Source organism: Papaver somniferum, chromosome 5 (genome assembly GCF_003573695.1).
Source record: "Papaver somniferum cultivar HN1 chromosome 5, ASM357369v1, whole genome shotgun sequence".
NCBI lineage: Eukaryota > Viridiplantae > Streptophyta > Magnoliopsida > Ranunculales > Papaveraceae > Papaver > Papaver somniferum.
Genome location: NC_039362.1, coordinates 22,741,722 through 22,813,300, shown reverse-complemented (window position 1 = coordinate 22,813,300; position 71,579 = coordinate 22,741,722). Strand labels below are relative to the sequence as shown.

The window sequence follows — 71,579 nt, the reverse complement described above, 5'->3', positions numbered from 1 at the left end:
ACAGAATCAAAAGAATTTTATATCAGTACACCAGATATGTACTGTCAATTTATACACAAAAACAAACTATAACAAACCCAAATAAATAAGAGAAAACCTAGAGATTCATAGTAACCACAAAAAGAAAATAGTACATCATATATGTACTGATAGGTAATACACAAAAGAAAACTGAAAAACAAACCATAAAAGTATCAGATCTACCAATGAAATAAACACAAACACATGATTGTTTATTTAGATCTGAACTTGTTCCATCAAAATCCACCAGTATATCATATACGTACCGATGATTAATACACAAAAACAACTTAAAAGCATATCAAAAACAACCAAAATGAAACTAAAATCAGTTGCACGTGAAAACCAAGTAATGAATCTCTAAAAAACAGAATCGAAACACTTTTTTTTCTTCAATATTCCATATATATACTTCTAGATCGAAAAAGAAAAATATCAAAAACTACAAAAATAACAAAATTAAAGCATAATTTTTCAGTACATCATATATGTACTGCTGATTCATAATCTAAACTTCAGCTGCATGTGAAAAACTAGTAACGAATCTATGAAAAAAATAGAATGAAAACCGAAAATCATTGTTAATATACATACCTGGAAACACAAACAATCTTCTCGTCGTAAATCATAACGATGCATCTTCTTCTTCTTCTTCTTCTCAAAAATAAACTAAGTTTCTATCAGTACGGGATATACGTACTGTTGCTTCATATACAAAAAAGAACTGAAACACGTCTAAAACATCTAAAATGGAAGTGGCATAATCAAATCTAGCAACGAAATGAACAAAAAATGTGATTATTCATCTAGATCTAATATATAGTCGACAAATCAACCATGGAGATCGAAAACATAATCAAGCACAACAATGATTAGATCGCCAAAACCTTAAAAGAAACATTACAATAGAAAAATCTTCATCATCTGATTCGGTAGAAACGAGAAAGAATAAAGACAAATCTTCATCTTCATCTGCAACAATGGTGAGAGGAAAGAGAAGAAGAAAATGAATATGAAATGTGAATAATATTTCTCCTGCTTTTAACATATTAAATAGGAAAGGTTATTTGTGGTATTTTCATATTACGTATACCTGATCTCGCACGTGTGCAGGACCTGGGCTTAAAAATTTTGGTCCATTTTCATGTTTTCTTTTAATTATGAACCTCTGATTACTGGGCTTTAATGGGTGGACCTGCCACTAACTAAGAACACTATAATGGTACCTATTGGTAATTCCTACAAAGTAAAATTACTTTAAAAATTCTTATGAAAATGACAAATAGGAAAAGTGGGGATGGCAAATAGACGGAGCCTTCTTTTTAAGGCCAGAATAAAATTCATCTCATTAAGTCCACGACCATTGGAGTACGAGAGGGTGAGGCGTCGAACACTTTCCCCCCGAAAATTCTTTCACTCTTGTTTAAGGATCCAGAGACTCTTCTGAACTCTCTCCTCTCTCTCTAGTGAGATCTCTTTTCTCTTTCAAATCATATATTCATATTCGATCTTAATGCCCTAGTTTTTGATATATATTCATATTCGATCTTAATCCCTAATTTTTTCATAGGATTCCTCTTAATGCCCCAACTTTTGATATGATTTTCTCACTGGTTTGTTAATTTTGATATCTTTAGGGTGTAACGATGGATAAGAAAGCAGTTGTATGTGCTGAAAGGGCTACTAGAATAATGCTTGAAAGTCCTGATTGGAATGAGGTCGCCGAGTTATGCAAAATTCTTAAATCGAATCCTGGGTATTCTTTTCATCCTTCTGCTTTCCCCTAATATTTTGTTAGTTTTAGATCTTAAATGAATTTGTGAAGCTGCAGGCAAACAAAGGATGCGTTGAAATATCTTAAAACACGACTTTGGCATACATTACCACGGATGCAACATCTGTGTCTCAGTGTGAGTTTGACTTACTTGAAGAATTGCTTATTGGTGGATGTTAACTAAGCATTCTTCTGGTCTACAATGTTGTATTGGTAGTGTTTATTTTAATTTTTTTTGTTTCATATATTGAAGGCAGCAAGACTGGTAGGAATGTGTGAATTTATCTATAAACTACTACTTCTGATACTCCCATGGAGGTTTCTAATACATAATTTGGAGATTAGAGTTTAGAATTTTGTTTACTGGTTCTGGGAAAGCAAAGCAGTCTCAGCTAGGGCCTTTATATGTCACGTAGTCCTTATCACATTTCTCTTTGTAACCTGAATAGATGCCATAAGTTTTTTTTCCCCCTATTGACTAAGACTTACTTTCATCACTTGGTTGGAGCCATATTTATCCAGTATTCATCATCATTAGTCTGGCGAACTTTATGTTTTACATCTGATGTCAGTCTTGGTTTCAATTATAAGGTATTCACACATCATGTACTTTAGATGGTTAGTACGATACCCGTATGAAGTCATAACATAAGTTTTCTACAGTTTAACACTATTTTCATAAATTGAACCAGGTTTTAGAAACTCTTTGTGAAAATTGCGGGGATCAGGTGTTTGGGCCAATTGCTGAGCTTGGAATCTTGGAAGATATGGTCAAAATAGTGCAGAATACGGTATCCTAGTTTTTCAAGCTTCTGATTTTGTTCTTTGTGTGCTTCAATCTGGATTATCCAACATCAATTTCCTAAATTTTCGATGTTGCAGCCATACTTAAGTGTGAGGGATCAAATACTGGTCTTAATAGATAGGTGGCAGGAAGCTGTGGGAGGGTCTTCTGGAAGTTCTCTGCAGTACAATGATGCATATCGAAAACTAAAGGTGCTCATTTCAGTTTTTTGTTATGTTGTTCTTGAGGGAATTTCATGTTATTAGGCTGGATTAGCTTTGTCGCACACCATCAATTATTTTCTGCTTCTCCTACAATCTGTGAGTCAAATCTTGTTGCTATGATATCATCCGCGTATTGGTTAAGTCATCGTACACAATTATAAGTCGAGGCAATCATCTAGATGAACTTTTTTAAAAATTGCAGTTATTTTGTTTTGATTTCTTCGTCCGTGGCTCTTAATTAAGTAACTCTGCAACTGAAGCAGATTGATTAGTAGTGACAACATTTAAATTGCTCTCTAGTAAAGTTTGGTTGATTATTACCACTTTCTATAATTTCGAAAAGTACATGTCAGAATGTGATGTTTGCAGCAAACGGAGTGATGTATTGGAGGCATGCCATCAATTCATTCTTATGGTTTTCTTTAGGATGCCATGTAATTGTGTATGCTGGTAGTATAATAGATATCTCTTAGTGTTGGTGCATCTTTCTTTAAATTTCTGTTGAGGTCTGCTGGAGAGTTTCCAGCAGCTCCATGTTTCAATGAATGAACATAATAGATGTCTCTTAACTCTTATACTGAATTGCTCCACTGAATTAGTTACTGTATTATAATTGATAGTCAGCTGGAGTTGACTTCCCACCTCGAGAAGAGAATAGTGTTCCTATCCATGCTCCTGGTCTCAGGTACTTTTGATATTATTTGGTTCATTTGCAATCTTTCGGATGACTCATAGAAGCATGCTTTATGTGTTCACTACTTATAAATTAATATGGGATACGGATGGATCCCCTCCCGGAGTTGTGATTTTGTAAACCCCAACCTTTACATCTCCTAAATAAAATCTATTGCAATGCATATATAACTTTTAAAATTTGGGAGATGGCTTTAAATTAATAGATGAAGCTTCACATTAGTAGAAGATTTTCCGGAGTCAGGATTACATTGTTTTGTACTTCACCTACTTTTCAAAGAATGCATGGTTTCTAGGTATTCTTAAGTTTGATTAGAACAAAGAAGTAGGTATAGTTTTAGGAGATGATTAGGTTAGGTGAAGTCCTTTTCTATTTGTATGGAAAGTCTTAATATTATCCATTGTGGTGTTGTAGTTCTGGATCCATGACGACAGCCGCAGTGTCTAGTTCGGGTCCTACTGCTGATAATCAGTGAGTTTTTTGTTGATTTTCCGACTTCTTAAAGTTAATTATGGCATTCGATTATCTGTGTTCTTATTTGTTGAAGTTCTAAGAAACCCATCAGGTTGATCCTCTTTGTGCTTTTGTCTGGTTAGAAACTATACTTAGGCTAGAAACTTTGCAAGATTACACATACTTTCTTATGACTGTTCTTGTGCTTTTTGGTTTTCCTTTTTCTTATTGTGCTTTTTGGTTTTCCGTTGTTCCATTAAGCACTCTAGTTAGAGTTATGTATTTGAATTACGTATATATAGTTTTGCGGAAGATATCAAATATTTCATGAATAGTACACATAATATAAAACCTGAACTACTACTGCAGCTTGGGATGGTTGCACCAAAATATGCTTGTTCTCCTAGGACACACCACGGTAAACAACCATATCCACTCTCTCAAATTTTCCTTCTTCCACCAAAGTTCATTGTAGCCTCTTCTATCTCGTCCAGACTGTATACGACACGTTTTTCAGACTCAAAAGCTGTCACATCTATAACATGAAAAATATCTAGCAGAAATTTAGAATACTGATGGATTGATAGGAAAAGTAATGCATTACTAGAAATCAGAACACTAAACTAGGGAAAATAGAACAAAGATAAACTAGTAGAACATAAGATTGATAACAATTTTTTTTGAACGTAATAATCGAGTCTAGGTTAAAACCATTGCTCTTCTATAATCCGCAGATTAAAGTTTAACAAAATATCATAATAAAGTCTATCTTCTAAAAGACGACTAATAACCTATTTATATTAGCAAATAACCTAAAGAGAGAAACCCTAGGCTAATAGACATAAAACGCCCTTCCTTAAGAGATAAAATAGCTTAGGTAATCCTCAATAGAAAAACACTCTAAAGGGTCATATTATGCCCCTGCATCAAAAAGTCATTAGAAGGATTTCAAAAGATATGCGAGTGTCTCTCTTCTCTTTGATCTCCACCAAGGTATGTGTGGTACTGATTCCCACATATAACCCATCGTAACCCCCCCATCTGATTTTGGGAACTGCAATCCGATCACTGGTTTTTCTCTCAAGAAGCACCGCCTCCTCACTCACCCTGCTAGTCTCAGTCTCACTCGCTGGGTAAAACAGGCTAGCATTTACATGAAATCATTTGATAAGTTTAGCGAACTTTCAGGTCAATCCATGAACTTCTCTTTTAAATGATTATTGGAAATGCACCCACAGAACTTTCAGCTTCCATTTGTTTCTTCGTACTGAGCAGCAAGGACCGTTAAAGTTTTGTTCACACACACACAAAAAAAAAGGTTAAAGTTCTATTGGCAAGTGAAGCTAGGCATTTACATGATGTCATTGATAAGTTTACGGAACTTTCAGTCAATCCACAAACTATGATAAGTCAGGGATAGCCCAAAAAACTGACAGTAGACCTTAAAAATGAAATTGCAAGCATATTAGGCATTAAGAGCATGGATTTGGTCTGATAATTCGTTCTGCTGCAGGCACATGAAAGCTATGGATTGGAAATGAAACGATTTGAGGAGGATTGAACAAACCCCAATTTCATTAAATGCTTTTACATGTGTACAGAAAGAAAGTGAGAAAGTGATCAAGTCAGCAACGATGAAGCTCTGTTTCTTCAGTCCCCCCTTTACATTTTGTTTGGACTGTTGAGTATAAGATTCCCTTTTGACTGTTTCTTCTACTTGATCGCTATTAAACTGTAGACCTTGTAATCTATGGATGTGTCTCCTGATTGATCTCTCTTTTGCAACTGTAGACCTTGTAATCTATGGATGTGTCTCCTGATTGACCTCTCTTTGTGCATTTAAGCTTTTATGGTCTCTTCTGGAGCTTCATTTCTTAACAAATGACGGCGATCAGTTGATAGTGTAATTATATTGTTTTGGCCGTGAGGCTCATGCTCAAGATGAGTCTTTAGAGGTATCGCATGCAAAAATATGACATTATTACATGCTGAAGGAGGAGGAAGTGCAACAACAAACAAAAAGAAGAGAATGTGAAAATAGTACAGAAATTAGAGGGACAACTGAAACACTGTTAACTACGGCTACGATAGGACTATGAATGAAATAATTTAAGCAACTGCATAATATTTCTTTTACCAATGGTGACCAGGAATGAAATAATTTAAGCAACTACATAATATTTTTTTTACCAACCAGGTTTCCATAACTAAATGTATCCCAATCTTATTTAGGGGTGGGACTTGGGTTGGGTCAACCCACCCAAGCCATGCCCAACCCGAACGTTGGGCGGAAATGGACAACGTGTTTCAAAATTTTGGGCAAGCTTCGGTATAAATTTTATGAACTCGAGTTAAATTTGGGCAAGCATGGACACAAATATTTCTAATCCAAACAATCCACCCAACCCGAAAAACTATATATAAGATATTTCTTTATAATTGGTATTATCATCTATTTAGAGAAATTTTAGATATTATCTTCAAATCTATTAATGAAAATATAAATTATATCTATCTCATTAATCATTCAATATGAAAAGAGTTTATATTATTGTAATCTTCAGTTATTTGGAAATTTAAAATAAATTTAGCAATTAAATTTTATTATTATTAAATTTATTATTATCACATTAACAAACTTGTATGTGTAGTGGAACTTGGACCAACCCGAGGAATCCGGGGAACTCGAGGAACATAACTTGGGCGGATTTGGACAACACATCAATGAGTTCCACGGATTTGATGGGCAATCTGGGCAAAGAATTTCTAGCTCGGATCTGCCTCGGCCAAGCCTTCAAATCCGCCCAACTAACCCAAGTCCCACCCCTAATCTTATTCCCATTTATATATACTACAAATATCATGTATGATGTCATTCTTCTACTTCCCCTTCTGTCGACGATAATAAACGTCGTAGTCCATGAATAAACTTTCACGGTTAGATCCTTTCTGATCACATCCATCAGATGGATGAAGAAGATGTGTGCCTATTTAGGCATTGATTTCATCATGTAAAGCATGGTAAGGTATTGATGATGAAAACATAGTAATGTGTCGGTGATGATCTTGAGTGAAGTGAATTAATGGAGTTGATACTTGATTCGTTACGCCTTCAGTAGTGGAATCAGTTAGTGGAAGGAAAAGCCGTAGAAGGACTCTGATCCGGTAATCAATTTACACAGAAAGAAGCAAGACAGACTAATAATTGCCATGGTTAGGACCGAGACCTGCAAGAGTTGAGCTCTGCATTTCCTGTACATGGTGATGTTTCCCGACACTTGTATGTATTTATTTCTCCATGTGTTGGTGTTGAAAATGCTGTTTGTGATGTTATAGGGAATAGGTGGAGTAGCGATGGACGCATTTATGTGTCTATTTTGTTCTCAATTTTGTATATTGTTAGTGCTCGATTTTTGTGTTTATTTTGCTGTTTTATGTACTTATAGGTGTTTTTGAAGAAATAAGATTTTGCGGTGAAATTGGTTCGAAAAAGCGGTATTTGGACCCTCTAGAGAATTACTAAAAGCACCCAGAAGATGTGTTAAAGGCACCCAAGAGAAATTTCTAAAGGCACCCCTCGAATGAATAAGGGTCATCCATTTCCAGGGCAACTACTACTGGCACACCAGAACTGGATAGGGGGAGGTCATCTTCCAAATTCAAATTCACAAAAAGGCGGGAAACTTTTGCAGCAACTGGCGTAGTTTTGATTTGGGTTTTGGACGTGTTTGGATGAGATTGAATCACGGGTTTTGTTTGGGCTGGACCTGTTAGAGCATTATAGGTATGGTACGTGTGTTTGGTTCGATCAAATTAGGCTGTATAATCTTGTCGAAGAAAAACAGACCCGAGGAGAATATCACGAGTTATTATTCTAAACTTGGAAGTTACGTGAACTTTGGGAGGATATCTTCTGACCGAGGTTTGTTTCTATATTTGAGAGGGTTTGTTACAACTCAGTGACGCGTACAGAGGTGAGAAAAGGGAAGAAATCCCGTGACTTCAGGTCGAAGGAAAAGGTGAAGATTTGAAGGGATTTTTGGACGCTGTTATGTATAAATACAAGTCATAAGAGTTCCAGCAGGGTGATCGGGAGTTTGGAGACCGAACGGAGGGTTTGGAGGAGCTGCAGAGCAAAAATCAGAAGTTGCAGTGGAGTTCTGCACTCAGGGAAGACGGGGAAGAAGAAGAAGAACTGACGTCCTAAGTCAGTCGCAGAGAAGTGTAGTTTAGTTATTGTATCAGAGAAGTATCGTTTACGCTGTAGTCTTATACTCTCTGTAGTTTTTGTAACATTCTGTCTGCAACTCTTATAAACGTTGTAGTTGATCTGTTTTAATCCTATTCTTGTATTTCACTCACTTCAAACACCTTTGAGCAATGGAAAAATATTTTGAGCGTGTTTCCAACCTAGAGCTGTCAAACGGGCAAGCTAGGGTCAACCCGGCCCTAGCTTGACAAGCCATGGACGGGTTAGGGTCAGCCCTAGCCCTAGTACTATTCATGTACAAGCCAAAAACCCCAACCCTAGTCTTAGACGGGTTGGCTCTAACGGGTTGCGGGTTGGATTGTTAAATGGGGTGGTTGAAACTAAAATCACTTAAATGTATAAAAAATTTAGTGGGCAGAGGGATCACTACTCCGTAATCCTAAATCAAATGAAATTTGGATTGTATTAAATCATTTAAGGAAATATGAACTTTGATTTCTAGCACAACACCCTAAAATTCTTAAATTAGTAACTTAAAATTCCTAAATTAGTAACTCACATGAAATTGACGGGTTGACGGGTAACCCGCGGGTTGACCCTAACCCGGCTTGTTTTTACTAGGGCTAGATATGACAACCCTAACCCGGCTTGTTTAGACAACAAGCCAAGTCGAGCCGGGTTAAAACAAGCCAAGCTAGGTCCAACCCGCGGGCCGGGTTAGAAATTGACAACTCTATTCCAACCTAATGAGCTAAACCCAAACGCCGGGACGACGGAGGAAGCCATATTTCATGCATGTGGTAATTATATTTAATTTTTTTTTATGACTTTTTGCACTAAAATTGAATTGATTTATGATTTATCTTGAATGGTTGTGATTTCAATTGATGGGTCATGCTTAGCTTAAGTGTTTTGATGTCTCATGCTTTAGATATACAGTCATTACTTTCGGAATCTACTTTGGCAAAGAATTAGAGTCAGTGAATCTTTATCATATGAGCTATAATTATCTAAGAATTGATATTTGAACCACATGATATGAAGTTTGGTGGAATCCAGAGTCTCAGTAATCTCTCGATATTAGTGACAACCTTGTTTATATATTTCCTTTATTTTTGTTCTTAAATCTAAAATCAATATTTACATATACGAGTTGAACGAATCTTTACTACCACTTTACAACAACTTTCAAAACCACGTCAATTTTTGGCGCCGCCGACGCGGACATGTATTTAGATTTGTTTTAGGTTTATTTTTATTATTTTTTGTTCTCTTTTACGCCTTTGGTATTTTTTGATTCTTTTCAGATTTGGAGCGAAGCTACAAGGAAAGCAAAAGTGCTATAAAAGAAAAGCATCGCCAAAGAAGGAAAGAAAAGAGGAGTCCAAGGAGTGAAGAAGATTTTGTATATAATTATTTATTTTTATTTTTAGAAACTGTAAATAGGGTTTTATTTTTTGTAATCTTTTATTTTTGGACATTTTTTTTTATTTTTGGACTTTATTTTTGGTACATTGGACATTATTTTTAAAACCCTAAGGAAGGGTTTAAAATTAAATAAAAATTGTTTGCAGGGAAGGACGACAATTACGATACTGTCTCGGCCCCTCGGGTTCGTACACTGACATAGAAGTCGGTGGACTGAGTCGACTTCAATGGTTCATCGCCCGTCTGGAACGGGAGGTAAGACTCTTTCCACCCACGAATCCCCTGTCAGTGGGTTTATTTTGTGTGACAACTCACATCCCTGCAATAGAATGTCGAACTGGTATTACAATAGCCGATACAACGAATATCCGACTGATTTTCAAAATGGACATACTTTGACCATAATGTGAATAGTGGTTGGGAACATCAAACTTTTGAAAGTTATGGTCCATACCATGGTGAGCCCAATTACTATCCACACGCCAACTGGTCGTACGAGCAAAATTCCTCTCTACTAGAGTCAACACGTAACTTAGCTGAGTCGACACGTATGTTAGCAGAAATGAATAACTTAGTTATGGACGAAAGCAATGCGACGAGTGAACTTTCTTTCCTAGATTCAATCAGGAAGTCATGTGAGTCGACTCAAAATATTTTGTAAGAGGCCCAGAACAGAACTGCTCGAAATAATCTTAATTTCCAATACAATGTTTCCAATAATACCTTTGAAAATGAAGATAGTTATTCACATAATGAAGATGACGAGGTTATAATTGGTAACACTACTTGTTTAAATGAGGTTCAACCATTTTCATGTTATTATAATGATGATTATGATGAGGATAGTGCTGATGAAGAATCTGAAATATGTAGGCATAATGATCAGGAATTTGTTACTCCAATTGAGCTTTACAATGATAATATTTCTAGTTTAAATCCAAATAATTTTAATAATTATTCACCTATTCAAAAGGAAAAGGATTTGACTAGAGATACCACCGTTTTAGACGATGTAGAATTTCCTTATGATTACGAAGCCGATGATAGTTTAGAGGAACGAGTTTATTCTGAGAATACTGTTTTAGAGTCTAGCGATTTAGAAACATTAGTCTTAGACAAAGAAGATGAACTCGTAGAGCTTTCAAATATGATGAGTGAGGATGCACCTTCCAATTATAATTTAGAAGAATCAATTGACCATTTTCAGGAATCTGATGACCTAGAAATTAGGGAGATTGTGACTAGTCTATCTAGAGACACTAAAGCCTCTAAGTTTGGGGGTGATTATCATTATCCATGTGCCTTACCTTTAGCTCTTACAGAGATCCCTCATTTGGGACTTGACATATGTGCCTCAACTATTTTACGAGATTACCTTCATACACGTTTTCCTGAACCTAGTGATATCCATAAGTAAGTCCAGTTGTTAGAAACCCATCCTCTGGTTGATGTGGTTTACCCAGGCTATAATACTCAGATTGATTTTTTTTCCCACCAAATATTTTTCTTCCAATTGTGGGAACGTATAAGTTTCAGATGTGTCAATTATTAAGTTTTGAGACTAAACCTAATTATTTTAGGAAAATAGAATCAACACATTTGCTTAAGAATGACCACCTCTTCAATTATGGTCAAATATGTGAGTCAAATATGTTTGACTTTAAGGATCCGCAATTATTAAGGTTATTATTATGTGCTTCTAAGTTTTTACTTGAGTTTTTCCAGACTCTAATACCTGAATCGGATCTTAGCTACGAGGAAATGCAGTCCATGAAAATATTTTATTTTTGACCCAGTTATAGAACCTGAACCGGAACCAGAACCACAACTAGATGTAGTTGTCTTAAACAGGAAACTAGGCAAGGGTGTGCTATGTTTATTATTGGTTTGTTGCAGTTTCCTTTTGTCTGTGATAACACTTTTTAATGCAGATGACCCACAATTGTTTCGATTATTGCTATATGATTCGAGGTGATTAACTCTTTCTCAGTCTGGCTGAAGACATTAAACTTAGTACTTCTTGGGAGGTAACCCAATATTCATGCGACACGGTAATATATTTCCTTAACTCTTTTGCTTCAAATGGTAACAGTTTCTCCTTGTTCATGCTTTTAATTTCATCTTAAGAACATTGAGGACAATGTTAGATTTAAGTTTAGGGGTATGGGAGAAACTTTTTAGTTGCATTGATAAACTCCAGAGCCTAGAAATTTATGCTTATTAGGGATGGCACTAACCAATCTAAGTGGATGGAAGCATTTTGGTTGTAGGAGTTGAGGAACCAATCTGATTAGATGAAACATCTAAAGAGTCTATTCATAAAAGCACAGAGCTCAGGTGTTAGAAATAACATGGTAGTTTCTCCATATCTCGTTGAGTCCTTTTCACTTCTGTTTTTATTTTGTTTTCTTTTTAAAATATGTTTCTCTAAGTGATTAGGTGGGGCCCACGATTCAAGTTGTTACCACTGCTACGGTGAAATAGAGTGATTGAGATACCATGAAAATAAAATAAAATAACCAGACCATTAGACCAACCAGAATAAATTCAATAAAATCGACCACTGGTTCCCTTGTATATTCCAGCTGAGTTGATCTAGAGTTAGGTTTATCGATCACTGGTTCCCTTGTATATGCCAGTTGTATTGATATTAGTCAGACCAGTATCTCAGTCCATTAGGATAGGTTCATTTTGGCAGTGGCCTTCAGAAAGATATGAGAAACACCATTCACCTTAATCAACATCAAAACCATCTATGTTTTTCTCTATATCCATCTTCTTGATCTATTCATGTGATTGGTTTGACTCCGAATATTGATGTCCATAGTGCTATTTGAGTAGAGCTCTGTCACTTATATATGAATTTTAGTATGCTTGAGTGCAAACTCGTGTACAACAATTGGAATTTTGCATCAGGGTACTTCCTCCTGTAGTCAATAAGTATGCCAACCAAGGAGATTCTTTAGTGCCTTTCAAGGTTCTGCATAGATATCTAGGGTCTGGAGTATTAAGGTTTTGTGGGTATATCTCTTGTAAGCCCTCCCGAGACTATAACTCGGCCACTAGGGCCATCTAGGGGTTTAAAGGCTTATTACATACGCTAAATGCAATCGACGATGCCTGCGACAGTGAGTTAGGATTTTATTTTCTATTTTAGATTTGCTCGAGGACTAGCAAACAATAAGTTTGGGGGTATTTGATGGACGCATTTATGTGTCTATTTTGTTCTCAATTATGTATATTGTTAATGCTAGATTTTGTGTTTATTTTGCTATTTTATGTACTTATAGGTGTTTTTGGAGAAATAAGATTTTGCAGCGAAATTGGCTCGAAAAAGCGGTATTTGGACCCCCTGAAAAATTATTAAAAGCACCCAGAAGATGTTTAAAGGCACCCCAAGAGGAATTGATAAAGGCACCCCCCAGGATGGATAAATGGCATCCATTTCCAGGGCAACTACTATTGGCACACAAGAACTGGATAGGGGGAGGTCATCTTCCAAATTCAAATTCACAAAAAGGCGGGAAACTTTTACAGCAACTGGCGTAGTTTTTATTTGGGTTTTGGACGTGTTTGGATGAGATTGAATCACGGGTTTTGTTTGGGATGGACCTGTTAGAGCATTATAGGTATGGTACGTGTGTTTGGTTCGATCAAATTAGGCTGTATAATCTTGTCGAAGAAAAACAGACCCGAGGAGAATATCACGAGTTATTATTCTAAACTTGGAAGTTACGTGAACTTTGGGAGGATATCTTCTGACCGAGGTTTGTTTCTATATTTGAGAGGGTTTGTTACAACTCAGTGACGCGTACAGAGGTGAGAAAAGGGAAGAAATCCCGTGACTTCAGTTCGAAGGAAAAGGTGAAGATTTGAAGGGATTTTTGGACGCTGTTATGTATAAATACAAGTCAGAAGAGTTCCAGCAGGGTGATCGGGAGTTTGGAGACCGAACGAAGGGTTTGGAGGAGCTGCAGAGCAAAAATCAGAAGTTGCAGTGGAGTTCTGCATTCTCAGGGAAGACGAGGAAGAAGAAGAACTGACGTCCTAAGTTAGTCGCAGAGAAGTGTAGTTTAGTTATTGCATCAGAGAAGTATCGTTTACGCTGTAGTCTTATACTCTCTGTAGTTTTTGTAACATTCTGTCTGCAACTCTTATAAACGTTGTAGTTGATCTGTTTTAATCCTATTCTTGTATTTCACTCACTTCAAACACCTTTGAGCAATGGAAAAATATTTTGAGCGTGTTTCCAACCTAATGAGCTAAACCCCAACGCTGGGACGACGGAGGAAGCCATATATCATGCATGTGGTAATTATATTTAATTTTTTTTATGACTTTTTGCACTAAAATTGAATTGATTTATGATTACTCTTGAATGGTTGTGATTTCAATTGATGGGTCATGCTTAGCTTAAGTGTTTTGATGTCTCATGCTTTAGATATACAGTCATTACTTTCGGAATCTACTTTGCAAAGAATTAGAGTCAGTGAATCTTTATCATATGAGCTATAATTATCTAAGAATTGATATTTGAACCACATGATATGAAGTTTGGTGGAATCCAGAGTCTCAGTAATCTCTCGATGTTAGTGACAACCTTGTTTATATATTTCCTTTATTTTTGTTTTTAAATCTAAAATCCATATTTACATATCCGAGTTGAACGAATCTTTACTACCACTTTACAACAACTTTCAAAACCACGTCAATTTTTGGCGTCGCCGACGCGGACATTTAGATTTGTTTTAGGTTTATTTTTATTATGTTTTGTTCTCTTTTACGCCTTTGGTATTTTTTGATTCTTTTCAGATTTGGGGCGAAGCCATAAGGAAAGCAAAAGTGTTATAAAAGGAAAGCACCGCCAAAGAAGGAAATAAAAGAGGATTTATTGCATCAATTTGGTACTTCAGCAATTGTACTATTGCCAGTTTGGTTCTGTGTCTCTGCGGTCTCAAATTTTTTGTTAGCTAAAAGACTTATCAGATAAGTTTTTTTTCTGGTTACTTGTAGAGCTACACATTGAATATCACTACAATGCAAGGTTTCAAAACATTTGTGGAAAGCTTGAAGAATCAAAAATACCGTCAAACTAAAAATGGTACTGGAGTCAGATCTGGTTTTGAGCTGTGTAGACAATTACGAAGCACGTATGGTTGTAAACCAGGTAATCTGCTAGGCGACAGTGGCATTCTATTTTAAGAGCTTTTATAAGTATTTGGTCTTGCATAACTGATGCGGTTTTGGTTATTCAGGCTTGCAAATGAGCTGAACCAGACATGGATGGAGTCTGGTAAGGAACCTGGTTATTACTGTTTTGTCAATATTAAGAAGCATGTTTTCTTTCAGGTGTTGAGTGATTTTACTTCTTTTCAGTTTCAGTTGTATAGAATATGTTCAGTATACTTTAATTTTATCACCCGATATATCAATGCCCAGAGAGTGACATGAATTTTTTTTATTTTTCAGGGGTATCTGAAGATGCCGTTTCTGGTCATATACAATTGCTTATTCCAGGGGAAACAACTTGTTTTGCATGCTGGTTAGTTCTTTCAACGCTTTAGTAGAATTTGAGAAGCGTATAATGGTGACTGATGTATGTTACATTAAATGGTATATAGACTCCAAGAGGCACTTATACAATATTTTAGTGATCGCTAATAAATTAAGTATAATGCCCTTCAACCTACTCAGTAAGCTGAATGTATTAAAACAAAAACAATAAAAAACTATTAAGGGATGACTGTATGGAAGACGACATTACTTAAGTTTCATGTATCATATGCATCTCGTTTTAACCTAGGAAATGAATGATTTTTATTTTTTCCCAGGTGGTGGCTTCTGGGGTAGACGCATGATCCGAGTTATGGATGCATGATCTCGTTTCAATCCACTAATCTTCTTAGCCATTCCATTGGTTTTCCCCTAATTCAAAACTTGTTTTCTGGTGTTTGTATTGATTCCTTAGGGTGTAATTGCTGGTCTTCTGGTTCAAAACACACTCAAATACTTGCTAAATTTTGGACAAGTATCCCCATACTTGGTAAACATCTCACCTGTTAGACATTTCTTACTAAAATGCTGCTTTTTTTAGCATACATGGTGTCTGCTAAATAACTTACTACTTTAACTTTGGAACTCTTTATGGACTCCGGGCGCTACACTTCTAAATAATATGCAGCACCCAGTGAATTTGAATATCCTGGGAAACCTAAGGCGAGTACAGTTACAGTTAACATTGACCTTATCTAAGTTTTGCTTTAGAGTTTTGATGCGACTGCTGGATGCAGGGATATAACTCTTTAAAGGACTTCTTTCCCACAATGGCAGTGAAACCAAACCCACAGTGTTCAAACTCACCTTTCTTGGAACGATAGGTAATGCTACTTTGGTCATTTGGGTGGTTATTCATCTTGCTCAGAAATAATTCCTGTTTCAGAGTATTTTCTTGTTAGCTAATGTTCTGAAGGAAATATCAATCATGCAGAAAGGGATGCTGCAGCTAAGAAAAAAATGGAGGCTGAAGCATTATTAGTAGTAGAATCCCCTGTCCATGCTGAAATGAGTGGAACATAAGGTAATTTTTCTTGAAAAAAAGTTGGTCTTCAAATATATTAGTCATTGTTTTCCTTGATGTAAACTTTGAAGTTAGGAAACCAGACACCTTTTCTATGAGATAGAGCGCATAGCCCATACAACATTTGGTGTCTTATTAATGTCATTACATAGTGTTTGAAATAGAACAGACAGAATAGGCTAGTCAATAATAATCTTTATCAACTTTTCCATGTTTTGAAAGTCAGTCTGTCACATGGTTCCATTCCTTTTTAATATGGCTGCATTTAAAAGACATAAATCTTGCGGATATGATAATTGCTGCAACATTTTTGGCTTTCTGCATGAGTGATCTCAGCTCTCTCCTAGGATCTAGGAATTCGGACACTGGTATTGCTTTTAAATTTTAACGTGTTTGGCTGTTATCAATGCTGAAAAAGATGAACTCAACAGTTTCATATCCACTTCCTACTCTAGGCTTGAGCTGCCTATTTTTTTAAATTTCTAACCATGTTGTACTTCAGTGTGGTTGATGATGACGACGAGGTGGAGAAGAAAGATTCTGTTCACACAAATTCGAGTAATACTTCTAGTTCCTTGCTACACAACTTTAAAGAAATACCTTTCAAAACAATATCTGTTTCAGTACACCTATTCAATATTTCTTGTGCTGTATTTGCAGGTGCTCTTCCCGAAGGTCTTGTTCGTGAACTTCCAAGTGCAGATGATTTTCAAACTTTACCGGTTGCAGCAGAAGAATCAAGTAATCCTATTGACGACCTTGAGGAACTCCGTCGCCAACTTGATGCCCTTAATGCGTAACCCTTAAAACCAACCATGGGGTCTTATTTATCATAACTACTAACCTTTTTGATATACCAGAAACAAAATCACAAACTACTATAGGATTTTAATAGTTTTCACAGAAGAAAATACCTTTTTGTTTGTTTGTTTGTTTGTTACTATTAAATTAGGGGAGGTAGGTATTAAAGACTGATTTGCGGCCCTCGATGGTTTCCAATGCTCGCAATCCACCAAAAGTAAGGGAATTCACTCTTACCTAAGGTTTCGCATCTTGATTTTAGAAATTCTTGAATAAAAGAAGCTAATGTTCAAGGGAGTTGCTTTTTCTCGCACTTTGCCAATGAATATAGTCTTTATTTCATTCTTATTTTTTTGCAACACTCAAAACTAATATTGGCCACCACACCATCTTTAGGCAGTTCAGAAAAGCTTATTTCATTTACCTCTTATGGCGTGCTTTCCTTTGAATCAAGAGATCATGCATATGGAAAACTCAGGACCACAAAAATTGAATCTCCCTAAGATGGTCCCCTTGATAAGGCTTTGGATCCAGGGTTTGTGCCCTCATCCTATCCATAATACTCATGATTACTGTCTTTGATATCCCAACTCTTTTTCTTGTGCCCCTTTACGAATCTCTAACATGATCTCTCTGTTTATACAAAGGGTTAATATTCACCATTGCCACGCACTGATGTTGAAAATTTCGAAGTTAGGCTGAGAATCAATTTCTGGATTTTTCATAATGATTTCTAAAAATTAAAAAGAAAAAGTAATTTGTTTTAAGAAGTTACAATGGGCAGAGAATCAAATTTCTTTTTCGGAATGACTTCCAGAAGTACCTTTTCGATTCGACTTGTAGAAATCAAAAAGCAAAAAATTAGTATGGATACAAAATTTTAAAATGACTTCTGAAATTGAAAGTGAAGTAAGATGTTTTTGCTTCTGACTTCTGCACCTGACATCCAAACGCTCTAGAAGCAATTAGCCTCTGGTTGCCAAACATGGTGTCGGATAGGAAAACTGTCCTCAGTCTTCTCATCCTTATTTTTTTCCTTTGACCGTAAGCATCATTTATTAAGGTATGCAACAAAACTGACCAACCGAACCAGATGTTACATATTTATGAAGTCACGGTTCCCTACACACTATGTAGGAGTGGAATATCGCACATAGAAGAAGCATGTGAGATAAAGATAATTTAACATGTGCGAGGTCTATCGCACATAGTAAAGATGGGATGACGTACTCAATGATGTCACCCAAGTCACGGGTAAAGCATGAAGATCTATGCGAGGTGTAATCTGTGCGAGAATGAGTGAATGTAAATGAGCGAATGTAGCGCACAGGGATTCCGAAAATAGTGGATCTCTTAGCTGTCATCCATTATTTAGGACCCTATATAAAGAGAGAGGTTGGTCATTGTAAAGGGAATTCTGGTATGATATCTTAGACAAGAAATTAGGAGAGAGAAAGTTTGCAGAGAGTTTAAGCAAAGTTATTCAATAATTTGTAATACAATTTAGGGCTTGATAAATCAATAAAATTGCTCATCATGATTACTTAAACTCTTCTCTAGAATCTTGGAATGTGGTTGTAGGATTTCCTGCAATTACATTTTTGGCGCCAGAAACAGCTTTGGATGATAAATCATGTTAGTGATTTTGTTGAGAATTGAAGAAACAGATTTGTTCATACAAGAAACTGAAGATGGTGAGACTTGGATCTACTTTTGAACAGGGAACGATAGTTAGGAGGAGCAATAGAATTGCTGAAAGAAGAAGAGTTACAAATCTTGACCAACAAGAAGAAATAGTAGGAGAAAATCAAGAAAACGAACTCCAAAATGGACCTCAGCCTGAACAAGAGCGGAATGATGATATTAACCATGACATAGTGAGTGTTCATACATCGCAAACAAGTTATACTGAAGAGGAAACAATAATAACTGGAGATCCAGGAAGAATTGATGGAAATGATGAGGATATGACAATCGCAGAACTCAGACAACGATTGATTGAAGAACGTAGAAGAGACGATGAAGAGCGTGCGAATTTGATTCGTCAAAATGATGATCTAAGAGAACAAAATCTTAGATTGCAAGAACAACGACCAAGAAGTGCTACACGATCACGATCAAGGTCAACCAGAAGTACATCAAGGCAAAGTCAATCTAATCGTGGGAATGATAGGCGAAGAGATCGCATGGAAGCTATTGAAGAAAACTCGCAGGAGGAGAATAATTCACAAGATCAACAAAAAATAAGAAGAGCAATTCAAGATCTGAGAACGAATCGATACAAAAATCCACGTGAACTTCTTCGTCGCACCCATCACAATCTTGAAAGAGAAATAGAGGATCCAAGATAAGAACATGTGAGAGATCAATACATGCGTGAAGGAGATGTTATGCGTGTGAGAGATAATAGAGATAGACAAAGAAAAAGTGAAGAAATCGAGGAAAGAGAACTACAAGAGGCATTGCGACAAAATAATCATAATAATCGAATAAGAAGGCGCGAGCGTCATCGCATAGAGGATATAGAGCAACGACGAATTGCACCTCAAGAAAGAGAAATATCAAGACACCGATACGATCGTATAGGTGAAGAGGAAAGACGTGATAGAGAAACGAACACTGAAAGACATAGAAGAAGACGGGAAGAAGTTGAGGAATACGAGATACAAGAGGCAATACGTCAGAATAATCATGAGAACAGACTGAGGCAAGCAAGATTAAAAAGACTTATACGCGAAGATACAGATCAAAGCTTCAGTGAGGAAATTCTTAAGGAAATGGCGGAATTAAGGGAAATGATGACTGCAAAAAGAAATGGTGGAAGAAGAAAATTAGAAGAAGCAGTGGAGGAAGCTGAAAAAACTGCCTTTACAAAGCAGATTCAAAGAGGAGCAATACCAACCAAGTGCAGCTTACCAGCGTTTACAAGTATATTTGATAAAATTGCTTTTGCTATACAACACGTTAAAGCCTATACCCGATCTATATTACAGTGGAAAAATAATGATGTTGTAATGTGCAAGTATTTTGTTACGAGCCTAGCAGGAGAAGCTTTGAAATGGTTTGAAGGGTTACCAATAGAATCCATTAGATCCTTTCACCAATTACAGAATGTCTTCTTAGGACAGTATATCAATAATAATATGTCAAGACCAGGCATTGAAAAACCATTCGGACTTCGCAGAAGAACAAATGAGAGTTTGCGTCATTTAACAACACGCTGGCGAACCATGTGTAGAGAGATGGGAAGACGGGTGGATGAGAGACATATAATTCTTGCATTCATCAATGCACTTTTTGTTACAGACTTATTGTATACACAAATTTTCAGGATTAAAGATACAATAACAATGACGTAGTTGCGCGAGTTTCAAGAGGAATATATAGCGCTTGAAGAGAAGCAAAGAGATATGGAGTCCTACCCAGTAGCAATACCTGATACGAAGAGTGTACATGCAAGTTTACTCCCACGAATGTCAAATACTGTTGCGAGTACATCGCAGGGAAATCAAGGAAGGAATGTTACAGAAATGGAGCAAAACTTGGTAGCAATGGGTAGTGCTGATCAGTTAGAGTTTGAAAGGGAATTCAGAGAAAAAAATTTCAAAATCAATGAGGAAATAACAAGATTCAAAAATCAGATAATCAACCAGCAAATTACGGAGGTCAACAATCAAATAATAATAATAGACAAGGAAATGCAAGAATAGTGTGGGAACCAATAAACTTGCCAAAGTTGAACACTACAGTAGATAAAGTATGGGAAGCTGTAATCCTGATGGAAGAAAATACAGAACCATATAATGCAGGAGATGAGCCACCACCGGGCGAAGAAGTAAATAATTTTGTGCATACCATCGTTTTCATGGCCACACTACAAGCAACTGCAGAAATGTGAGGAAAATCATATTGCGAATGATTAAACAGGGAAAGTTGGATCATTTCTTAGCACAACAACCAAAGAATTTGCCACCACCAACACCAAGGGGAAATGAGTATTGAGTGGAGAAAGGAAAGAATGTGCATATAATTGAAGTAGGTGCGAAAGCGAATAACTTGTATTGCAATTCGATCGTACATTCATTCAAGAATATAGAGGACCTCCATGATAATGTCTTAAGTCGGGTGTATGCGAGAGATACTGAGGGAAGAGAGATCTTCAACCTTGCGAAAGTATCACCTTTGAAAGATTGGCAAAAACAAGTTATCTCATTTAGTGCGGAAGAAACACCTGGAGGAGGAGAATTGCATGAATGTCCACTGGTAGTGAAACTTGGAATAAATCCAAAACCGAAAGAAGAGGATGCTGAAAAAGATGAAGAAAATACATGGGCTATGAATAGAATACTAATAGATACTGGGAGCTCTGTCGATATTCTGTTTTATCATACCTAAAAAACAATGGGTGGACGGGATGACGAATTGATTCCATCAACATATAAAATCTATGGCCTTAATGGGACTGCGAACAAACCAAAAGGGGAGGTGACAATGCGAATTCTACCCCAAAATCTGCCAACAAAAATTGTTTTTTGTGTTGTGGATGTAAAGTCACCTTATAATGCTTTAATTGGCAGACCTTGGATGCATAACATATTGGGTGTGGCATCGACAGTTCACAAGTGCATCAAGTTTCCTTTACCTAATGGAATTGGCATCATTAGGGGAGATGCAATTGAAAGCAAAAATTGTCAAGAATTTGATATTGACAAGTGCGAAGAGAGAGAACTTAAGCGAAGAAATTGGAAAAGGCAGGCTGCAGATACTCAACAAGCTGACAGACTAATGGTGGATGTCGTGTCAAAATTTGAAAGAACATGTCAATGGGATGCTGAGGCAAAATCCTCAAAAAATGGTAGTGCTAAGCGAACAAAGAATATACAGGAGTAGGAGAAATATTCAAAGGAAACAATATACAATATGCGATAAATTTCGCAACACACCGATTACAAGCATTATTGGAGATAAAGTCTTTTAAGAATGTGTGAAACAAGTATTTTTCTTTATAGCAGGTTTATGTACTCAGAGTTGTAAGAACTCAAGAGTTATAATAATTCAAGAGTTGTAATAACTCAGCATGGAATGATCAAATAAAAATTCTATTTGATAATACTATGTCATTAGAAAGAAAAATACAAATTATAAACATGAAACCTTAATAAAAGGCAACAGAAATTAAAATCAGATAGACTAGGCATCCGAATGTCGCGTGCAACCTAGTTCGCATACATGCAAGAGGCATAATGTAAGACATATCGCACGTCATATCGGAGGGATCCTAGAAGGCATGACTTAAAGAAAGGGTACATCGACCCCGGAACTTGAGTCATGGAGATTTGGGGTGAGAAAAACGAAAATGCCCATCCGGAAGAGGTGCCTTGAATTTTCAATTTAAGTGAAATATATTAGATTGGAAGACCAAGGTGAGAAAGTCTCTCCCAGGGAGTACAGAAACTCAATCAGGACACCGAGGTACACGGTTGCGTCAAGAGTGCAATTATTATAAACCGCAGAAAGTGAAGAATGATTTTGAGAGAAAACTAATTCATAAAAATCATAACTTGTTTTCAAAATACAACTACATCTTTAACCAATAAGAAAACTTAGTTCATATTCATGGAGTTCATAACAAGAAGAAAAATAAAAGCTTTCATGTTTAAAACCCTAGAATAAAAGTAAAAGAAGAAGATAAAGATTTCTCAAAAGAGATTTGGGCGTTTCTTTTTATATCTTTCCTCCCCTGTAACCCTTTACGAGCACCAAGCTACATTGTTTGTTCTACTGAATTAACCCAACAATCCCATAATTCGAGCCCATTAGCCTTAACTATTTCAAGCAGCAGGTCCATCATTAGATATGCTTGTCCGTTTCCCGGAACTGACAAACCGGTGTAGTCTGTTCAGCACCAGCACTTGCAACCTCAACCCAACTCTGCAATCTGATAGCAACACCACAACATGAAACCCATTTTGGAGCCATATGCCATCATCAAATACCACCAGCCATTACACTAATAGCTACCCTATAATAATGCACCTAATAAAATAAAACAATAACTACCCTATAATGAAAACAAAAAAAAACAAAACAAAACAAAACAAAATAATAATGCACCTAATAAAATTTTCTCTTGTCTTTTTTTTTTTTCATTTTTTTTCTTTTTTGATGAGACAAGAAAAATAAAACACAAATTAAAAATAAAAATAAAAATGCAAGTACAAATGTCCATGGTGTAAGTACTTTACCGCATGATTCTTCACAACTTGTATCGTATCGATATCATAAACTTCTTGAAGTCTCATCTTGATAATCTTCGCTCTTGTATATAAAGTCTTCAACTTGTAAAAAAATTTCTCCTTGTCTATATTGTTGCTTTACTTGAATCTGAAATCTGCTCATTTCGGTACCGTTGCTTGTAAGCCTTGAACGTCTTCAACTTTCCTTCGAATTTGTGATGCTCCTCTTGTTGATGATGATGGTGTTTTTATGGACCTGTTGGTGTAGAGAGAGATAAAGTGGATGGTGCTAACTGCGAACAAGATTACAAGTGGTATATAAGTTAGCAATTCGATGTCACCATCATGATTGATAAAATAACACTTAAGAGATCAAAGTAGTGCTTCTATTGGTGGGAGGTTGGATAGCTCACCATTCTACCCAGAATTAACGTACGATGACACACACTCTAAAAGAACATATTTCGACAGGTACAAATAATTGAAGGTCGGTGCCTCACATAATGTAACATGGGTAGTCTCCACTATAAGGGACCACAACTCTAATAACGAATTCATTCTGCACCTCATTTGTCACTGGCATGGTTAAATCCAACTTTAACTCTCATACAAGTAAGAAACCCGATCACGTTCTCTGTCATCTCTAAGTTCAGTCACTCTTATGAGAATCTCGATGTAATCTTAGCGACATGTATACTATGTGACTCTAAACTAACTACAATTTGGAGTTTTTATTCATTATTTACAAAAAAGAAGTTGAAAATTCATGAAAAATTTACAATGCAAATGCTTAACCACTCCCCGATACTTAAACTTTACATTGTCCTCAATGTAAATTGAATCGTCCAAAGAAAGTCAAGGTGGGAAATCATATAAAAATATGCGACAAGAAAAAGTAAATACAAGACAAGAAAAACAAAAGATAAAATAAGAAATACTCATCGTATGGGTTGCCTCCCATGCAACGCTTGGTTTAAATTCGTCAGCCCGACTTGCAAGTTGAATTCCCCATACAACAATAACCTGAAAAGTTGGGGATCCACCCATAAAACATGTTTTGCAAACACTAGCTTCACACAAAAATTAGTAATATAAAACAGAAATGAAGCTATTAACCGATAAAAGTCTCCCCCACACTTATTCTTGTCCACACATGGAAGTGGATATAAAATATAGAATTCGGGAACTTCCACGGTTTCTTGTTCACAAACCTGCATAGTATGAGAATCAAACATCTCTAATGGAGGATATCGAGAAATAAAGTCATTCAACAATACTCTCGAAGCACATACATTCAAATCAATAAGAGGTAAAGGAGAAGAAATAATATGCAAAGGGTTAGACAATCCTATCACAATCTCTTGTATTACAGAATCCTCTTCATCCTTGAAAAACTCAAGTGAATTATTCACCTCTAGTATATCATGGTCCTCTATCAAACCTTGCAACCATTCCTCGTCCGTTTCTGCCTTAACCAAAATCTCGGCATCAACATCTTCATTACAATCCTTTGCAAGCTCAATTGGGTCTTCACAATATTGGTCATAACGGTTACATTCTCAACACATTCCTCTTCATTAGACTCAAACCTTGTTGCGGAATTGAGATTCTTTAAAGCACTAGTTTCATCATACTCATGTACCTTTTGAATAGGTGCTTGATCATTATGAAGATCAAGAGTTGAGTCAAATACACTAATGTCATCAAATATCTCCAAAGGTTGGTCCTTTTCAACACAACTGCCCATTTCCTCTTTGTTGTAAGGCGCATACTCCACTGCGGATCCAAATTTCGCTATAAGGAACTTTTTTAGAACATTCAAAAATACATCATCCTCAAGCTCCGCCTTTTGAATAGGCACTCGATCATTATTAAGATCAATGCTTGAGTAATCTACACAAGTCTCATCATATTCCTCTTCGTCTTTATCTTGATCCCAAAAAGACTCATTGTACACTCCTTGATGTTGTCACCATGAGTTGTTTCAACCAATGTATCATAATCACCGTCACATTCATAGGTAACATAAGATTGATCCACGCTGAATTTAGTGTTGCTAATCTCGAACTCATCCTTTTGAATAGGTGAATGATCATTATTAAGATCAAAAGTTGAGTTAACTACACAATTATCAACGAAAGTGCCAAAGGATTGGCCTTTTTCAACATTAGCATCAGTCAAATATTCATCACAAACCACATGCACATCAGAATTATCCATATCTTCCTTGCATTGATCAATGCCTCTTTGCAAGTTAGCAATACCTTCACGAAGTTCTTGGAGTTGCTCTTTTGTAGCCTCTTTATCTTTTTGAAACTCTTGTTGTACAAAGTTGGAAAATTTGTCCGGAAAGTTAGAGACTTGTTGTTCACGAGCATAAGAATCCTCCCATCCTTGTGGTTATTCACACACATACCCTCCATAAGGTTGTTGAGGAAAACCATAAGCTTCCATAGAATATTGGTCATAACTAATAAATTGGTTTTGATTATACCCTTGGAATTGGTAGTTGTCATACAGTTGAGGTTGTTGAAAACCGTATTCATTCATGTAGTATGCTCCTTCCATGAGAAACAAGTACCTGAAATAAGATTCTCAAACCAAGTTTAAAAACCAGAAAATAAGAAATATAAAAAGAAAAATAAAAACAAAAAATAAGAAAACAAAAACAAGTGACAACCGCTGCCTCCCAGGCAGCGGCGCCAAAATTTGGTCGCTGTCGTAGGCGTCAAAAATAATTACACTTTTTTACTACTCAAAATATATAATGAAGCAAGGGCAAGAAAGGATCGTTCCCACAGAGAGGACTAGGTTGTCAATATGTTTCGGTATCTTATAAGTAACACGGGGGGTTTTCTGATTTTTTATAAACTAAAATAAAGTAAAAGCAACAAAAAAATAAACACGCAAATCAAGGATGTGAAAATATTGGGTAAAGATTTCATCTTCAATTGTAAACAAGTTTTTGAATGTATGAATAGGATTCATATTTAATCTCGCTATCATAAAAGCCCTAAAATACCTTATTGCAAGAATACTCCGTAAATTTCCTAAGTCATCAACATACACATTAGATCTGCGTATGTGAATTCTACCTAAAGAATAACCTAACGCCTTGCGTTAATGAAGTTCAATTCCTAGTAGCATTAAGTTTCAGAAATAGGCTAATCAATGCAATTGTCATACATTGCGCATAACAATTCGGACAATGGTCAAACTCTACATATGATCACAAGAGTGTATCACTACAAACCGTAATCATATTATGCTACTCGTATTCAAGGTTATCGCTCGATGATGAACCCTAAAATAGCTATAGATATGGATGTATGTTCAATCAATTCTAGACTCAACCAAACAAACACTCAATCATATTGCAATACGTCAATCATGCCATTATTATAAACCGTAGAAAGTGAACATTGATTTTGAGATAAAACTAATTCATAAAAATCATAACTTGTTTTCAAAATCCAACTATATCTTTAACCAATAAGAAAACTTAGTTCATATTCATGGAGTTCATAACAAGAAGAAAAATAAAAACTTTCATGTTTAAAACCCTAGAATAAAAGTAGAAGAAGAAGATAAAGATTTCTCAAAAGAGATTTAGGTGTTTCTTTTTATATCTTTCCTCCCCTGTAACCCTTTCTGAGCACCAAGCTACATTGTTTGTTCGACTGAATTAACCCAACAAACCCATAATTCGAGCCCATCAGCCTTAACTCTTTCAAGTAGCAGGTCCATCATTAGATATGCTTGTCAGTTTCCCGAAACTGACAAACCAATGTAGTATGTTCAGCACCAGCACTTGCAACCTCAACCCAACTCTGCAATCTGACAGCAACACCACAACCTGAAACCCATTCTGGAGCCATATGCCATCATCAAATACCACCAGCCATTAGAGCAAGTATTATGGTGGAATCCAACCTATTCCAAGTGTGGAAAAACCATGGAATGTCAAGTCTAGTGGCTTCCAAGTTGGGGATTTCCACAAAAAATCCAAGGAGGGTTCCACGGTTTGGAGGAAAGGTTCGTGGAATCCATCTAAACGCCAATAAGAATAGCGCTAAACGCAAATAAGATTGACGCTAAAAAAACGCCATTAAGAATTGCGTTTTTTTTTATCCGTAGATTTAAAATGAGTTGTTGAAATCTAACGGCTGAAAAAAAGCTCCATTCTTAATTGCGTTTTTTTAGATCCATTCTTAATTGTGTTTTTTTAGCTCCATTAAGAATAGCGTTTCTACTATTCCACCATTACACTTGTGCTTCCATCCACAGTTCCAAGTGCTGAGGTGGCGTGGAAGATGGAAGATGGATGGATTCCACCATAAGACTTGCTCTTACACTAATAGATGCCCTTTATAGTTCCCTGAAGTAGCGTCGCCAACACTGTCACATCCATACTAACTCATTCAATCAACTGCAGCTGCACCAACTGGTGAACCAGTACTGCCATCATACACTCAGGACACATTTCACTTCCTTTAGCTATCCCGCAGCTTCATAACCACCTAGTCCATCAGCATCACTCGCACTACAGTTCAGCTCAAACCATTCGCGCCTCAAGTTACAACCATTACCCATATCAGTTTCAGTACCAGCACAATCAAATCCTTGTAATTCCATCACCAGCACAATCAAATCCTTGTAATTCCATCACCAGCACAAACCATTTGCAATTCAGATTCAATCTCAGTTCAACCGCCATTGTTGAAGCGTCTCATATCCAGTTCAGACTTCATCTGCAACTTAATTCTGGTAGTGCAAGAATCACCTACATGACCACCATAGATTATCATTCTCAGTGAACACTGTCATGGTAGCAAAAGCACTACCAATCCAACCATCACCTCATGCAAGACCAAATCCATCTTCTTTCGAATCCAGCACCATAAGCTTCAACAATCCATTCTGCAGTTCAGTCTTGCCTGCAACACAACATCACCACCAGTTACCTGCACCATCTGAAATGCCATTGCAGACCTTGTTCTCTAGCTTCAACCATTCTTCCAACATAGACAACACAAACAACACCAAACAACCCTTAATTCAGTCCAACTTCAAACCATTATAGCCATCACTGCACCACACTTGCAAACCTAATCACCCCCATCTGGATTTAGCTCATTACATAGTCAAGCTATAATGTCAGTCAACATCCAGCAATTCCTGTCTGCATCCTATCCGTGTTCTTCTCGACTTCAATACCACCACCAGCTGCTCATTTTAACCAGTCAGCTCAATTCCATACTTCTAACATAAATATGAATCAAGCAACTCATTCCAGTCTGCAATCAACGCTCAACATCTCAGCCAATGACAGCAGACAAAACCACCAACTGCAGAGACCCATTCCTGATTTTCTTCTCAATTCCCCAGATTTCATCAAAACAAACCCTTTTGAACTCCTTCAATTGTCGAATTCATCTGTAACTCTGCCAACACACAAATCATCTCAAAACACTTTAATCTTCTTCCACTGAATCAACAGAGCATCATCAATTAAACCTTGCTCGATATCTCAACTTCATTTAATCGCAAAATCAACCAAAACCTATTTCGAATTGAACCCTAGATTCACCATCTTCTCTTCAAGCTCCAGTTGCATTATCTTCTTCTTTTCTTTGTTCTTGGCAGCATCAAGATCATTTTAACTCTCTCCGTTCTTAATTTTCTCTCTCAATCTGACCTCTCGGCGACAACAGCTTCTTCTCTATCTCCCCTGAGTTCATCATCAACAGCAGCCGCCTCTTTCTCGGTTTCAGACAGATCCAGGAAATAAACACTGATGATTTTTCCTCTGAACTTTAGGTGCAGCTGAGGAATGAAATTACTCAAGGCGCCTTAGTATTGGATAAGGGGCACCTGAGTTGGTATTTGGCTTGTCAGTTTCAGATAACTGACAGCCTATGTTCGCACGCTCAACTATCAGTTGCGCAGAACTGACAGTCATTATTCACCTCCTTTGCTGCATAACTTTCGTTGGTTTCAAATATCACGAACTGATCTTTTTGTCTTTTCGTTCCAAATGAGACTTTTCCTTCTTCTTTCGCTTTGAATGACTGTAAAATACCTAAATAACTCAAAAGCACCCATAAGATATATAATTTACATGAAAACTCGCAAAGAAAGCATAAACAATATATATAAATCTAGTTGTTTATCACACCTATCAGTAAGCTTCCTTTAAGGGACAATCAGAGGGGAAGATAAGGACGACACCCTCCATTAGGGAGATGAATTGCGTCAATGACGTAAATATTATGAGACTTATATTCATGAGAATATTAAGACTTGTAATATTTATCGGATAAACCTGAAGAGACAATAATACAAGAAAACATTAAGACGAGATCAATGGGTCTATACATAATAATGTAAAGACTTCCTGCGATTTCGTCGCATAGATATTAAGGCATGATGAGACCTTTACTTAGGAAGGCAAAATAAGACCTCACAATAAAAATAAACTTAAAAACAAACTTTGTTTTGCAGGAATCCTATACATATGAATTCATTCACAGAGACAAGATTATTCACAGATAATAAAAAGACAATCTAAATAGTGAAATAACAGAGGCAAGAATGGGAATGTTATTTACCCCATTAGATAGTCTCGCGTATTCATGAGAAAAGATGACGCTTTGAGTACGGATGAAAGTAAATTCATATTAAACAAACAAAAATTAAAGGGAATGTTAATGAAGCGAAATTCTAGGTTACATAAAATTTATAGGAATTACAACAAGTGAAAGTAATCAATTCTTCTTTCCTTCATCTCGCTCATTCTCTAAGTCATTTTCTCGCTCAACCTCAAGATCATTTTCTCGCTCATTCTCTGAGTCATTTCCTTTTTCTTCTTCGGATTCTTCTTCATCACTATTCATAACTACTGGAACGGGCTCATTATCAGGAATCTGTGGGAATTTATACTTGGATAAGGGAATATTATTTTACAGACAAATTCTCTTGGCAATAGCTTCACGAGCACGATTTGAATCATTACTGATATTTGAAACCGTGACATTACAATAATCCTTCAGAAGTTGATACTTAGAGTTACGAGCAGAGATTTCTTCTTCTTTGGAAGTCATGCGAACTTTTAATTCTTCAATTTCTTGAAGATAGTGTTTCTCTTTCTCTGCGAAAAATAAAATAAATAAGTTGGCGAAAAGAAGAATTTTACATCCAAGAAAGAAAAACTAGTATAAAAGAATGTTATTTAACCTTCATAATTTGAAACAATATCTTTAACCAAGGAGGAATGTTCAACTTGAAGGCTCACATTCACAACTAAATTCTTTCTAGCGTCATCCAAAACCTTAGCAGCCCAACTAAATTCATCATCACTTTCTATAAGAAGACGAGAGTGAATCAAGTTTCTTTCTTCAATCATTGCTTTCTTTTCGTTTAAAGATAAATCACGTTCCATTTTAACTTCAACAACTGATTCTTGAAAACTTTCTAATGCTTTCGCACCATTCATAGCAATCTCATCTTTCTCATCTATAAGTTTATTCTTCTTTGTCTCCAAGATTTGAATAATTTCCTTACTCTCATGAAGACGTTGTCTGAGATTATTAGACGCACCCACTGCGGTCCTAAGGCTTTTTCTAAGATCTGTATACTTCAATCTTAAATCTTCTAAATTTAAATTCTCAATTCCTTCGGTAGGATAATTATTTAAGGAGGAATTAAGATGTTCTAAAGCGATTTCATCATTAGGAAAATTAGCTGCTTCATCAGAAAGATTATACAAGTCTGCGAATATAATAAGATAATGAGTGTGAATTATCGCATGAATAAAACAACAGAACGAGAAGAATAAAGGTCATGCACCAATGAGTTCATCATTTCTTTGTCGATCCTTGAGAATCAATCCTTGGTTAGTTGAGTTTTCAGTCTTTAGGTTTGCATTTTCTTTTTCCAATTTGGTAAGTTTCCTTTCATAGTCAGAAGAAACTGCATAAGATAAACGAGATACCTGCGAAAGTATGAAGAAGACATTATGAGTATAAATAATATTGAAGAAAAGATAAAGATATGAAGGTGCAAGTTTTACCAAAGAGTTGAGTGCATATTGGAAGCTTGGATTAACTATAGAGGAAACTCCGCAAAGGGAAGCATGATCCAGCGTAGGAGCATCGCACACCTTAGAAAGCATATCAAAGGTTCGCTGAAGCTCATCATTCCCAATATTTGAAATGGGATCGGAAAAGAGGATAGAAAGTACAGTCATTGCAGAGGAGATAGTTGAATCTCCAGAAGAAAGTATATCATCATCAGTAGATTCATCAGATTCAGTATTTGATCCAGTGCCTAAAGAATAACCATATCTTTTGCGTTTCCGTGCAAGATCATCCTCCATTGAAGAAGTCATCTTGGATTTATCTTTAGAAATATGTCTTTTAGGAAGACCCTTACATTTACCCGAAGGTTTCGCACCTAAAGACTTACCCTACACGAATAATCAAGGTAAGAAACAGAGGCAACAATATTGTTAAAACAAAAGAATGTTTCTTACCTTTTTATTCTTTGAAGAGGATGCACCATGCGAGATTTTGGACTTCTTATTCTGTGAAGCCTAAAGGAATGAAGAAATAAGAAATAAGTGTGCAAAAGAAATAAATAAATGTGCGAAATTATGAATAGGCATGCGAGAGATACGTACCAAATTCTTTGTCTCCTGTTCGGATAATTCAACTTTTCAAGGCTGGAAAGAAGAAAGATGTTCAGGGAGGGGAAGAGTAGAACCATCCTCAGCTCTGCCAGAAATGTAGGGGCCTACTACAATAACGGGTCAATAAATCCAACTTGCATCATTGGACCTGCGAGCAGTGTTATTCGTCTTGTCATTCCAGTCCACATCTCGCATAATTTTCTGGTCTTCTTTAATTCCATCTTTTCTTCTTATGCGAACGGCCCATTTATTTTTAGCACTCTTCATGATCCCAACATAATAGTTTGTGAAGAAATTCTCAACAGTGTATTCAGAAGAATTAATAGCTTTATCTCGATGCAACGGATTTCGCACATCATAAGGATAAGAAGTCTCTATTACAACTGCACACTGAGAATATTCTAGTGCGATTCTAATTGGATCACCACCTAGATGAAATACTCCACATGTGAATCGTTTATCAGCAAGAATCTCGTAGAATTGGGGAATATTCAGATTATAGAAAGGAATTGGAAGACCGCATAGAAGTTGCCCTACTGAAAAAATAATTTTTTGATCACTCCATTGATCAGAGTTGATCATATCAAGGTTGAGTTTAGATGAGTAATTAGATGATGAAGGAAGAGAAAGCGAATAACCTCTGGAACCAAGTTCTTTCTTTAATCTGTTGAATTATGTCTCCATTCTCTTCTTAATTGGAGCCATTACAGAATGGGAATGTGAGAATAGTAGAGGAAAGAAAAAATAGATAGTAAAGAAGTTGCAGAGATGGGTAAGTGAAAAAGGAAAGAAGTAAAAAAGAAGAATAAGGAAGATGAGAAAGGATATACAAAGGAAGAGGGATCAGTTCCGTTTTCCAAGTTTCGATATCATTAATGCGAGGAATGGACGGGTAACAACAGGCGGTTATAAGGACGTGTCAGATAATGGGTGGTTAAAAAGCACGCGTAAATAAAGAGAAGCAGAAAACCAGGAAACATATCGGCAGGATTGGAATACGAAGAGATGTACATGTGCGATAAAGATAAAAGTCTGCGATGTTCTAGGATAATGATTTCTCATACCACTCACTTCATAAAGTAAGCGAAATGAGAAAAGGCAAAATGTAGGAGTGGAATATCGCACATAGAAGAAGCATGCGAGATATAGTAAAGATGGGATGACGTACTCAATGATGTCACCCAAGTCACGGGTAAAGCATGAAGATCTATGCAACGTGTAATCTGTGCGGGAATGAGTGAATGTAAGCGAATGTAGCGCACATGGATTCCAAAAATAGTGAATTTCTTAGCTGTCATCCATTATTTAGGACCCTATATAAAAAGAGAGGTTGGTCATTGTAAAGGAGATTCTGATATGATATCTTAGACAAGAAATTAGGAGAGAAAGTTTGCAGAGAGTTTAAGCAAAGTCATTCAACAATTTAGGGTTTGATAAATCAATAAAATTGTTCATCATGATTAAACTCTTCTCTAGAATCTTGGAATGTGGTTGTAGGATTTCCCGCAATTACACACTAAAAGCATAAACAATAAACAGTGTAAATAGCAGTGGAAGGTTGAATTCAATTTGACACACTTCCATCATTTATTTAGAAATGTAGGAACAGTTGTGGTTGTTGAGCCTATTCTTCTTCTTCAAAACATTTCACATTTTTTTCTGCTTGAATGCAGCAAATAGAGAAAAAAGTTTTACTTAGATGGATTATTTCAAACTATTACAGTCTACTATATGTTTGATAATGATGTTCATCATATCAGTTGAACCAACAGTTCTTGTTCATTTTGATCAAGTTCCCGGGTCTCGATCGAGGTCATCTACCGCTGTTTTTCGTTACTCCATTGTAGGACTAAACGGTTCTCAAATTTTCCAAAGAAGGCATTGGTGTTCCATCAGCTGCCAGGTAATAAACTTCTTATTAATATGGAATTTGTAATTTTGAATGTGCCAATTGCTGAAGTCATATGTCTGACAAACAGATTGATGATCAAATACTAAGGCATTGTCCAGATGATCATATAATATTAAGGAATTTAAGCGTTAATCCCAGTCACAGTTTTCAAGTTAGTGTTACAACATTAGATGGAGATAGAAACTCATCAGCTTACAAATGGTTCATTGGTAAGTCAATTTTTATAAATTACTGACTCAATTTCTGTTTCAAGAATTGCATTTCAATTTGATTTAATTTGTGTAGATACAATACCACCCACTGCTTCCATTACTAGCGAGACGAGTTATACAAACGCTATGGGAGTATCTATTGACATTACATTCAGTGAAGCTTGCACAAAAGGAGGTGGTTTCAACTGTATAAACGCATCCAGCTGCGATGTAAGTCTCGTCGTCAAATTACATATTTTTCGATGTTTTTATGAGAATGTAATGAGAAAGACTTTGTTAAATTGTAGGTCTTAATTAATGGCCCTGCTGAAGTAAATGCGTCTACACTGAACATGGTCGAACATGATATCAAGTACAGAATTAAGGTAGAATTTTCGGCGACCGGTGTATCCGGACGTGTAGTAGTGAAGATGGCAGATATGTTTTGTACTGATGAAGCAGGCAATCAATTTAAAAGGACAAATAAATCCGTGCTAATTTTGCATTTCGGTAAGATCTCAAATTCAGTTTTTAGTAAATGTTGCAAGTTATGGATTTGGGAACCTACATGCATGACTACGTTTGTACTGATCTTAGATAGAAGGCCGGTAGACATGGTTTTATGGACGACAATTCCGTCCTACAAATTGAAGATAGGCGAGGTTCCAAGAACTGTCCTTGCTACTAACAAATTGGAAGACTTGGAATTTTACTTGGACTTCAGCAGTCCCGTAGTTAACTCGACAGCTGATATCTTGAGTGTTTTACATGCAAATTTTGGTAGCTTGGTACCAATCAAAACTAAGGGTCATGGAGGTCGTCGATTTGTATTCAGAGTATGTCAATATCTTTCCATTTGTTTTTCCTGTTTCTTATTTGTGTTTTAACAAACTGAAGCCACCGAAACCTTAGTGGCACTGTTATCATGAATGTTTCTTTTGCAGCTTGTAAATGTAACCAAGACTGATATCTTCACAGTAAAAGTCCAACCTTCTTTCATAATCAGACAGTCAGGCACAGCTGCCTCTTCCGTTGAACCGATTGCATTCTTGTATGGTATGTTTATCCTAGCTTGGCCCGTTTGACAGCTCTAGTTTGTGCCTTTAAAAATGGTTACAGAAAATCCTCTCAAAGCAAATAAGAGAACTTATGGATGAACTTGTATCTTAGATATTACAAGACCAAGTGTGAGGCTGACTACCAAATTCCCAGGAGTAACCACCAAGGAATTCAACATCCAAGTGGTTACTGAGTTTTCAGAGCCAGTGTTCGATTTTCAGGCCTCTGGAATAGAGGTTGTAGGGGGCAGTATTACAAGGCAGGTGATGTGGTAACACTCAACACTAAATGAATGTAGCATCAAAATGATTTGTTGGGGTTTTCACTTTTAAAAAAATTCTTGCAGATTTGAAGAGCATACAAAAACTATATTCTCATTGGTGATCCTCGGAGGTACTGAGAATGAGATATCAGTTTTTATTCCTGAAGGAAAAGCAAATGACATTTCTGGAAATCCAAATCTTGCCTCGAACCAACTGGAAATAAGGCAGTGTAAGAGCTCCTCTTTCTCCTTTTCAATTGTTACCGTCTCACAAAAAACATTGTAACAAGATATCTCAATGCATATATGTATGGCTCTGATGTCTAAGTTTCCTCATATTTAAACCACCTAGAACTTTCGGAAGAGCAATGTCATTCCAACCCTTGGGATATATACCTCCCCCACTTTCCTGTTTCCCCCACCAAAAATTCATTTGAATTGAATCCATCTTTGCAGTTATGCTAGTTGGCATGGGGAAAACAGATAAATGGTGATTGGCCATACTACCTAGAACAGTTTGGGTAAGGACTGTCTTACCTGGAGCAGCTATGAACTTAGACTTCCAAGGTGCTAAATTACCCCTATAGTTATCCAGCAAGTGAGTAAAAGATTCGGCTTTATGTTTCTGCAAGAGAAGAGGAACACCGAGATATTTTTCCTGCAAGGACATTCTTTTAATTTGCAAAATGTTAGACAAATCAATTTTCACATTAGGTGGCACTTTAACGCTAAAAGCAATAGCAGATTTATCAAAATTTACTGCTTGTCCAGAATATTTGCTAAACTGCTCTATTATGGCTGCAAGGTTTCTCGCATCTTTATTTCTTGCTTTTATGAAAATCAAGCAGTCATCTGCGAAGAACAAATGAGTTATAGGAGGACAATTTTTAGCAACTTTAAAACCATGAATTAGACCTTCCTGTTCTGCTTTATTAAGATTCCTAGAAAACACTCCATACAAAGAATAAAAAATAAGGCGACAAGGGGTCATCCTGCCTCAAACCTCTCATTGGGAGATAAATATTACCTGGAGCGCCATTAAGAAGAATGGAGGTAGAGACAGTTGAGATACACTCTTCAATCATTTCACACCAAGCATCGGAGAAGCCAAGTTTTTTCAAATTTTCAATCAAAAACTTCCACTCTATCCTATCAAAAGCCTTGGACATATCTAGTTTTATAGCAATTCCACCATCTTTGGCCTTAGTTTTTTTCATAGAGTGAGTGACTTCATGCGCAATTATTATATTATCTTGTATTTGTCTACCTGCTATGAATGCTGTTTGTGATGGTGAAATAACTTTATGCAATACTAGTTTAAGCCTAGAAGCAAGGATTCTTTATATGATTTTGTACACTACATTGCACAAGCTTATGGGTCTAAAATCAACATCACCTTTAGGATTATTATTTTTTGGAATTAGAGCAGTAAAGTTATGATTCAACTGTTTAAGCACATGATGTGAATGAATAAAAGCTTTAACCATATTAACAACATCAGGCCCAACAGTGTCCCACATCAACTGGTAAAAACCAGGTGGGAAACCATCAGGACCTGGTGTTGTCCATGGTTTCATATCAAAAACAATCCTTCTTACCTCTTCAGCAGTAGGAATGGCAGTCAACATGTCATTATCAGCAGAAGTAATACAAGAACTAACATCATTCAAATATGAAGCAGGATCAGGTGGGTTTGTGGTTCTACTCGTACTAAAAAAATGTCTTTTAAGTTCTTCAGATATCTCTTCTCTTTCAGTTAACCAAATCCCCATATTATTTTGTAAAGAGTCTATATTGTTTCTCCTTCTCCTAAAATTTGCCTTGTGGTAGTGTTCCTATCATCAAACTTCCTAGCCTCTTCTTTACTTCTTTGTTTCCAGTAATCCTCCTCAACATCATACCAAAATTTCAGATTTTTGGTGAGCTCTTCTATCCTAGCAGTATCATGATTCTGCCTATTCCTCGTCATGTTAGCTAGTTGATATTCAAGATTAGCTATCTGAGAAGAGATATTACCAAACTGTCTATAGTTCCAATCTCTTAGGATATGTTTAGTAGTACTAAGACCCTTAGAAAATTTAAAGGCATACGAGCCCGGCATATTACAGTTCCAATTATTCTTAATTACCTCAGCACAAGTAGTGTCCCTAAATCTAAATGGCTTTTTAGTAGTATCATCTGAAATAACTAGTGTTCCTATCATCAAACTTCCTAGCCTCTTCTTTACTTCTTTGTTTCCAGTAATCCTCCTCAACATCATACCAAAATTTCAGATTTTTGGTGAGCTCTTCTATCCTAGCAGTATCATGATTCTGCCTATTCCTCGTCATGTTAGCTAGTTGATATTCAAGATTAGCTATCTGAGAAGAGATATTACCAAACTGTCTGTAGTTCCAATCTCTTAGGATATGTTTAGTAGTACTAAGACCCTTAGAAAATTTAAAGGCATACGAGCCCGGCATATTACAGTTCCAATTATTCTTAATTACCTCAGCACAAGTAGTGTCCCTAAATCTAAATGGCTTTTTAGTAGTATTATCTGAAATAACTAGTGTTCCTATCATCAAACTTCCTAGCCTCTTCTTTACTTCTTTGTTTCCAGTAATCCTCCTCAACATCATACCAAAATTTCAGATTTTTGGTGAGCTCTTCTATCCTAGCAGTATCATGATTCTGCCTATTCCTCGTCATGTTAGCTAGTTGATATTCAAGATTAGCTATCTGAGAAGAGATATTACCAAACTGTCTGTAGTTCCAATCTCTTAGGATATGTTTAGTAGTACTAAGACCCTTAGAAAATTTAAAGACATACGAGCCCGGCGTATTACAGTTCCAATTATTCTTAATTACCTCAGCACAAGTAGTGTCCCTAAATCTAAATGGCTTTTTAGTAGTATTATCTTTCTTGGACGTCACTAAAAGAACGGGACAATGGTCACTACCCATGACAGTCAAATGATATAAGCCAGCATTAGGATTTTTATCGAGCCAATCAAGAGTCACTACTGCTCTATCTAACCTCTCTAGAATCAAATCCTCCCCTTCTCTTCTATTTGACCAAGTGTAAGGGTTCCCTATGTAATCCAAACTGTGAAGGTCATTATTGCTAAGGATAGCCTGATCTAGCTCAGATTGAGGGACAATATTCCCTCCCTCTTTTTCCTGATTAGATAATATAAAATTTAAATCACCTATAACAACCCAAGACTCAGCATTATGGTGTCTCCTATCCCTGAGGTAATTCCATTGCCTTCCTCTATTTTCATTGTGAAGGGCACCGTAAATACAAGTAAGAAATGTTTTCTCACATCTGCTATCTAATCTGCCAAGGCAGTTAATGATGTTGTAATTAATATCTAGAACTTGAAGGTCTATTCCATCCTTCCACATTAAACATAAACCACCAGACAAACCCACAGGCTCACAGAAAATAACATTTGGAAATTTAAACCTAGCAATTAACTATTGCATACTTTTTAGCTTATTCTTAGTTTCTGAGAGAAATATGATATCAGGATTATGCGACCTAATAAGCATTTGGAGATGGTTTCTAGTAGTATTATTTCCAAAACCACACACATTCCAGCTCAAGATTTTCATTTTGGAGTATAAGAAATCAGAACTATTTTCCAAGGAAAGAGTAAAACTACAATAATGCAGGCAAGTTTCAAAATCAGCAGACAAATTGAAGGACAAAACAAATGCAAAGATGGATACCTCAGTTTTCCCACCCGTGTTGTTAGCTTGTGTCTCTCTCATCGTGGCTCTTTGTGTTGCTTGTGTCTCTCCTTGCATATCAGAATTGAGCATGGAGAAGTTTAACCGATCCAAATTAGGTTCATTGGCCAAGTTTTGGTTGTTCCTCTGCCTCTTACCCAGCCTAGCATTACTGCTCCTTTCATCATCCTTAATCTCCTCTACTTGGTTGTTCTTGAAAATTATCATTCCATCTTGAGGTGGTACAAAGGGAGCTTTTTTTTGCAAACTTCTTAGGATTCTGTGTCGGAGGTTGAGCTGTATCCTTTCTTTGAACTGAGAGCTTTCTTCTTCCACCTTCCCAACTGCCAAATACATGAGGTTTCTTGTGAGCTACCACCAGATACTCGGCAGCCGCCTTACAAGCTCCTACCACTATATGATGTGGCTGTTTTTCATAGAAATAACGTATCCATCTTGTCATCCCCCCGATGCTGTAATTGCCATTACACCCCTCCTTGGAGGACTATTAATATTGATTTGCATCACAGGTTCATCAGCCGTTGGTATTGCGTTAGGAGGGTCAATAGCTATAACATCTCCCATCAGTTTTCCCATTGCTTCCACTGCCTTAACATTCATGTGCTCCGGAAGTATATGCTGCAATTGAATCCAGAAGCACTGATTCACCCAATCCAACTCCTGATACAGAGCCAAGTGATTGTAATCATGTAAGATAATCAGATTACCATCAACAGACCAAGGTCGTGTATCATACACCTTCTTAAGAGTATCCCAATCCTTGAATTTGAACACCATAATATTTTCAGCTATTTCAAAGACCTTCAGGAGGAATGAACCACCAAGTGAACTTGATATGTTTTTCCACAGCCTTATGACCCATTTTTCCTTCAATGATGATTTTCCCTATCAAACATATATCCCATTGAGATTCACCTTCTTCTTCTACTACATCGCCTTCGTGATGATGAACAATTGGTTCAGACGCATCCCCTAACTCAAGAGTAGCATTATTAAATTCAGTAGCCAAATCAAGAACCATGTTATTTTGAGCTCCTGCCATAGTTAGGTTTTTGAGATGAGAAGTTGAGAACTGTTTAGGGTTTGAATCGATGATTTGTTTTTGGTTGATTCCACGGTATAAACTAAAAATCGACTGTTGCTAATGCTGTAATTACTCTTTTGGTTTAGGGTTTTGACTGAAGCTAGCTGACATTTCTCCTTGACTGAGTGATTCGGGGAAGAAATATAATTGACATTGATAGCAGTGAGTAGGAAGAGAAGTTTGTAACGGGTTTTCGAATAAACCTGATACTAAACATTATACCTACGTCGTTGTTCTATGGTTGGTGTATAAACTTGGGAAATTGATGGAAGTTAAGTTTGTTTTGGTTCAAATGAGAAAAAGCATCGGATTTAGTTGGTTTGTAATTACTGGGTATGCGATGGCAGGAAAATGCAAGAGCTTCCGAATCCTTTGTTGAGAGCACAGAAGATTAAAATGGCAAAGGATATTTGGAGTTGTATTCATGCTTTGTCCGTAAATGTTTATGTGTAATCGCAATGTAATGTTTAGATACGAGGGTTTAACAAACTGTACAGCAAGCAGTAGGGAAATGGCCGAAGATAGAGGGATGACTCTCAAGTGATGAAAGAAAAGCTGAAAGCCAAAACTGATGGGAGGAAAAGGAGAAGAGGGCACAGAAATGTCGGTGAGTCATCGTCACCTCAAGCCGGTGGTTCTTTAATCCAAATGAGAGGTAAAGGCAAAAGTAGTTCGACCCCTTTCCTTCATCAGAAGCCGAGAGTCTTGGGGGCTTTCAGATTTGGCCTTGGTATCTTTGGCCTGGAATGGGCCAAGAGGTGGAGAGTGAGGTTTGCTCAGATTCTGCAACGTGGTTGTATTTATTCTGTTTTTATAAAAAAATTGATATAACAAAATAAAATAAAATAATAATAATAATAATAATAATAATAATAATAAGAAGTGCAGGCTGCATTCGGCAGTGACACTGTTTATTAGAAATATTTAGATTCTCCTGTCTAAATGTTCTATTACCGATAAAAAAAAAAAGAACGAATCAGCAAGAACACTTTCCTTTCCCATATGTTAACCCTGTTAATAGCTAGATGTTCTTCTATATGTAGAGCATGGCATAACCCTATTATACGAGTCACGTTGAATAGAGATTTTAAAAAAATTTAAAGTTCAACTAACCGAAAGATGAGAGATTTTCTTACCTTAATCTCAACTTTGTATATGGCATTGTTCTCCACCTAGTAGTTCACAGGTCACACGGCAAGTTATTAAATAGTTCAGAACATGTGCAACTTTAAAGAAGTAGAAAAGTATAACATGTTTAACATCAAATTCATCAACTTTAGCTTAATTAGACATGACTGTCTAAAAATAATTGCATAGGTAAGCTGTTAATACAAAAATTTTATTTTTTCTATTTGCGTGCTTCTAAGCTAATATTTTCGCTCCAGACACCCAATAAAATGAAAGGATATAGCCTCTACCGACGGCCATGCATACAAAATAAACAAGATTTTTATATGAAGCCACTGTTTGGAAGATAACTGAAGACCTTGGGCTTTCGTAGTGGATAAATAGAAATGAATTACTCGAAAGAAAGATATCATCTCAGAGCTAAAAAGCTGTTAGCAGAACTGGGTAAACCAAGACTATAGATTATGTTAAACCTTTAACATATAGATTATAGAGTATAGAGAATACAATTACTTTCTGTAATTGTATCTGGAACACTTTAACTTCAATGATAAATAAACCTTTGTCATGACTAGTGGCACCATGAGTGAAAGTGCCAGCAGAAATTGCACGAACATCAGAGTACAAGTGATGTTCCCAAGGCTTCAGAAGAAACCGTACATATGGACCCATGACAATATCACATTGCATGTCAGGTGTAAATGCAACAGTCAATTTTTCTAACCTTTTCAGACAGAAATTTTCTATGTAACTTGAATTATGAATATAAGCTCTTGGTATTTAACTAATACTTCAATTTAAAGGCAATGACCATTACCTATTAGGCCCAAAAAATTCGAGTAGTGATGAGACAGCATACAACTTCCAGGCTCCCTGCAAGGAGCTTTAGAATTGGAGTTTTCAGCTTTGTGAGATGGTTTTCCAATACCATATCTTCATGCTGGAAGTGCTGATGATATGCACCTGGCTCTGCATTGTTCTCCCTCCACCTTTGGTAGCCCCTCCTATGTTCATTTCTCTCTCTGTTAAGACACTCTGCACATGCCTTCCTGCATAGGGGACGACGATCTAGGTAATGAAGAAAAACTGTAAGAAAGCAAAAACACACTGCTGGCCACAAAAAGAGGGCTAAAATTTATGATGCAAGGATTCAAGAACAAATTAAACCTCAAACCAATGGTTATGTATTGATGTTATGTAATGGCAGGATGGTAATGGCCTAATATGGATGCCACCACAGGCCCCAATACCGTTGAGGCCCACAAAATATCTAAATAAAATTATACAAAAACTGATGGACATTATTATGTTGCCCATATTTGCACTAAGAAGCGCAGCGAAACCGCAAAGACCTGATGCGGTACAACATTTGATGCTACAGTCTACCATGCTAGACATGCAAGAGGACATTTCTTTTGATTTGAAAAGATTAGGAAGTTTTTAAAAACTTCAATTCAACAAGCAAAAGTTAAAGTGTATCTTCATCGCCGCTTGACCCAAGATATCATAGTTCCTTCCTACAGGAAAATTTCTTGGCTGCAGTTCTCATTCACTCTATTAAGGAAGCAGTTCTTTCACACGATGGTTCAAGATATTTATGATAATTGTTGCTATGGAAAGAGGGATCGACTAGGTGAGGCACCAAGTACACCATGTGTACTTGTTAATAACAGAAGTTGAATGTAAATCAGAAAATGGGGGAACAAAAGTCAGGCTCACCACTCTTAGCTTCTTCTTCTAATTTCTCCTGCATCCAACGTTGATATCTTCTCCGTGCTTCCTCCTTGAAACTTGAACTATATGAACCGCCCAACGTGCCTTTCCATGATGCTGGTGTCCTGCCAAACTTTTATTGAGAAATTAAAAAATACAGTAACTACATTACAACTTCTGGAAACAGCAAGTTAACCATTACAAATTAAAACATGCAATGCAACCTTTTGATTCTGGAAGAGACAGTCAAACAGGTAAATGGAAATAAGTGTTCTATCCAAATTATTTTACCAAAAACTACATATCTATGTTGCTCACTTTTTCTTGTGATTCGAAAATCAAAGAAAGAAGTTATAAGACCAATAAAGAAAATTCTCAAGCAAGGATTAACCAGTAGACTAGTACATGGCACAACAAAAATAATATGCATAAACATTTAACTGGTGCAAGTTATCAGAAGTTTTAGAAAAATTTCAAGCAAGAAATTCTATTAGAAGACAGATTTCGGTGTAAGAAAGCTTCCACACTTAGAACTTGTTTGTTTGCAGCTGACTCGGCGTCTGAATCTGAGTCAACCCCTGACTCGGACCGAGTCAGCAGTCAGACCGTTTGTTTTCCATTTTGAGTCAGATCTGACTCGACTTCTGACTCAGACATAACCCCTGACTCGGACTCATTTGAGTCAGGTAACAAAATACCCCTGACTCATGGGACCAAACCACTGACTCACTTATTTCCGAGTCAGATGAGTCAGATCTGACTCAAAACAAACATATCGACTCAGATCCAGATGAGTCAGGTGATTTCACTCAGATCCAGATGATTCAGATCCAGACGACTCAGATGAGTCAGGAGTAAACAAACATGGTGTTAGACATCAATCTCTACGTACGAGAAAGAGGTATTAAAGCGTTGCAATGAAGAAGTCTAGGTGAAGGGACAGCCAAAAGATACATTCAACCACTTGCATACTTTGAACACTTCTACTCTTCATCCCAAATAAGTAAAGAGAAAGATAGACATTAATTTCTCCTAGAAGAAAGAACAGAAACAAAAAAAAAAAAAAAAAGGAAAAAAAAAGACAGGATTATAACCCCATTCAATCTACATGGATCAAAGAAACACCACAAATGTACACTAATTTCTCCACAAACCTTCAAGGTCGGTCTTTTTTTGTTGACAAGTTGCAGTTTCCTGACATACATCTTCAACCTGCAATTTAACATCTAGATACACGCATCCACCTGCATCCATAGATCAATTCAAGGGGATGGGGAGCCCTCCTCCTTTGCCCGGGATTGGGACCGGCATTATAATAATGGCGGAGTTCCCCCCATCAAGGAGGAACAATTTGACTCAAGTCTGTTAAAAGACACAAAATCAAAAGGTTCCTCCTCGCCCACCACCACGGTAAGAAGAAATTGTTAAATTATATAAAAAAGTTACAAAAAAAAAAAAAAAAAAAGAAAGAACTACCAAAAGTACAAATAATTTCACATACCTTTTAATATAAAGTATCAATCTTGCTTTCAAGAACTCTACCTATTAGAGTTCTTAAACTTATCCTTTCTCAGCAATAAAGTGATGAAAATGAGCCTCTACAGTCCTTCGGCTCATCAATGGTTAGCATTCCTATGGAACCAATGTCATCCGTTCAATCAGTAGATCTGCAAGAAGAAAAAAGGGTTGCAATTATATATTATAAAAGGAAACACAATGAGCTCAAAGGTAACATAATGAGCCCAAATGGGTTCGGATCCACGTACAATTGCACCCGAACCCAGAATATGGGTCGTGCATGATAGCAAAATCCACGGCTCCCATCCCTACGTTTATGGCTTCAGGGTTCGACATGTTGGCGAGATCTCTGTGGTATCAAATTGAGTTGTTACACATTCTATAATTTCATAATATATGAAGGTATTTTGTTTAATTAAAACTGTTAACAACATACCTTCCTGCTAAGTACTGGTAGGCGAAAACTCCACCACTCCCAGCCCAATACTCTAACTCATTCTTGTCTCTTACTCTTATTTTTGTCACGTCTACATAGTAGCTAGACAACAGAAGGAAAATTCGGGGTATGTATTCCTGCACTTAAATTTATACATCAGGTATTTTATACAAATAAAAACAAAATAAAACAGATCATATTAGATATACACCCATACCTTTCCTTCAACCAAGTCGTGCCCAGCAAGTAACAAAGCACAATTATGGTTGCGCATGTTGTTCTGGCGTGCCCAATTGTATAATCGCCAAAAAATACCCTTCGTACTTTTTCATCAAACATACACACTTGGTCAGCTTCAACCTATAAACATCAACATATTACATTATAATTCGAAAAATCAACAAAATGTAAGCCTTGGGAGCTAATATTTACCATTTTGGTCAATACTTGGACTAATTCTTGAGAATCCGTTGCGTTACCAGATACTGTAATACCAATACGGCCAGCTTTAAAAATCTTGCACTTCTCCTTTGCTACCAAAGTAATTACACTGGTAGATTTCCGGTCTGCGGTCATAACAATCCCGTCTCGCGAAGCGAATGCAACGTTTGTTGTACCGTGCCATTGAGGCCTTTTATCACTTGAACATGACATGTTACTTTGTTGACCTAGCAGCTGCTGATGAGGGATAATATTTCCAAGTAAATGTTGTTGCATATTTGCGATATTATTCTGTTGGTTTAGCAACCCTTGCTGCTGCTGCTGCTGCAAATCAGATACATAGTTTTGCTGCCCAATTAACTGATTCTGTTGCAAGTTTGGGGCATTTAGTTGCTGCTGCGGATGCTGCTGTGAAGGCAAAACTGGATGTTGTTGCTGATGCAAAACAGGAGCTTGTTGGTGCATAGACTGTTGAGACGGTTGTTGTGGTTGCCTGAGGACACTCTGTGGATGTTGTTGAACAGCATTTGCTGTGGACTGTGCAACTGCAGACTGCGGGTTCTGTTGAAGACCTGAAGATGATTGCATCACAGATGGCTGAGCCTGTTGAAGAGTGGACTGGCTTGGCTGAAGACCATGGGGCTGTTGAGTAGGTTGCAATTGAGTAGACTGCATTGGGTTTTGCTGTTGTTGCTCTGGCTGTTGTTGCTGCATGTGTGATTGCAAAATGGAGGAAGGAATGTACCCCTGTAGCTGTTGCTGCTGCTGCTTCTGCTTCAAAAGGTGTTGTTGCTGATATAAAAACTGCTGTGAACTCTGAGACTGCTGTTGTTGAGAACCGGCCTGTTGTGGGAGCTGCCTTCCTTGCATCTGCCTCGTTGAGTTAGCAAACATATTCGATGATACACCTCCTTGACCAACTAGATTTTCCGAAGAATTTTGTGTCATTCCAGACTGCATGCTGGATCCCTGATTAACGGAGGATTGACTGAGACTGGCCCCAGATGGCAATGTAGAAGACAATGGCACAGGTCCTTGGATCCCAGAATTTGCTATGCTATTCTGAATATTCTGGGTTAACAGCTGCTGCCGTGCTTGAGAGGGGTTGTCTAAAGGAATTTGTGACTGCCCTGGGTTTTGCTGTTGTTGCTGTGGCTGTTGTTGCTGCATCTGTGATTGCATAATGGAGGAAGGAATGTTCCCCTGTAGCTGTAGCTGTTGCTCTTGCTGCTTCTGCTTCTGCTTCAAAAGGTGTTGTTGCTGATATAAAACTGCTGTGAACTCTGAGACTGCTGTTGTTGAGAACCGTCCTGTTGTGGGAGCTGCCTTCCTTGCATCTGCCTCATTGAGTTAGCAAACATATTCGATGATACACCTCCTTGACCAACTAGATTTCCAGAAGAATTTTGTGTTATTCCAGACTGCATGCTGGATCCCTGATTAACGGAGGATTGACTGAGACTGGCCCTGATAGGCACATTTTTGTGTCTTATATAATCTCAATTGTATATATTATTAGTGCTCGATTTTTTTTTATTATGGCTTTTTATGTCCCTGTAGGTATTTTTGGAGAAATAAGCTTTTGCGGCGAAATTGGCTCGAAAAGCGGTTTTTGTGTTATTCCAGACTGCATGCTGGATCCCTGATTAACGGAGGATTGACTGAGACTGGCCCTGATAGGCACATTTTTGTGTCTTATATAATCTCAATTGTATATATTATTAGTGCTCGATTTTATTTTTATTATGGCTTTTTATGTCCCTGTAGGTATTTTTGGAGAAATAAGCTTTTGCGGCGAAATTGGCTCGAAAAGCGGTTTTTGTGCTCGTGGGAAAAAATTACTATACGGACTCTCATTTTGGATAAGGGGTAACCTAAATACTAAGGGGTGACCTATTTCCAGGCAGCTGCTAAAGGGAGAACAGCACAGGATAGGGGGACACCCACCTACTTCACGTTTCAAATTAGAAATATTGGCGGGAAAAGAGACTTCACGTCTGCAGATTTTGGACGTGAAGCTTTGGGCAGTTTTAAAGAGATTCAACACCGGAAATTGATTGGGCTGGAATGGCCGGAAAAGGGAAACAGAGGTGAATAAGGAAATACGACTATGTGGATTTGTTTTATGAAATTCAGAGAGAATAAAGACCTAAAATTCGTTCCAAAGGTACATATTCTATCTAAGGAAGAGTTTGATATAAGTGGGAGAGCTCAGAAACGCGTAAAAAAATTTCTGGAAGGAATTATTGCCGTGACTGCCAAGGAAGGAAAGAAGAGATTTTGATGCGATTTGGGAAAGATTCAATCACCCTTTTATGTATAAATAGGATGCTTAGGTCCCTAGAAGAAGGAACGAAGAGTTTGGAGTAGTTTAGAGCACTCAGGAGGCGAGAATCAGAGTTGCAGGAAGTTACGTGTTTCTGCTGCTGCTGAAGAACAAACGTTGCAAGGAAGAACAGCGTCTCAAATTCGCAACATCACTTCTCTGTAACAGCTGAACTGTCCGTCACCTTTTCTTTCATTGTAACAATTGAACAGCGCCTTTGCATCAGTTATTTCTGTTGCAATTTTTCTGTTTTATTGTTTCACCTCTTGTAAACACTTTTTGAGCTATAAACATATATTTTGAGCAAGTGATTAATATGAGGAACTAAACCCCATTGTTGAGGCGATAGAGGAAGCTATTTTTCCAACAAGAAGTGGTATATTCTATTTTTATTTATTTGCAATTATTTTATGATTATTTGCCTTGGTTGAAAATTGTTTGAATGATCCTTGTTAAGCAATTGTGATTTCTTTTGATAGAACATACTTGGACCTAGGTTTTTGATGTTCTATGCTTTGGATTTACACTTGTTATTTTGAAAATCTACTAGTTGCAATAAGTTAGAATCAACTTGAACGAGAAAATTGCATAAATATAAATATCGGGATTAAATCACTTTAAACTTTGAAAATAGTGGAATCTTAGCCTCGGTGTTCTTTTAATACTGATATCATCTTTGATTGAGTTTGTGACAATTTTTAGTTTTTTTTTCTATTTTAGTTTTAGAATTTAAGTCTATATTTTATCCTTCACAAGTCTGAGAATCGAACCACTTTTACCACTATCTCAAAACCACATCAGCCCCAGATGGCAATGTAGAAGACAATGGCACAGGTCCTTGGATCCCAGAATTTGTTATATTATTCTGAATATTCTGGGTTAACAGCTGCTGCCGTGCTTGAGACGGGTTGGCTAAAGGAATTTGTGACTGCCCTGGGTTTGCGCACTTGAGACTGCATACTGTGAGACGCTATTTTGGTACAGTGACAGGAAAAAAAATAATCAGGTGACCTATACTATAGCTCAGTACGTACTGCCAAAATTCCTTATAAGATTTATTTTAGCATCAATAAAATATTTTATACCAGCGATTTTTCTAGCATAAAGACTCTAACCTGGATCTTGAGGATTTTGGCTACCACCACCAGTATTTAACGGTAAAGAATTAGCAACTCCATTTGTCTGAGATTTTGTCTCCATTCTCAGCATCTTCAAAGATATTTTTCGTAAATTATCCGACTGCATTTACAAATTTAATTTAGTTAGATTCCATGAGTGCTGCATGTATAAGCAAAAGATTGTTGAGCATAGTATAACCAAAGAATACTGGCAAAAAATAATGTATGATGCAGACATGATAAACAGATTTCAGTAACGATGATTTACACGGGATACAACTCATTTTTACCCAGTTCTCAACGACAAATCATTTTTCTATGTAGAGGCCAGTACATCCTCTATTCCTCTGAAAAGAACTTATCAGCCTGAAACTGCTTAGAACTTAAACCTTTCAGAATGTAAAGTGACAAAACAATCATCTATAACACAGAGAAGAGTGCACCATTGGGGTCAAAAATTAGTTATGGAAACTAAAACAAGGTTGTGCAAGTATCTAAACCTATCGACAGAGTGACAATCCGTGGAGCTTCCTAACAACACACATGATTTTGTTATAAGCCACAGCTAAGGAGATTCTGGTTTGGAGAGAGATAGAGAGATGGATAAGGAGATTGTATCATAGCGAAAAGTTAGATCACATCTATAGTGCAAAAACGAATTACTAATCAGAAGTCAGAACAGCAGTGAAGATGGTGCTGAATTACACAGTTAAGTGTGTGTCCTTTGAACAGAAGATACAAGGACAAAGAGGGATTAGCTAATAACCAAAAGGGCATACCAAAAGGGTAACAATTCAGTTCGATTTAAATCGACGATCTCCAGTCAGATCTTTCTAAAAAGTTCAATAGAACAGGGAAGTTTTTCAGATATGAAGACAAAGAGGGATTAGCTATACTAATTCAGACCATTTTCATTGCACAGTCTGGTTCCATTTCCAGGCAACATCCTGTTTTCTCACTCCCTCCCACTTCCCTGTTTTCTTGTTTTTCAGTGTGTCCAGCAGTCTTAGATTTGGTTACAACACATTGGATGGGAGAAACGGCAATGGTTAACCAAGTATCCACAACCCAGTTAATGTCTCACAATGAGATTCTCTTTCAAGTGACAAGTATCACACTTAAAACCTACATAGTTTTCTTCGCTAAGGAGGTTATGCTCCACAAGGTGCCAGCAACGAAGATTAAAGCCTCTCAGGTCTTAATTGCAAACCAACTTACAACCAATTGAGTTGTGGATCTACAGGAACCCTTGGTCAGGTGGCACACGCTACAAAGTCGCTTCCTGACTAGCTTTTCAAGCAGTTAAACTCCTTGAATAAGAACACATGCTTGATAAGGTTTTCAATACTTAATACCTAAAGGGCCATACTTACTGACTTAAAGTTCAACTGATTTCTAGCCATGGGAGAGGGAAAATTAATATTAATACTCTAAGTTAATCCATATTTCGGCCCAGGCCTACACATTCATATGAATTCTGGATCCAGAAAATCGAACTACCGTCAGAAACACATAACTGAAACAAAAGATAGACTGAATGCAGCAGAAGAGGGAAGAATCAAGAGGACAGGAACATAATTCCTTGATGAAAGATAACAATAATAAATAACCCAGGTCGAGATGCAAACTATCAAGGGTGTTTCAAACAAATTTCATGCAGTAAGATAAAATTTAAAAACAAATCTCCTGCTTTGATATTAAATCCATTTCAAGCACCCTCACTCTTTCTTCATTCCACTTTAATGATCTAGAGCACCCATCATATTCCCTTAGAACCTGAGACTGAGTAATAAAGCTTGTTAGACACCTTTCGCTATAACGAAAAAGTATCTGCAAAACGGAAAGAGCTTTCGAAGAAAGATAAAGAACAATTACATTAGAAAGCTTGGAGGACATCTGAGAATCGCGTTCGTTATGCAATCATCCAGGCTCATTCACGCTGTTTACCATGGATGTTAACTTGTGATGCGAGAATGTGATATTTCCGCTTCAATGTCATGAATGCGAGCTTCTCTTTGAGAACCATTGTCTGTAAGATTCACCTTCAAAAAATGGTACATGGGATGAAGTTCAGAAAAGAATGACATTGCCAACATTTAAGCCAAGATGATTGTGATATGTATAAATCAGAAAGAGAAAAACCACCCAGTCAAAATCATTCTACTAAAAATGCGTAGCAATTCCGTTAATGATATTCTTCCTAGTGCTATACAGAGAAACATGACAAGTCCAAACAGAAAAAATAAATTAATAGGTCTGTAAAGGGGAATTCTTCTCCGTAATCTCTGTATCTCTTTGTTCGATCAATTCAAGTGATTGTCTATTAGACTTATGAAGATCAGAAACTTCAATGGATAATCTCTCAACGTCTCTACCAATCTAATCACCGAAATACACAAATAAAAACAGACTTAAAACCATACACAAAATCAAAACCTACAAACCATAAATTACACATGTGATGAGTGCTAAAAAGTGCATATTTCTATATATTTTCTTGTCATTTAACTCATCTTTTGTGCATTAATTCTACATTTTAACCCATATTCTGTATTTTCATTGTTTTCAAGAATAAATATTTTTATTAATTAATTTTGTATTTTTAGGTACCAAATAAAGTTTGGATGAATTGCGGAGCGAAAAGAGCAGAAAAGTAGTGAAAAGTCGGGAGGAATTACACAAGGAAGCCGCGAAGAATGTTGTGCGCAAGACCAAAAGGCTAGAACTGGGCTTGAAGAGGAAGAATTGTCCTTAAAGAAGATATGGGCTTGGCATACCCAAGGCCCAAAACCCTCACCCAAATCCATTTCCTATATCCATACTCGTTTCCCTTTCTAGCCGTCAGATTGGATCATCTTAGCATCCTATGGTCGCAGCATCGCCAGTACATCAAAGTCTGAAGCTCCTGTCTAACACTACAGCACCTAACTCCATCTTGAGCCGTCAGTTTCGTTGTATCAGGCATCCGACGGTCGATACCATCCTCTTCACTTGTAGCCGTTAGATCAATCTATCATTTCCGCATCCCACGGCTCAGCTTTGCGAATCATCGAGACTTGATGCATCCACTCAACACCCAAACACCTAACACCTATACCCGCAAAACAAACGCACCCTTCTTCCCAAAACCATCGACTCCGTCTTCTCCATTCCGTCTGCAGAGAAAACTCTGCCACCACCATCACCTCCACTGCCCCTTCTCAACCACCACAACTCCCACCAAAAGCCATCATGGCTTCTAACAACCACAACCCATCATCACTACCACGTCCTGCATCTTCCTCAACAACTAATTTCATCTATTTTCACGCCACTGAACCCTAGGTGTGAAGTTGGTGAAATAGGTTGATGATCTAGAAGTAATCGGAGCAGGACATGGAGCGGGAAGAGAAATAGAAGGATGGGTCGACGTGATGGAGCAGTTATTTCATCGAATTAGGTAAGATTTGGTAAACCCTAATTTTACTGTTTTTTTGGGAATTTGGGGATTTTGTTTGTAAACCCTAAATCGATTAATTGGATATAAATAGGGATGTGTGGGTGTTGTAGAAGGTATGCCTGGATTAGACAGAGCACCACCAAGAGGCCTGGAATAGCCAGGACCTCAACTGTTAATGTTGTTTCAATTTCAGTTCAAGTTCAGTTCAATGTTTTAAACAATTTCAATTCCATTGTCATTTAATTTCATTATGTTCTAACTCCATTTGCTAGGGGTTAGATGATACTCTTGAATTGTAAGCTAGGATAGTCCTTGTTCATGTCACTGTTCTTGTAGTGCTGAAACTAAGTAGGATTGATAATTGGCTAGTTGAGTGAATGCACCTGTGATCAGCTGTGCTGTAAGAAGACAGCTGATTCTAGGGGTGTAAGAGTGAGAGTAGCTAAGGATTCAGTCCATTTGAAGGATTGTGCTTAATTGAAGTAGGGAAGTTAGTAAACTTAGTGATCAAATGCACCTGTGATTGAGTGTGCTGTAAGAAGACACTCAATGTTAGGGGTGAACTAGAGAACTTAGGGGATTAACCTTCCACCAATGCGGATTGCTAGATAACTGGTTGAGCAAACAAGCCTGTGATCAGCTGTACTGTGAGAAGACAGTTGATGCTAGGGGTAAGTTAGTAAGATTAGTTAAGTAAATCATCCATAATCTTCCCTGAGATGAAGCAAGAACATGATTTGATTAGGATCTTCCTTAGTTTAGGATCAAGAAGTGGATTCAAAAGCCCTAGCATGTTCCTGTTTACTCACTTTACATTCTACTGTTTTTCAGTTCAGTCACTGCCATCATCTCAAGTGTGTTTTAACACAACCAAGACTCTTTGTTACAACTCAGTTTTAGTGAAACCTTAAGCTTCAACTACACACACCTTGTCCCTGTGGATCGACCCGTATTTGCATTGTTCTACACCTCGACACCGTGCACTTGCGGTATTAGTTTGTAGGTCCTTTTAGAGAGCCACCAACATGAAACCCTAAAAACGAAAATAACTTACAGATTTAAGATGAAATGGGTGTTTCTGAGACTGAATTTCCGCAACTTCAGAAATATCTTTTTCAAATGTAACAGCGAGTTGTTCCTTCTCCTCTGCAAGTTTAGCAAAATCAAAAGTAAGAGAAACGTATTCTTGTTCACAAGTCTGTTTAGCTGTGATCGATGAAACATCAGATTGTGTTTTAAGTGTTGATATGCGAATCTTCCTTACCGAGAACCACTCCATCGTTAGAACATCGAGAGAATTCCTCGTATGACGGCATCCTGCTCTATTGATGCAAACCCGAATCAAAGCAATGAAACCCTAAATGGGATCGTAAACAGAGATAATGCAAATCCCGAATCGAAGCAGCGAAACCCTAAAATGAGATCCTAAACAGAGTAGGAGAGAGAATAGGGATGGCCATTTGCCCCACCCAAACTCATCCTCGTGGGTACCCGCCCCTATTGGATAGGATTTTACCCGTACAAACGGGGTTGGGGTTGGGTATGGGTAATACCCGAAATTAGTGAAGCGGGGATGGGGCGGGGATGGGATTCTAGGTCCCCGCCCCATACCCGCCCCGTACGTTCCCATTTTAGGATTTTATATTTTTATTAATTATTTATATTATATTTAAACTAAGATATTATATTATATTATATTATAAAAGAAAAGGTAAAAGTATAAGATATCATTAATTATTTGTATTATATTTAAACTAAGAAGTTATATTATATTATATTATAAAAGAAAAGGTAAAAGTATAAGATATCATTAATTATTTATATTATATTTAAATTAAGAAATTATATTATATTATATTATAAAAGAAAACGTAAAAGTATAAGATATCAATAATTATTTATATTCTCTGCCGCCCTTCTCTTCTCTTCTCTTCTCTTCTCTTTTCTTCTTGTCTTGCTTCTCTTCTCTTCTTTCCGCTTTCTATCTTCTCTCTTCTTCCTTTCGTGTCTATTACCCGTGGCTCCCCCCTGACCCCCTCTCCTCCCCCCGTTGCCTCCGCAGTCTGCACCATATCGCGACAATTCCGTTCTCCAATGGATGATGACCATGGTGAAACTGCCGAGGCAAACATTACAGGTGATTGTGATAATGCCGAAGGTGAAATTGCTATAGTTTCAGGGAAGAAAAGATTCATAGTGTGGAACCACTTTGAAAAGAAAAAGATAAAAGGGGTAGACAAAGCAGTTTGCAAATATTTTCATAAACCATTAGGAGGAAAAAGCACAAATGGGACTAAGCATCTACACGCACACATGAAAAGATGTCCTCGACGTAAACAGCAAGACATAAGACAATCAATAATCACTCCGAGTAAAAAAAGTGACGGAAGAAGTCAGCTTAACACGTACAGTTTTGATCAATCGTTCGCTAGGAAGGAACTTGCTTATATGATAATCATACACGAGTATCCGCTTTCCATCGTTGAACATGCCGGATTTAGACGATATTCAAATGCGCTTCAACCGTTGTTTAAGGTGGTATCTCGGAGCACAATTAAAAGGGATATCCTTAAAATCTATGATGAAGAAAAAACTAAAACAATGGAGCTGCTACAAAAACATCAAGGTAAAATTGTGTTGACTACTGATATGTGGACTAGTAAGCAAAAAAAAAAGGATACATGGTTATTACGGCTCATTTCATCGATGAATCGTGGATCTTGCAAAGCTGAATTATCAGGTACGCGTATTCATTTAATGATTTCAGGCATTGGATATGCACGTCATAAATGAAAAATCACTACCATTAATTTTGTTACTGGTTAATTACTAGTTGCTACGTAGTACGGTCTAATCAACCATCTGAATTTTATTTTGTATTAGGTTTATGTATGTGCCATGTACGCACACGGCTGAAGTCCTGTCAGCCGCATTGATGGAGTGTCTGCTAGACTGGAATATCGATGGTAAAGTATCCACTCTTACTGTAGATAATTGTTCCACTAATGATCTTATGATCCAACTTCTCCTAGAAAAATTATCAAGTAACTTACTGTCGGGTGGAGATATTTTTCATATGCGTTTTTGTGCACACATATTAGCTCTTATAGTCAAGAAAGGATTAGAGGGGATCAAAGGAGCAATCGAATTGATTCGTAATAGTGTTGCTTACTGGAAAGAAACACCAAAACGAGTTGAGAAATTTGAAGAGGCCGCCCGTCAACTAAATATTTCAAGTATAAATAAGTTAGTTCTTGATTGTGAGACAAGATGGAACTCAACATACCTGATGCTTAATACTGCTATTAAGTATCAGGAGGTTTTTTCTCGACTAAAGCAACGTGAGCCACAGTATGATTGTTTTCCAGATGATGAAGATTGGTTGTTGGCAAAGGAAATGTGCGACAAACTTAAGATATTTTATACCTTCACAGAGAAGTTTTCCGGAGTAAAATATCCTACCACAAACATTTTCTTTCCAAGTTTTTGTGATATTAGATTGTCATTAAACGAGTGGAAAAAATCTAAAGTTGGTGTGATTAAGGAAATGGCATATGAAATGATAGAGAAGTTTGAAGAGTATTGGTTTGTGATCAATGGAGTAATGGCCGTAGAAATTATGTTAGATCCAAGGTTTAAGATGAAATTGATTGAGTTTTATTTTCCACAAATTTATGGTCAAGCTTTTTCAAAAATCGAAATTGATCGAGTACGCGATTTATGCGTTGATTTGGCGACTGAGTATGAACTGAAAGTAAAATTTGCTGAAACATATGTTAGCCAAAATGATTTGTCTTTCACTTCAGAGATGCATGGTTTTAACGATGACGTAGATCCTTTGGAAAAGTTTGATATGTTTGTCTCTAATACTGCTCCTACTAGTACTGTTAAGTCAGAATTAACCAATTACTTAGAAAAAGATATTTTACCTAGGATTGGTAATTTTGACATACTAGCATGGTGGAAGACAAATGAGATTAAATATCCAGTCTTGCAGTGTATGGCTAGAGATATTTTAGCGATTCCAGTTTCAACGGTAGCTTCCGAATCAGCTTTTAGTACCGGAGGTAGATTTGTGAGTGTCCAACGTATAGACTTCATCCAAAAACGTTGGAAGCTTTGATGTGCGCTCAAGACTGGCTATGGGATATGCTGAATGGTAATGAAATTCTCTTTTTATTGAAATGTTTTTTTTTACATTTAATACATCATTATGGTTATATGATACACTTTCTTATTTTGGCTAGGTGGATCAAAATTCGATGGTGAAACATTTTGGGAAGAAACTGAAGCAGACGATGAGGTGATCAACATGGAGGAAGATACTTGATAAGAAATAATTAAGAACTAAAATGAGTGATGCTCGTTTATAGACCAATTTGTTTTTCTTTGCTTGTTTTACGATGGATTTATGAGTTTGAAATTTTAAATTATTATTATTATTATTGGTTGAACTTAGGTATTGATTATTAAATTAACTCATCATATTTGAGCTTAATGTTATGGGTAACCCGTAAAAAACCCGCCTCGTACGGGTATTTCCCATACCCGCCCCGTCCCAGATCAAGCGGGTAATGGGGAGGGTGTGGGTTTTTTTTTGAACGGGGCAGTGACTGGGATACAAGATCCCCGCCCCATACCCGCCTCATGACCATCCCTAAGAGAGAAACAAACGGAGTAAAGAAAAAAAGAGAGGAAGAGCGGGATGAGAACTAGAGTCTAATACGAGTGGAGTGACGTGTCGTTCGCCGTGTTGTACTGTAGAGTCGACTGTGGACGGGGAAATAGTCGAGGTTCCCAGAGTCAGCTAGACGCTCAAATCATGTCGGCCCAAGCCCTCGTACTGGCTTGCCCAAAATTTAAAACGAGTCCTCCATTAGCAGCCTTGAAAATTTAAACGAGTTCCTCCATTTTTTCCATGGATCAAAAAAAAAATCAATTACCAATGACGTAATATTGCAGAAATTAACATGGAAGGTAGTGTTAGTTTTCCCCCTTGTGACACAATCTTATCCCCCATCCGCTTCGACTTCCTTGGTTAGGTTACCCATAAGGCTCGTTGGTAGGCTGATACCGCAACCTGTTCAATTAACGTAGTAGTATGTTGTTGGAGCTTAGCTTGTTAGGCTTCTAACTAGTTAATGTAATACTCTTTATCCATTAATAAAATATATTACCAAAAATGTTATGTTACTTTGAAAAAGAGAAAAAACATATTGGAGAAAATAGAGAAGAAAGAGGGGAGAAAGGGGGGCGATATCCTAATCACTGATTCAGAAATTGTTTTATTCATGTCTTCAAAACAATCGCAAAAACCTTAAAATCATCATCAACTAGATTTATTTTCTGTAACTGAACTCAATGTTGAAAAGTCCATGAACATTATATTTAACAACTAAATCTAAAGATTTAACAAAAATAATAAGTTTCATCTTCTCCTATCATTTTAATTCGACTTAGAGCTATTAGTTTAACGCTTTCGGAACTGAATCCGATAAAAATGAGAAGGTTTTTATCAGATTAAAAGTAAGGTTTTTCTTAATTAAATTTTTTGATTTGAAGCTATAATGTTCAACTGTTTGTGTTTCTATTTGCTTTTTGATTCGAAGTATAGCTATTGATATCTTTATGTGTGATTCAGATTTACGATTTATCTTCATAGTAGAACTTCACCCGTGCCGTAACGGCACGGTCTTCATAATAAGTAAAAGAAGAATATGTCGGTTTTAACCGTTGTAATTTTTTTGTTGGACATATATAGTGACAATATTTTTTGATGTTTTTTTTGGGAATTGCTAGGTTGACCGTAATAGCTGTCTCGAAGAAACCACCGAGTGAAATGACCAACTGAAAACCTTTACTATCCAAATAGTAGATTATTACCCTATCATCCTTGAATTCTTAAGGTTGTTTTAGTAGATTATAACCAACTTATTTTCACATTAAAAAAATCAACCACAACTTCCATAATAGTTTACTTGTGTCCTAACGACATAGAATAAGAATTGTCCACTATCTGATTACCACACAAACCACATGCACTTCCACTACCACTACCTCATCACCATCGTCACCAGCTTCCATGGACCACCACCCACAAATACCACCCGACTGTTATGATTATTAACAAATTTATTATTTATTTAATAAAAGTATCTATTAAGATAATCATAAAACATTTAAACATTAACAAAAAATTTAATAATGAAACTATATTTATTTAATGATGAATATTTAATGTTGTGAATGTTAAAGTGAGAAATTTTATTTTCCCTAGGTTAGAAAATTAGGGTTGTCATTCAAAAATAGGTTGGAGCCCATCTTGTTGCAAGGCTCCCATCCAATTTCTTGTAATATGTTCCTCTCTCCGTCGTACTCTTTCCCACTAAAGGAAAATCTGTTTAAAAATTATCAGACATTTATAATGAAAAATTAATAAAATATTATGTGAAAGTTAATTTATAAAGATAATTATAAGATATTTATGATGTACAAAGATATTTATAATGTAAGATTAATGAAAGTTTATTTATAAAGATCATCATAAGATATTTATAATGTAGGATTAGTAAATATATATTATGAGAAATTATTGATACAATTGTGATGTAAACCACCACAATTGTTGATTTAGTTTCTCCTTAAACAAATCTTGGTAACTCTTTATCTTTCCATAGTGGCAAGGGTGTTATATAAATTACGTATCTTAGTCACTCTTTATCTTTCCATAGCGGCAAGGGTGTTATATAAGTTACGTATAATCATGTCAGATTATTTATTGAAAATAACTTCTAGTCAAATTATCTTGTACTTTGAAACAGAAGTCCGGAGAACAGTGGCTTTTGTATACATGTAAGATTATTTTGTAAATACCAATCTATTGTCAAATGATAATGTGTAATATGAATAACCTTATAAGTTTCTCTCTAAGTTTATCTATCAAGATGAAATCAAAATTCTATTTCCTCTAATGTCTAAACCTAGACAAAAAAGTTGTGAATAAATGAAACCCCGACGACATGTGATAGCCAAATTTTCATAACCTGACTAATCACAAAATATAGGCACCCATAAATTTCAACCATGAGGTTATTGTAATCAATAAGGTTATCTTTGAAAATGTAAACTTCAGCTAAATATATAATACAACAAATGATATTCAAGAAAATGATAGAAATTCCAAAAAATCATACATGAAACAATATATATATATATATAAAGGATTTTCTCAAATGTTGGTAGCTCAGAGTGGTTTAAGATCACAGATGTATGTTTTGGTGGACGAAGATTGAGAGAAAATTGAAGCAATATTGAGCGGAACTATACTTATAGATTTGAGTTTTTTCCTCTTCGCAACCTATCTCCCTTCCCAACTTTATTTCTGATTTTCGTTTGCTCCAACGTAAGGAATTAGAGTTTTCAAACCCACTCATCCTACCGAATTGGAACGTCAAATCAATTGGTCAAGTTTATTGTAAGGCAGGTTTGTTATTTTCAGTTAATCAAATTTTTCCATTTTGATATTGACTTTTGAGATGAGAATAAAATAATATCTAATGATTTTTTCTCAAATAAACGTGTATTCATGGGATTGACAGAAACCGTGAATTTACCAATTGGAAGGAAAAATCATGATCGGTCTTTATCTTCCTAACTTAGCACAGCTTCATTGTATAATACAATACAAAAAAATAGGCAGAATAGTATGTGTACCTAGGGTACATCCCTTACCATAACGACACCTCCCGATAATAAGTGATTTTTTGTGTATTGATTTTACCTTACACCTGATTGTTTGTAGTAATTATATAACATGATAATTTTTTGTTTTCTTTTTTTTTTTGATCTTTCATGTATTTTAACCGAGATTATGTTATTAATAAGACCATCAACCACAACTTATAATTTATAATGTTACTCATTTTGTAGCGACACAAAATTAACGTAGTCTATTGCTACTCACCAACCGCCGCCACAATTACAAAACCATCTAATACCATTTATTTCTCCACCACAACCGCCGCGTCCTCGCATTGGCCGTTTGTCGTACCTCTAATTTTAAATCACACACATCATGAGTAAATTTTTGATTGAACAAACTTAGGTTGTTAATTAATTTATTCAATTATATTTTTTATTTTCATATACGTTGTTGTATTGCAATCAATTTTATTTTAACCCGTTAATCAAGATAAAATCAAAATTATATTTCTACTAAGTCTAAACAAATATAAACGATAAATTTGGTTCTTGAGAATATATCACATTTATAGACCAAAAAGTTTTGAATAGATTGAAACCCCGACGACCTGTGATAGCCAAATTTTCATAATCCGGCTAATCACAAATTTTTGTAGCCAAATTTTCATATTTTCACAAATTATGATATCTGTTTTTATCAATCGGGATGACCAACTACATCTTTCACGATACAATGTTGTTTGTGTTGTAAATATACATAACTAATAATGTTCACGACTATTCCCCAACATCACCACCATAAAACCACACTTCGACATTATTTTTCCACCACCACTGGTATTATCGCCTCCACCACCATCGCTTCTACCAGCCACTATTTCTTCCACTACTAACCACTAATTTCTATTGATACTCCCTCCGTCCCATTTTAGATGAAGGGGAAGTGTTTTTTCCAAATCCCAAATTACATGAAGGTGTCTATATTTTCACCCTAAATCTTCTTGATTTATCCCTACCTTGGAATCATATACAAATATAAAATATCGTGTAAGTCCATTTTCCCAAAATAAAATACTTAAACAATTCACTAGATTCCAAATTTACTCTAGAATTGAGGAATTAAAAATTAAATATTTTAATACTTTTAGAATTATTAATGAGGGTATATTTGGAAATTTTTTAATCTCTTTCTTTTTCTTAAACTGTGTGAAAACACCTATCCCTTCATCTAAACAGGGACGGAGGGAGTATAATTTCTATTGAGATAATTTCTATTAAAATTATTTATTAATGTAAAAATATATATTTATTAGATTAATTAAGATGACATTAAATAATGAAAATTTAATAAATTATTCATTATATTTGAGAGATTTATGAGACACTAATTAATAAGAACTCATAATGATTAATTTTAATTAAAGAAAACCACAACCATGGATTTAGCTTTCCCAAGAACGAATCCTGGCCGCTCTTTAACTTGCCTAAGTTGTCAAAACTATACTTTATAAGGGAGACTAGAACTTCACCCGTGCCGTAACGGCACGACCTCCATAGTAAGTAAAAAAAATTATGTCAATTTAAACCCTTGTCATTCTTTTGTTTTCTCTATATAAAGTGACAATTTTTCCCTATGTTTTTTAATTGTTATGTTTTTTTCAGAGAATTGCTAGGTTGACCGAAATATTTATCTCGAAAAAATCACCGGGTGAAATATGTAGTGGGATCAACTGAAAACCTTTACTATCCCTATCATCGCTGGGTTTTTCTCGGGTTATTTTTCGGAAAAAAATTATGGCCAACCTGTACAATTGTTTCTTTTGTATAAATAACCATCTTATTTTCAAATTAAAAAAATCAACCACAACTTCCATAATAATGTTACATGTGTCCTAACGACATAGACCGACACATTGAGCACATGCACTACCACCCCAGAACCACCCATCACTGCTACCTTTTCCACCACCAGCATTATCGTTACGGGCTCCATGCACTACCACTCACAAAGACCACCCCAATCATCTATAATGATTATTAATAAATTTATTATTTATTTAATGAAAGTATATTATTAAGATATTTATAATGAGAGATTAGTAAAATAGTTATTATTTGAAGTTAATGATACAATAATAATGTAAACAACCACAACCATTGATTTATCCTTTTCCTAAATAAATCTCAGCCGCTCTTTATCTTTCTTAACTTGTCACAAATGCAAAATTTAGATTAATACGTTAAAAAAATAATTGTACAGTTTTTTTTTGGTATGGTAATTTTTTTCAATTATAACGGCTATTTATCTTGGTTTGGCATCTAACTTTCAAAATGAGCTTTGTTACTTTATAGTCCTCAATTGTTCATCTTCTTTCCTGACCCGACCCGACAAAAATCTAGCCTATAATATTTATTATAAACTTAAAAAAAAAACAACTTTAAAAACTAATATCAAATAAAAAAAAATAAACCAAGAGTAATTATATAATTTGTTTACCTTAGAACACCTTTCTCATCCCACTACCACTACTTCTGTCGCCACCACCACCACCATTAACGTCATCACTATACCATTCTCACCAACACACCACCATCATCCCCACCGCCGATCCACCACCCCGTCATACCACCACAACCACCATTAATGTCAATTAATTTAATATAAGTATGTTTACTATGTACTGGATGGATCTCTTTTGTATTGGTTTTTTATTGAAAGTTAAGTAAACTAATCATTTTTCAGTCGTAAATTTAGCTTTCCCAAGAATGAATTCAGAACGTCCTGGTTTGGTATCTGACATTCAGAGCTTGGTTTCTTTACAATCCTCAATCGTTCATCGTTTTTTCTGTCCCGACCCGATAAAAATATGGCCTATAATATTTATTGTAATTTAAAAAAATTAAATAAAAAAAGTTAAAAACTAATATTGTATCAAATAAAAAGAATAAACCAAGGGTAACTAATTAATTTATCTACCTTAGGACATATGTCTCATCCCACTACCACTACTTCTTCTTCCACCACCACCACCATTAACGTCATCATTCCACCATTCTTACCAACACCCACCGCTGATCCACCACCCCTGCCCACCATCACAACCAACATTAGTGTCAACTGATTTAGTATAAAATCAAGGGAATTTTTAAAAAATGCCCATGTGGGAAAATGCATTTAAGAAAATGCCCACGTTTTTTTCTTAATATATTTAATGCCCGTGCCGTTTGGTTTTTCGTCCGGGTCCGTCACACTAGTAAAATCTCGTGGACTTAGTCAATTTCTCATTTGAGGAGATGAGATTTTGGTGGGCGTAATTACTAAACTTCCAAGTATCATATATCATCTTTCACCGTCCATTTGTTAATCGACGGTTCAAATATGAAGAGCTTTAAATGAACAAAACTATTCATAAAACACCAAGGTGACCAAAATAGTGATACAAAAACTCCAGCCATATGTTGAGTAATAGACGCATTTTTGTGTCTATTTTGTTCTCAATTTTCTGTATTATTAGACTCGATTAAGTACTTATTGTGTTATTTTGTGTTCTTGTAGGAAATTTTAGAGAAATAAGCCCTTTGCGGCGAAATGGGCTCAAAAAGCAGTGTTTTACACCCCAGAGAAATGTACCGTAGGCACCCCAGAAATGCACCGGAAGTGTCCCAGAAATGTCCCGAAGGAACCCAGAAAAATTAATATTTCCACCCCAATTGATATTCGCACACCAGCACTCTGGATAAGGGGCACCTTCTTCAACAATTTGAATTTGTGTTTTTGGCGGGAAATGAAGTTTTCAACTGAAAGAATTTTGATTGTCAAAATGAATGGGTTAGAGTGCGATTCAATCGCTGAAAATTGGCAGAAAGATGTGATTTGGCATAAGAAACAAAGTTTGGGTGGTGGTTTCGATCAAATTTGGCTGGAATACGTGTTTTGATTCTCGAGTTCAAAACAGGGCAAGCATGCACTGGAGGATGTTAATCACGCGTCATGAAGAGTTATGGACGTGTTCTGATGATGTGGAACGGCTCGAGCATCACTTTGGGTCGTGAATAATCGATTTGGAGCGTGGAGGGAGGAAGTTTACGTAAGAAATTCCAAGTTTGGTAAGAAAATATTCGGAAAATATTGTTATTCACTGCCCGCATAATGAAGAATTATATTGGAGTTATTGGCGAGATTTGGAGCTGTTGTTGAGTATAAATAGGCTCTTTGGGTCTACTAGAGAGGGTGTCGAGAGTTTTGGGAGCTAGGGAGAGCTAGAGAAGACGAAATCAGAGTTTAACAAAACTCTGCTGTTGCTGCTGATGATGATGAAGAACACGAAGAACGGACCTGCCAGAGCAGTCGTTCTTCAACAGTGACAGCGACAGCGGAGTGTGGGTCGTAATTTATTACAACATTTCATATGTATCGTTCTTGTGTGACGCTTCATGTGGGTCGCACATTAGCTGTTTACACCATTTTCTCTTCTTCTTACCATTTGTAAACCATCTTTGAGCCATAATAAATTATTTTGAGAGCATTTTTACTATGATGAGCTAATTCCCTCGTAACCAAGGCAATGGAGGAAGCTATTCACGCAACATAAATGGGTAACTATTTCACTTAATTATATAATCCACCTAATCGCTGCTTTTGCAGAGTTTTAAATTATTTGAATGATTGTTTTAATTATTTGTTATTCAGTTTGATAGGTTATGCTTGGTTTAATCTCTTGATAATCTATGCTTAAGGTTTACAAATAATGGTTGAGAATCTGTATGATTGATAGTGAATTAAACATAAAAGAGGACTTAAGAATTGAATAGAGTCTTGAAATATTTATCATTCAATTTTGCATAATAGTGGAATCTAGTGTCTTGGTTACCTCTCGCACCCATTGTTAATAATTTTGTATATAATTTTATTAAATCTTTAAATTTTATCTTCACAAGTCCGAGAGTTTGAACCTCATTACTACAACCCCATCAAAAATCATTAATTATTTTGGCGCCGCCGACGCAGATTTGTGCTTAGGTAGAATTTTTAGGTTTTTATTATTTTTTTTACTATTATTTGTTTTTTTTTATGTTTCTTTTTGTGTCTTTGATTTACAGGTTCGAAGTGGAATACTAAGGACTTGGGAACAAAAAGCTTAAAGCTAAAAGCTAAAAGAGAAGAAAAAAAGGAGACATAATTTTTTTTTTAAGGATTTGTAAATAGGCTTTATTTTTCATAATTTTTGTAATTTTTGGACTTTTTATTTGGACTTTATTCTGGACAATTGGACTTTATTCTTTTTTTTAACCCTACGGAAGGGTATTATTATTAAAAAAAAAAATTACATAAACTGTGTGCAGGGAAGGACGACGATTACTATATCGTCTCGGCCCCTCGGGTTCATACATGACATAGGATTCGTGGCATGAGTCGACATCAACGGTTCATCCCCTGTCTGGTACGGGAGGTAAGTCCATCGAAACACTCGCGAATCTCCTGTCAGCGGGTTTAATGTATTCCTTAAGGTGATTCATTGATTGAGGACGAATTTGGACTGTTTTTAAATTCATAGTAAAGGGCAAGGCCTGGCCAATACAAGATAAGGGTTCGGATTTCATCACCGCTCCCTTCTTGCCCGCCTTAGGAAAACGAAACCTAACGCGAACCCAAGCTTTAAAATTTGGAATAGAACGAGACCGATAGGGTAACGAGCTTAATAGGAAACTCGTTCGAAAAATATTGGTTGCTCTTTAAGCACACTTCAAAGTTCATGATGGTTTCTGTGAGTTGAATGTGTGACTGCGCCGCCTTCTAATGCGGTGAGGCCTTGGGTATCAAAGCTCTACTAAGCTTCCCTCGCCTCGATTCAACTTACGTTAGCTCGGATTGATTCCATAGGGGTGTGCTCAAATTGTAACGAATTCCTTTTCGAAGGAATAGAAGCTGGTCTAGAAACAATCTAAGTGGAGCCATCATGCTTTTTGTTTGCTAGAAATCTTTAGGTTTATTTTGGTGGAGTCGAGTCGGCCTTGTTTGTGGTTGTGTAGAATTCCCTTGCAATTAAGAATGTCGAACTGGTATGATAGAAGCCAAGACAATGAGTATCGACCTGAATTTGAATATGGACATCATCAGTTTTATGACCATGGTGGGAATAGTAGTTGGGAACGCCAACCATTTCAAGGTTATGGTTCATACCATAGTGAGCCCAATTGCTATCCACACACGAATTGGTCTTACGAGCAAGAAAATCAGGAATATTATAGTACTAGTCATGCGTTTTTGAAAATTACTTAAAAACTAGTCCTGATTATGACATTTCTAAACCTGTTCAATCTCTAGAAGAAATCTACCAACAAATTCGAAGGGAGTATGAACGTGCAGTTAGTTCAAGAGAAGAGAGTACACAACGGTCTAAGATATTCAATGAGACTTGTGAACGTATAAGTGTTACGCTCAGTGAAATTCAAGCACGTTTAGAGGCAGAAAATGAACAGTTAGCTAATGCTGCTCGAAATAATCTAAATTTCCAAAATAGTGTTTCCAATTCTACCCTTGATATCAATAGTGAATATTTTCCCAATCTAGAGGACGAGGTTAGAATAAAAGACACTACTTATTTAGATAAGGTTCAATCATCTTTGTACTATTATGATGATGAGGATAGTAGTAATGAAGAATCTGAAATATGTAGGCATCGTGATCAGGAATCTATTAATCCAATTGAGCTTTATAATGATTATATTATTTCTAGTTCAAATCCAAATAATTTTTATGATTATTCACCTATTCAAAAGGACGAGGATTTGATTAGGGATACCACCGTTTTAGACGATGTAGTTTTTCCTTTTGATTACGAAGCCGATAGTGGTTTAGAGGAACGGGTTTATTCCGAAAATGCTGTTGTAGAGTCTAGAGACTTAGAAACAATAGTATTAGATGAAGATATACCCGTAGAGATGAGTAAAGATGCACTACCTGATAATAAATTAGAAGAATCAATTGACCATTTTCAAGAATCTAATGATCCAGAAATTAGGGAGATTGTAACTAGTCTATCTAGAGACACTGAAAACTCTAAGTTTGGGGGTGATTATCACCTTCCTAGTGCCTTACCTTTAACTCTCAGAAAGTCCCTTCACTTAGGGCTTGATATCTCTGCCTCGACAATTTTACAAGATTACCTTCATACTCGTTTTCCCGAACCTAATGATGTCCAGGAAGAAGTTCAGTCGTTAGAAACCCATCCTCTGGTTGATGTGGTTTTCCCAGGCTATGATCCCCAGATTGACTTTGTTTTCCCACCAAATAGTTTTCTTCCAACTGTGGTAACGTTTATATTTCAAATGTGTCGAATATTAAGTTGTGAGACTAAACCTAAATGCTTTAGGAAATTAGAATCGACACATTTGCTTAAGAATGACCACTACTCTCATTGTGGTCAATTATGTAAGTCAAATCTTATTGACTTAGAGGATCCTCAGTTATTTAGGTTATTATTGTGCGCTCCTAAGATCATATTTGAGTTTTTCCAGACTCTAGGACCTAGTGATTCGGATCCCATCTATAAAGAAACGCAGCCAATGAAAATATTTTATTTAGACCCTTTCATAGAACCTGAACCTGAACCGCAATTAGCGATAGTTTTTAGGAAACTAGGTAAGGGCATGCTTTTCTTGTCCATTTTCTTGGTTCACTGCAGTTTCCTATGGTCAGCTCTTTTTGGTTTTGAAGACCCACAGTTATTTCGACTGTTACTTTATGGTTCGAGTTGACCAATCCTTTTCTAAGTCTGGATGAAGACTTTAAACTTAGCACTTCTTGGGAGGTAACCCAATCTCATGCAACACGGTAATATCCTTCCTTAACTCTTTTGCTTCAAATAGTAGCCGTTTCTCCTTGTTCATGCTTTTAATTTCATCTTTAGATCATTGAGTACAATGTTAGATTTAAGTTTGGGGGTATGGGAGAAACTTTTTAGTTGCAATTAGTAAACTCCAGAGCCTAGAAATTTATGCCTATTAAGGTTTGCACTAACCAATCTAAGTGGATGGGAAAATCTTGGTTATAGGAGTTGAGGAACCAATCTGATTAGATGGAAACATCGAAAGAGTCTATTCATAAAAGCACATAGCTCAGTTGTTAGAAATAACATGATAGTTGCACCATATCTCGTTGAGTCCTTTTCATTTCTGTTTAATTTTTTCATTTTAAACTATGTTTCTCTAAGTGATTAGGTGGGGCACACGATTCAAGTTGTTACCACTGCTAGGGTGAGTTAGAGTGACTGAGTTACTAAAAAAAAAAAAAAGACCGGACCAGTTAGACCAATCGGAATAAGTATTAACACTTGGGTAGCAATATGCGTGTGTTCTCCCTGTTTCCGTCTCCTAAGCAAGCGTGGAATGCAGGACCCGTGGGAACTATCGTGTAATCTGCTGACAAGAAGCATGCGCTTGGATCAAAAAGATCTATTCATGCCGTTAAGTTAAAAAAAAATGGTTATTGTTCTGTGTAGTCAACTGTTGGTTCCCTTGTATTTGCCAGTTTGTTGATCTAGATTTAAGTTATTGACCACGGGTTCCCTTGTATATGCCAGTTGTGTTGATATTAGTCAGACCGGTATCTCAGTTCATTAGGATAGGTTCATTTTGGCAGTGTCCTTCAGACAGATATGTGAAACATCGATCATTTGGTTAACATCAAAAACATCTACATTTTTCTATTTCCATCTCCTTTTTCTATCCATATGATTAGTTTGACTCCGAATATGATGTCCATATTGCAACTATCTGAGTAGAGCTCTGTCACTTTATATGAATTTTAGTATGCTTGAGTGTAAACTCGTGTACAGCAATTGGAATTTCGCATCAGGGTACTTCCTCCTGTAGTCAGTGATTGTAAGCCAACCAAGGAGATTCTTTAGTGCCTTCCAAGGTTCTGCGTAGATAGCTAGGGTCTGGAGTAAAGGTTTTGTGGGTACACCTTTGGTAAACCCTCCGGAGACAACACTCAGCCACTAGGGACACCTAGGGGCTCAAATGATTTTCCTTTCTAGAATAAATTTGCTCGAGGACTAGCAAATAATAAGTTTGGGGGTATTTGATAGACGCATTTATGTGTCTATTATGTTCTCAATTTTCTGTATTATTAGACTCGATTAAGTACTTATTGTGTTATTTTGTGTTCTTGTAGGAAATTTTAGAGAAATAAGCCCTTGCGGCGAAATGGGCTCAAAAAGCAGTGTTTTACACTCCGGAGAAATGTACCGTAGGCACCCCAGAAATGCACCGGAAGCGTCCCAGAAATGTCCCAGAGGAACCCAGAAAAATTACTATTTCTACCCCAATTGATATTCGCACCCCAACACTCTGGATAAGGGGCCTTCTTCAACAATTTGAATTTGTGTTTTTGGCGGGAAATGAAGTTTTCAACTGGCAGAATTTTGATTGTCAAAATGAATGGGTTAGAGTGCGATTCAATTGCTGAAAATTGGCAGAAAGATGTGATTTGGCATAAGGAACAAAGTTTGGGTGGTGGTTTCGATCAAATTTGGCTGGAATACGTGTTTTGATTCTCGAGTTCAAAACAGGGCAAGCATGCACTGGAGGATGTTAATCACGCGTCATGGAGAGTTATGGACGTGTTCTGATGATGTGGAATGGCTCGAGCATCACTTTGGGTCGTGAATAATCGATTTGGAGCGTGGAGGGAGGAAGTTGACGTAAGAAATTCCAAGTTTGGTAAGAAAATATTCGAAAAATATTGTTATTCACTGCCCGCATAATGAAGAATTATATTGGAGTTATTGGCGAGATTTGGAGCTGTTGTTGGGTATAAATAGGCTCTTTGGGTCTACTGGAGAGGGTGTCGAGAGTTTTGGGAGCTAGGGAGAGCTAGAGAAGACGAAATCATAGTTTAACAAAACTCTGCTGCTGCTGCTGATGATGAAGAACACGAAGAACGGACCTGCCAGGGCAGTCGTTCTTCAACAGTGACAGCAACAGCGGAGTGTGGGTCATAATTTATTACAGCATTTCATATGTATCGTTCTTGTGTGACGCTTCCTGTGGGTCGTACATTAGCTGTTTACACCATTTTCTCTTCTTCTCACCATTTTTAAACCATCTTAGAGCCATAATAAATTATTTTGAGAGCATTTTTACTATGATGAGTTAATTCCCTCGTAACCAAGGCAATAGAGGAAGCTATTCACGCAACATAAATGGGTAACTATTTCACTTAATTATATAATCCACCTAATCGCTGCTTTTGCAGAGTTTTAAATTATTTGAATGATTGTTTTAATTATTTGTTATTCAGTTTGATAGGTTATGCTTGGTTTAATCTCTTGATAATCTATGCTTAAGGTTTACAAATAATGGTTGAGAATCTGTATGATTGACAGTGAATTAAAGATAAAAGAGGATTTAAGAATTGAATATAGTTTTGAAATATTTATCATTCAATTTTGCATAATAGTGGAATCTAGTGTCTTGGTTACCTCTCGCACCCATTGTTAATAATTTTGTATATAATTTTATGAAATCTTTAAATTTAATCATCACAAGTCCGAGAGTTTGAACCTCATTACTACAACCCCATCAAAACTCATTAATCATTGAGAGTTATAAGAACTCCATTTCCCCCAAAAGTGATACAAAAACTCCAAATCCAAAATAATAATCTAAATTAGATCTTTTCCTATTTCAGAACTACCAGGCTTACCCTTTTTTATGCTTTTCTTTGTACGAGATATTAATACCCCAATCTCTCTTAAACTCTCAAACCACTACTGAAACCAGTATCGTGTCTATATCTTTCATTAAAACCATCGCCGCCTCCTTCACCAGCAGCAGCACCTCAACCTCCTACTCTTGCACCACCACTAAACCCACTGCAATATCCTGATCCTCCACCAAAATCACCTCCACAACTCCTCTTCCTACCATTACACCTCAATCAAACCCATTTCCATGTCCTTATCTACAAGCAAATTCGAAATACAGATCCCGATTCAACGAAGATTGGGTATTAATTTTTTGAGTTAAATCGATTTGTATCAATGATGATGACGGTGGTGGTACTCCAAATCATATAATTTTACCGAACCTCCTACTCCTCCTCTTCCGATCCAACCTTCAATTTCTGACCATCTCCGAGAATCACTAAACAAAAAGTTGAATCACAATGATGATATATCATTATCATCATTATCTATTGTTTGATTTGAAGAAATTTCACCTCAACCTCAACTATTACAAGAGGTGCGTATTTCATTTTAGGGTTTTTTTGTATCTAATTTCCAATCAGAATCTGATTTCTAAAGAATTTGGTTTTAATTTTATGAATATCAGCTTTCAAAAGATTAACATCGGTATGAATACCTGATGGTGCTGGAATTCGGTCTTTTGTATGGAAGGTAGTCAGTTTTCTTTTGATTTTAGGTTAAAAATTGAATGAATTTTGAGTTGGGTTTTTACAAAAATTAAGGTAAATAAAAATGAATTTTATCTATTTATACGAGAAGAAATGTTTTGTTGTAAATGTGGTTGGAGATGTGTTGAGATCATATGAAACAACAACTGCATCACTAGTGTGGTCTGATGAGGTTTACAAGCGAAGCGAAGTAAAGATTT

General features: G+C 36.5%; 7 protein-coding genes across 9 annotated transcripts in view; 5 read left to right on the top strand and 2 right to left on the bottom strand.

Moving 5' to 3' along the window:
- Positions 1-1,337: 1,337 nt before the first annotated feature.
- On the top strand, positions 1,338-5,832 carry LOC113281158 (TOM1-like protein 3). 2 transcript variants are annotated; one of them, XM_026529817.1, is made up of 9 exons: positions 1,338-1,487; positions 1,659-1,777; positions 1,853-1,931; positions 2,488-2,586; positions 2,678-2,791; positions 3,424-3,488; positions 3,912-3,968; positions 4,320-4,368; positions 5,464-5,832. In XM_026529817.1, the coding sequence occupies exons 2-9, from the start codon at positions 1,668-1,670 to the stop codon at positions 5,509-5,511; spliced, it is 621 nt and encodes a 206-aa protein (XP_026385602.1). In that variant the 5' UTR covers positions 1,338-1,487; positions 1,659-1,667; the 3' UTR covers positions 5,512-5,832. The 2 variants fall into 2 exon arrangements, with proteins under 2 accessions (XP_026385602.1, XP_026385603.1); XM_026529818.1 differs by lacking the exon at positions 4,320-4,368 and having other exon boundaries at positions 1,339-1,487.
- Positions 5,833-18,657: 12,825 nt separating this feature from the next.
- LOC113278846 (pre-mRNA-splicing factor CWC22 homolog) lies at positions 18,658-19,317 on the top strand. Its single transcript, XM_026527579.1, has one exon. The coding sequence runs from the start codon at positions 18,658-18,660 to the stop codon at positions 19,315-19,317; it is 660 nt and encodes a 219-aa protein (XP_026383364.1).
- A 13,342-nt stretch (positions 19,318-32,659) lies between these two features.
- Positions 32,660-35,539, top strand: LOC113278845. The gene is made up of 9 exons (XM_026527577.1): positions 32,660-32,663; positions 33,652-33,794; positions 33,871-34,012; positions 34,089-34,225; positions 34,303-34,504; positions 34,592-34,830; positions 34,939-35,050; positions 35,165-35,316; positions 35,400-35,539. Exons 1-9 carry the CDS (start codon positions 32,660-32,662, stop codon positions 35,403-35,405), a joined length of 1,137 nt encoding a protein of 378 aa, XP_026383362.1. The 3' UTR covers positions 35,406-35,539.
- Positions 35,540-35,610: 71 nt separating this feature from the next.
- Positions 35,611-37,087, bottom strand: LOC113278844. Its single transcript, XM_026527576.1, has 3 exons — positions 36,712-37,087; positions 36,343-36,594; positions 35,611-36,167 (listed from the first exon to the last, which is right to left on the bottom strand). The coding sequence occupies exons 1-3, from the start codon at positions 37,085-37,087 to the stop codon at positions 35,611-35,613; spliced, it is 1,185 nt and encodes a 394-aa protein (XP_026383361.1).
- On the bottom strand, positions 35,719-44,638 carry LOC113281157. 2 transcript variants are annotated; one of them, XM_026529816.1, is made up of 6 exons: positions 44,133-44,638; positions 42,985-43,095; positions 42,229-42,314; positions 42,083-42,138; positions 41,274-41,309; positions 35,719-40,942 (listed from the first exon to the last, which is right to left on the bottom strand). In XM_026529816.1, the coding sequence occupies exons 1-6, from the start codon at positions 44,230-44,232 to the stop codon at positions 40,777-40,779; spliced, it is 555 nt and encodes a 184-aa protein (XP_026385601.1). In that variant the 5' UTR covers positions 44,233-44,638; the 3' UTR covers positions 35,719-40,776. The 2 variants fall into 2 exon arrangements, 1 of the variants encoding a protein (XP_026385601.1); XR_003325953.1 differs by lacking the exon at positions 35,719-40,942 and having other exon boundaries at positions 41,099-41,309; positions 42,083-42,314; positions 42,985-43,103.
- A 10,553-nt stretch (positions 44,639-55,191) lies between these two features.
- LOC113278843 (zinc finger BED domain-containing protein RICESLEEPER 2-like) lies at positions 55,192-56,264 on the top strand. Its single transcript, XM_026527575.1, has 2 exons — positions 55,192-56,194; positions 56,254-56,264. Exons 1-2 carry the CDS (start codon positions 55,192-55,194, stop codon positions 56,262-56,264), a joined length of 1,014 nt encoding a protein of 337 aa, XP_026383360.1.
- A 15,179-nt stretch (positions 56,265-71,443) lies between these two features.
- Positions 71,444-71,579, top strand: part of LOC113278841 (putative fucosyltransferase-like protein) — a 1,924-nt gene continuing 1,788 nt past the window's right edge. The window contains exon 1 of the mRNA XM_026527574.1: positions 71,444-71,569. Coding sequence (XP_026383359.1) covers positions 71,444-71,569 — 126 coding nt within the window. The remainder of the gene's footprint in view (positions 71,570-71,579) is intronic.

Excerpts from the sequence above, each read along its gene's own strand:
- LOC113278846 (XM_026527579.1), top strand. The coding sequence starts at position 18,658 with ATGGTGAGACTTGGATCTACTTTTGAACAGGGAACGATAGTTAGGAGG.
- LOC113278844 (XM_026527576.1), bottom strand. The coding sequence starts at position 37,087 with ATGGGGATTTGGTTAACTGAAAGAGAAGAGATATCTGAAGAACTTAAA. Across the intron at positions 36,595-36,711 it reads AAAAAATAATAATCCTAAAG|CATTCATAGCAGGTAGACAA; the intron begins GTGATGTTGATT and ends CATCACAAACAG. Across the intron at positions 36,168-36,342 it reads TCTTCTTAATGGCGCTCCAG|ATGACTGCTTGATTTTCATA; the intron begins GTAATATTTATC and ends TGTTCTTCGCAG.
- LOC113281158 (XM_026529817.1), top strand. The coding sequence starts at position 1,668 with ATGGATAAGAAAGCAGTTGTATGTGCTGAAAGGGCTACTAGAATAATG. Across the intron at positions 1,778-1,852 it reads ATTCTTAAATCGAATCCTGG|GCAAACAAAGGATGCGTTGA; the intron begins GTATTCTTTTCA and ends GTGAAGCTGCAG. Across the intron at positions 2,792-3,423 it reads ATGCATATCGAAAACTAAAG|TCAGCTGGAGTTGACTTCCC; the intron begins GTGCTCATTTCA and ends TATAATTGATAG.
- LOC113281157 (XM_026529816.1), bottom strand. The coding sequence starts at position 44,232 with ATGGATGCAGGTGGATGCGTGTATCTAGATGTTAAATTGCAGGTTGAA. Across the intron at positions 43,096-44,132 it reads AAAAAAGACCGACCTTGAAG|CATCATGGAAAGGCACGTTG; the intron begins GTTTGTGGAGAA and ends GCAGGACACCAG. Across the intron at positions 40,943-41,273 it reads TATACAAAGTTGAGATTAAG|AATAAATACAACCACGTTGC; the intron begins GTAAGAAAATCT and ends TTATAAAAACAG.
- LOC113278845 (XM_026527577.1), top strand. Across the intron at positions 33,795-33,870 it reads GGTGTTCCATCAGCTGCCAG|ATTGATGATCAAATACTAAG; the intron begins GTAATAAACTTC and ends TCTGACAAACAG. Across the intron at positions 34,505-34,591 it reads CGTGCTAATTTTGCATTTCG|ATAGAAGGCCGGTAGACATG; the intron begins GTAAGATCTCAA and ends TACTGATCTTAG.
- LOC113278843 (XM_026527575.1), top strand. The coding sequence starts at position 55,192 with ATGGAGTGTCTGCTAGACTGGAATATCGATGGTAAAGTATCCACTCTT.